This window comes from Oncorhynchus gorbuscha, linkage group LG07, assembly GCF_021184085.1.
Source record: "Oncorhynchus gorbuscha isolate QuinsamMale2020 ecotype Even-year linkage group LG07, OgorEven_v1.0, whole genome shotgun sequence".
NCBI lineage: Eukaryota > Metazoa > Chordata > Actinopteri > Salmoniformes > Salmonidae > Oncorhynchus > Oncorhynchus gorbuscha.
In genome coordinates, this window is record NC_060179.1 from 45834845 (window position 1) to 45906933 (window position 72089).

Consider the following 72089-nt stretch of genomic DNA (forward strand, 5'->3'; position numbering starts at 1 on the left):
ATGGTCTTATCTCTACAATGTGTACAGTCGTCCCAATTTGATAGTCAAATGCAATGTAGTGATTTGTCTGTCCTGTGTGTTGCAAAATGTATGAAGACCCCCCCCCCACTGGTTTACAGCCTCCATGCTTGCCAGGTTTCTTGCTGGTTTCTGCCTCTGGTCTTAGAGCTGACCGAAGGTCCCCACTGCTTTTTCTCCTCCTGCATTGATTTGGCTGTTTACATGATTTCTGCATTAAATGTCTGAGGATCTATTTGTAAAGGAAAATATGTATGGACTTAACGTTTTTGTTTTCTGTTTTATTTATAAATGTTTAAATGGGGCAAACATCTCTAATTCCCCATGAATTCTATAGATTTAATGCACTGTGGGTTAACTGTGATGTGGTTGGAGTTCCTCTGGATGTATTATTTGGTTTAAGATTGCCTTTAGTGTGTGGCTGGAGTGGGCGTTGTGTAACTGTTTCAATCTGGATGAAAACATTGCAGTGTTTCGAATGTGTTGTACCGCTGTCTGATTGCATTAAAGGTTGTTGCCCAGTGTTGGGTCTCACAAGTGTAATTTTCAAAACTTCTTCTCTCCAGCTTCTTCATCCCTGCTTGTCTGTAGATTGTTCACCACACATCGCTTCCAGTAAACATGCGTGAAGTTAAATTTTGGTTGAAAATTCCTTGTACTGTGCCATGCTTGCTGTACCATAGTGTAATTCAAATGGGTAGCCAGGTGATGTTTTGGTGTAGGAATTAGGCACAGGTAATATGCCTAAGATATGGGTTATTTTCAAGGTGATGTTGGTAGAAAAAAGGGTACCATTTGAGCTCAATTCATTGTTTTAGAAATCTTCAATTTTTTTATTAAAAATAACCTTTATTCAAATTAATTACATCTCACATTGTGATCACTTTTACGTAAAACAATCCATTAAAGGATGTGGCGGTTTTATTGTACTTTAGTTATAAATCCTGCTTAACATTCAGCATCCAGAGAAAGTCATTCTTCATACAATGGCTAATGCCTCATCAAATATTCACCTCTAGAGACTACACCAGAGCAGCTGCGAACTTTAAAACTGCGGGTGGCCGTCCTCTGACCACATGTTCGGTGGTCACTTTCAAATCATTTCCCAACGATTCTACATGTTGAAACTCCACCAATCAACATAACGAATACTGGATGGGAGTAATTATTTGGTGGCTCAGCTGCTCAACTGGGTGAAATCAAATCTAAAGTCTAAAGTGGAATTATAAAATGATTTTAGCTGTATAGATACTGTTCATATAATGGGTGTCAGTCATTCCAGGGAGTCTAGTGCCAGCTGGTTTTTCCTTTCAACTAACATCTAGATGACCAGGTGAGGGGAGTTCCTTAATCTATCACGTATAAGGGAGGAGCAAAAAGCCACAAACTCAGCCCTCCATAGAATGAGTTTTACACGTGGTTTATACATTAACATAATCTAAACGTGCTGGCAGTTGGCTTGTAATGACATTTCTGCTCTTGATTCAACATCGGCACACTTTCTCAGACTTGAAGTGTTACGTGGGTAGATTTCTGAAGCACATATCAGTCGTATGACTAGATCCAATGTAAAAATGTATTGTGAAGTTGTACAAAGGCTCAATGCTACAATGTATTGCTATTGAATATGCAATGTCCATTGCATGCTCAGGGATTCTGTAGGCTTGTCAGGAGGGTCTGTGTAATGCTGCTGGTGGCACTGTCTGGATTAACTCTTTCCTTTGGTACTGAGCAGAGGGTCCAGGGGAACCTGAGGCCTCCCAACCACATGGCAAACAAACACACATTAGCAGCGAACACACTGGCCTACTCTATAAAACACACTAAGGTTTGTCTTTGAAGTCAGCACCTGAAAATATTAAGCACTTCTAATATTGCATGTAAGTCTACTACATACGCCTACCCAGTAGTCATCACACAGTCAACATTAGCCAGTCAATAGTACACCGTTCTCTTAACCTCTCCATCAACAGTCATATAAATGCTGTAGTTGGCTGGGAACAAGGCTGCTGCAGAAGATATGGTTTACCGGGAATTAGGTAAATTAGCTGCTTTTTTACTCAGTGATAGCTTTCAACTCGTATATAAAGCAGGTGATCATTGAGTGTTAATTATGAAATGGTCAATAATCTGTTTACTTAGACCTCCCGCTTTGACTGAAATGTATCATCTCTTCCCCTGGGGTGGCAGTTAGCCTAGTGGTTAGAGTGTTGGATGAGTAACTGAAAGGTTGCAAGATTGAATCCCCGAGCTGACGAGGTAAAAATATTTTGTTCTGAACAAGGCAGTTAGCCCACTGTTCCTAGGCTGTTATTGAAAATAAGAATTTGTTCTTAACTGACTTGCCTAGTAAAATAAGATCTTACAAGCACTCCACTGCAATGAAGACCAACAATCTTATCAGTGCAGCTCTAATGCCTGCTAAAGATAAGGGCCGGAGTCGGTTGGATCAGAGCAAGGTTCTCAAACTGGTCACATGCAGGATGAATTTGGCCCACGGGTGATTTCCTAACCAAGGCCCTTCTCCCCCAATTGCTCAGTTTGGCCGGGTGGCCAGCTCTAGGAAGAGTCTTGGTGGTTCCAAACTTCTTCCATTTAAGATTGGTGGAGGCCACTGTGTTCTTGGGGACCTTCAATGATGCAGACATTTTTTTGTACCCTTTCCCAGATCTGTGCCGTGACACAATCCTGTCTCGGAGCTCTACGGACAATTCCTTTGACCTCTTGGCGTGGTTTGTGTGGGACCTTATATAGACAGGTATGTGCCTTTCCAAATCATGTCCAATCATTTGAGTTTACCACAGGTAGACTCCAATCTGGTGTAGAAATATCTCAAGGATGATCATTGGAAACAGGACGCACCTGAGCTCAATTTCGAGTCTTATAGCAAAGGGTCTGAATACTTATATAAATAAGCAAAAAAAAAAACATTTTCAAAGATTTCTTAAAACCTTTTTCCATTGATCATCCTTGAGATGTTTCTAGATGAGTCCACTTGTGGTAAATTCAATTGATTGGACATGATTTGGAAAGGTGCATTGTATTGTAACAAGTCAAATAAAGATTTGTGTAAACTGGAAGTGTGACTTCCTTCCCCAATGAATTCTTTAGGCTGAAGTATGTTTTCAGTTATCATTTATTCTATACCAAGGCAAGATGAGGCTGAATGACAACACCACCACACACAACTGCAACGCAAGTAATTCATATCATTAGTACATGACTGCTATCAATTAAAATATGGATTTCTTGGCTGAATGAAGGTTTTTATTAAACCTTCAAAAAGGGACACACCTCCACAATGAAGGACGTTTATCAAATAAAGTAATTGACATTAAAAGCAATTTACTACATCAGTTAGAGTAACAGCCTCTCGCCTTCATTTGCTTAACCCAGGGAATGGGATGGAGAAATTGTTTACAATAGGCAGTGTGCATCCATAAGGGAACCCTATTACCTATAACTTTTCCCTAAATAATGTACTACTTTTGACCAGAGCTCTATGAGCGCTGGGCAAAATTAGTGCACTATGTACGGGGAATAGGGTGCAATTTGGGACACATTCCATCTGCTGATGAAGCCACCTGAAATTAATGGCTGCACACCAATTGTCAATCCCTCTCCTCATGGATATCCCTCTCCTCGTGGATATCCCTCTCCTCATGGATATCCCTCTCCTCATGGATATCCCTCTCCTCATGGATATCTCTCTCATCATGGATATCTCTCTCTTCATGGATATATCCCTCTCCTCATGGATATCTCTCTTCATGGATATCCCTCTCCTCATGGATATCCCTCTCCTCGTGGATATCCCTCTCCTCATGGATATCCCTCTCCTCATGGATATATCCCTCTCTTCATGGATATCCCTCTCCTCATGGATATCCTTCTCTTCATGGATATCCCTCTCCTCATGGATATCCCTCTCCTCATGGATATCCCTCTCCTCGTGGATATCCCTCTCCTCATGGATATCCCTCTCCTCATGGATATCTCTCTCTTCATGGATATCTCTCTCTTCATGGATATATCCCTCTCCTCATGGATATCTCTCTTCATGGATATCCCTCTCCTCATGGATATCCCTCTCCTCGTGGATATCCCTCTCCTCATGGATATCCCTCTCCTCATGGATATATCCCTCTCTTCATGGATATCCCTCTCCTCATGGATATCCTTCTCTTCATGGATATCCCTCTCCTCATGGATATCCCTCTCCTCATGGATATCCCTCTCCTCATGGATATCCCTCTCCTCATAGATATCCCTCTCCTCATGGATATCCCTCTCTTCATGGATATCCCTCTCCTCATGGATATATCCCTCTCCTCATGGATATCCCTCTCTTCATGGCTATCCCTCTCCTCATAGATATCCCTCTCCTCATGGATATCCCTCTCCTCATGGATATATCCCTCTCCTCATGGATATCCCTCTCTTTATGGATATCCCTCTCCTCATGGATATCCCTCTCTTCATGGATATCCCTCTCCTCATGGATATCCCTCTCCTCATGGATATCCCTCTCCTCATGGATATATCCCTCTCCTCATGGATATCCCTCTCCTCATGGATATCCCTCTCCTCATGGATATCCCTCTCTTCATGGATATCCCTCTCCTCATGGATATATCCCTCTCCTCATGGATATCCCGCTCTTCATGGCTATCCCTCTCCTCATAGATATCCCTCTCCTCATGGATATCCCTCTCCTCATGGATATATCCCTCTCCTCATGGATATCCCTCTCCTCATGGATATATCCCTCTCCTCATGGCTTTCCCTCTCTTTATGGATATCCCTCTCCTCATGGATATCCCTTTCTTCATGGATATCCCTCTCCTCATAGATATCCCTCTCCTCGAGGATATCCCTCTCCTCATGGATATCCTTCTCCTCATGGATATCCCTCTCTTCATGGATATCCCTCTCCCCATGGATATCCCTCTCCTCATGGATATCCCTCTCCTCATGGATATCCCTCTCCTCATGGATATCCCTCTCCTCATGGATATATCCCTCTCCTCATGGATATCCCTCTCCTCATGGATATCCCTCTCTTCATGGATATCCCTCTCCTCATGGATATCCCTCTCCTCATGGATATATCCCTCTCCTCATGGATATCCTTCTCCTCATGGATATCCCTCTCTTCATGGATATCCCTCTCCTCATAGATATCCCTCTCCTCATGGATATCCCTCTCCTCATGGATATATCCCTCTCCTCATGGATATCCCTCTCCTCATGGATATATCCCTCTCCTCATGGCTTTCCCTCTCTTTATGGATATCCCTCTCCTCATGGATATCCCTTTCTTCATGGATATCCCTCTCCTCATAGATATCCCTCTCCTCGAGGATATCCCTCTCCTCATGGATATCCTTCTCCTCATGGATATCCCTCTCTTCATGGATATCCCTCTCCCCATGGATATCCCTCTCCTCATGGATATCCCTCTCCTCATGGATATATCCCTCTCCTCATGGATATCCCTCTCTTCATGGATATCCCTCTCCTCATGGATATATCCCTCTCCTCATAGATATCCCTCTCCTCATGGATATCCCTCTCTTCATGGATATCCCTCTCCTCATGGATATATCTCACTCCTCATAGATATCCCTCTCCTCATGGATATATCCCTCTCCTCATAGATATCCCTCTCCTCATGGATATATCCCTCTCCTCATGGATATCCCTCTCTTTATGGATATCCCTCTCCTCATGGATATCCCTCTCCTCATAGATATCCTCTCCTCATGGATATCCCTCTCCTCATGGATATCCCTCTCCTCATGGATATATCCCTCTCCTCATGGATATCCCTCTCCTCATGGATATCCCTCTCTTCATGGATATCCCTCTCCTCGTGGATATCCCTCTCCTCATGGATATCCCTCTCCTCATGGATATCCCTCTCCTCATGGATATCCCTCTCCTCATGGATATCCTTCTCCTCATGGATATCCCTCTCTTCATGGATATCCCTCTCCTCATGGATATCCCTCTCCTCATGGATATATCCCTCTCCTCATGGATATCCTTCTCCTCGTGGATATCCCTCTCTTCATGGATATCCCTCTCCTCATGGATATCCCTCTCCTCATGGATATCTCTCTCTTCATGGATATCTCTCTCTTCATGGATATCCCTCTCCTCATGGATATCCAAGTATTGAATAGGTGTAAGAATTGCCTTGAGCTAAATCCCTAAGATGAGAAAAAAATATGCAAGTCCACACTTTGGGAGAAGGACAATGTATATGCAGCCAATGTTAATAGTTAAACACGATTGAGGGGCAAATCATTGACAAGTTGTTGCAGTAGTAGGTAAGACAATGGAGCAGAACAGAGACACACTCAGGCAGGAAGCCAGGCTCATCTTTTCAAAGAAAACACCATTTAATTATACCTATATTTGTATTTCTAATGTATTCCATACACAGGTGGTAACCAGATGGCCCCAATAATATAGGTAGGCTAGTAAACGATGTCCCCTCTGCTATGTTCTATTGTGAATGGTCTGGGACTCATCGTTTGGGCCTACTACTCACAGATCTGAAGTAAAAGACGAAATTAGCTGCAATAGACTGGTCTCAAATAAACTTAAATCCATTTTTATTTGTCACATACACATGGTTAGCAGATGTTAATGCCAGTGTAGCGAAATGCTTGTGCTTCTAGTCCTGACAATGCAGTAATTAGCAACGAGTAATCTAACCTAACAATTCCAAAACTACTACCTTATACACACGTGTAAAGGGATAAAGAATATATACATAAAGATATATGAATGAGTGATGGTACAGAACGGCATAGGCAAGATGCAGTAGATGGTATCGAGTACAGTATATACATATGATATGAGTAATGTACGGTATGGAAACATAAAAGTGGCATAGTTTAAGAATCTACGGGGCACTATTTCCATTTTTGGAAAAATAACGTCCCCAAAGTAAACGTCTATTTTGTCAGGACAAGATGCTAGAATATGCATATATATTGACAGCTTAGGATAGAAAACACTCTAAAGTTTCCAAAACTGTAAAAATATTGTCTGTGAGTATAACAGAACTGATATTGAAGGCGAAAGCCTGAGAAAAATCCAATCAGGAAGTGGCTCTTATTTTGAAAGCTCTGCATTCCTATGCGTCCCTATTGAGCAGTGGATGAGATATCAACCATATTCCCTTTTCTATGGCTTCCCTAATGTGTCTAGTGTCATAATACATAGTTTCAGGCTTTTATTTTGAAAAATGAGCCTGAACTTCAACATTGCGTCAGTGGACAGCTGAAGTCTCTCAGAGTGTTTTGTGCATAAAGGACAAATGTGGCCATTGCTTCTCTCTATCCTACTAAGAAGCGGCGCAGGTCCTAATCCAGGCACTTGTCATCTCCCGTCTGGATTACTGCAACTCGCTGTTGGCTGGGCTCCCTGCCTGTGCCATTAAACCCCTACAACTCATCCAGAACGCCGCAGCCCGTCTAGTGTTCAACCTTCCCAAGTTCTCTCACGTCACCCCGCTCCTCCGCTCTCTCCACTGGCTTCCAGTTGAAGCTCGCATCCGCTACAAGACCATGGTGCTTGCCTACGGAGCTGTGAGGGGAACGGCACCTCAGTACCTCCAGGCTCTGATCAGGCCCTACACCCAAATAAGGGCACTGCGTTCATCCACCTCTGGCCTGCTCGCCTCCCTACCACTGAGGAAGTACAGTTCCCGCTCAGCCCAGTCAAAACTGTTCGCTGCTCTGGCTCCCCAATGGTGGAACAAACTCCCTCACGACGCCAGGACAGCGGAGTCAATCACCACCTTCCGGAGACACCTGAAACCCCACCTCTTTAAGGAATACCTAGGATAGGATAAAGTAATCCTTCTCACCCCCCCCTTAAAATATTTAGATGCACTATTGTAAAGTGGTTGTTCCACTGGATGTCATAAGGTGAATGCACCAATTTGTAAGTCGCTCTGGATAAGAGCATCTGCTAAATGACTTAAATGTAAATGTAAGTTGCATTAGCAGTGAATGGAATGTTGGAAGTGATGTCACAATGTGACCTTTAGACTGTTGAGGAAATCCCATCAGTGGATGGAGAACAAAAAGCTTTATAGTTCATTTTTTAAAATTCAATTTCAAAAAGTTGTATGTTAGCAACTCAATTCAGACCGGTCTACACAAAGTTTGAACAGAATTTCTATCTTAAACGGTGTAAGCTGAGTAGTGTGCAAAATAATTCTAAAAAGTATATCAAAGATTTAAAGTGGGGACTTGCTTCATTAGCACCATTAACTTTAAGTCAGAAATATGTGGATTTAAAAAAGTGTCTGTTTTCATTTGCCACATTAATAACATGTATATCCAGAAATCAGAAAATTAATATGTATCATATGTGAGAGGAAAGCTGAAACGCTGGACTTTGTCACATAATCACTTGGATAGATGATCTACCTATTTCATTGGAATTCTCACATACCGGTATCTCTTATCTTGCCATCAGTATATTAACAAGTTGATTTCAAATTGTATTTTTTGCTAGAGGTTACATTTACATAGCTATGCTTACCAAGCCAACTAGGCAAGTGTCCTAGATATGGTATGATAATAGTAAGACGGGCTAAAAGTTAGATTCTGGGTCAATTGATTGCGAAAGGCATCTGACATGTTTATTTATGTGACAGGGTTCAAGAAACTACTCCCCTCCTTTCACCCCATAGTCAGAGTAAGAACAGTAGGGTTGGTAGGGGCACATATGTAAGCAAAGCTAGCAAAAAAACTGAAATGATTGAACAATAAAACATGACAGAGACAAATGTCACTTGTTTAAAAAGTGTATTACTTTCACATGTACAGTTGAAGTTGGACGATTACATACACTTAGGTTGGAGTCATTAAAACTTGTTTTTCAACCACTCCACACATTTCTTGTTAACAAACTATAGTTTTGGCAAGTCGGTTAGGACATCTACTTTGAGCATGATGAGTAATTTTTCCAACAATTGTTTAGATTTTTTCACTTATAATTCACTGTATCACAATTCCAGTGGGCCAGAAGTTTACATACACTAAGTTGACTGTGCCTTTAAACAGCTTGGAAAATTCCAAAAATTATGTCAATTAGCCTATCAGAAGCTTCTAAAGCCATGACATCATTTGAGTCCATGCAAACTCAATGCCTCTTTGCTTGACATCAAGGGAAAATGAAAGAAATCAGCCAAGATCTCAGAAAAAATGGTAGACCTCCACAAATCTGGTTCATCATTGGGAGCAATTTCCAAACGCCTGAAGGTACCACGTTCATCTGTACAAACTATAGTAAGCAAGTATAAACACCATGGGACCACACAGCCGTCATACCGCTCAAGAAGGAGACGAGTTCTGTCTCCTAGAGATGAACGTACTTTGGTGTGAAAAGTGCAAATCAATCCCAGAACAACAGCAAAGGATCTTGTGAAGATGCTGGAGGAAACAGGTACAAAAGTATCTATTTCCACAGTAAAACGAGTCCCATATCGACATAAACTGAAAGTTCGCTCAGCAGAAGCCACTGCTCCAAAACCGCCATAAAAAGCCAGACTATGGTTTGCAACTGTCATGGATTAATGTCCTCTGGTCTGATGAAACAAAAACAGAACTGTTTGGCCATAATCACCATCGTTATGTTTGGAGGAAAAAGGGGGAGGCTTGCAAGCCGAAGAACACCATCCCAACCATGAAGCACGGTGGTGGCAGCATCATGTTGTGGGAGTGCTTTGCTGCAGGAGGGACTGGTGCACTTCACAAAATAGATGTCATGAGGAAGGACAATTATGTGGATATATTGAAGCAACATCTCAAGACGTCAGTCAGGAAGTTAAAGCCTGGTCAAAATTGGGTCTTCCAAATGGACAATGACCCCAAGCATACTTCCAAAGTTGTGGCAAAATGGCTTAAGGACAACAAAGTCAAGGTATTGGAGAGGCCATCACAAAGCCCTGACCTCAATCCCATAGAAAATGTGTGGGCAGAACTGAAAAATTGTGTGAGCAAGGAGGCCTAGAAACCTGACTCAGTTACACCAGCTTTGTCAGGAGGAATGGGCAAAATTTAAAAAAACTTATTGTGGGAAGCTTGTGGAAGGCTACCCAAAAACGTTTGACCCAAGTTAAACAATTGAAAGGCAATGCTACCAAATACTAATTGAGTGTATTGTAAACTTCTGACCAACTGGGAATATGATGAAAAAAATAAAAGCTGAAATAAATCACTACTATTATTCTGACATTTCACATTCTTAAAATAAAGTGGTGATCCTAACTGACCTAAGACAGGGAATTTTTACCCAGATGAAATGTCAGGAATTGTGAAATTGAGTTTAAATGTATTTGGCTAAGGTGTATGTAAACTTCAGACTTCAACTGTATGAGTAGCTGTAATTTTTCAATCAATACTTCACTGGAGGACTTTCTTCAATACAACACAGATATTCAATGATATACAGTTGAGTCTGCACAAGAACGTACATATTCTGCAATTTTTTGGATGATATTGTTTGTAGGACGGATAGAGAAATAGAAAGACAGATGAATACTGCATTACTGACACAGATAGCTTTACCACAGATTGTGCAGCTAAATGATGAGGGACGTGGATATGGTCTTCATCTCACCTGATAACCCTTTCACACTATCAATGAAACACAGTCAAAGAACAATATTCACATACTTTACAAAGGGGCCTCTCTAATATACTGCTGTGCTCAGAGCTAAGACATCTGTTGAGAATATGGCCGCACAACAGCCATACTTCAGCAGTTCTGACAGCTGGGTAGACTGCCTGTCGATATAGTGAATACAGGCCTTATAGGCCTGCTTACCACCATTTTGGCAGTTGGTTTGGTGCATAACCAGATTGCACAAATTAAGGAGTAGATATAAAGTGAACACAGAAATGACGTTACTTGAGTGTGTAAAATGATGACATGTGATCATTCCAGACAACAGAGCTGCTTTTCGCCATCAAACCCCTCAATGAGATTCAACAAAAATAGGAACACAATGTAATAAAACATCTGTAAAAAAAGAATCACACAAAAACACTTTCAGAATATGATACTTGTTTTACATGAATAAATACATATATTTCACATTTATGTAGAGTTCAATGGATAAATGAATTTGCTGGACGGAAAGTGGTTTGTTCTGATACTGCAGGTAGCTTCATCAGGCCCTTGGTGGGATGTGTGTATCTCGAACTGTGAGTGTCTATCTATCTGAGGCCATGGTGTCCTTGAAGCCCCACACCTCCAGCAGGGCCACCTGGAAGCTCTCGGTGGAGCAGAGCGGTGGGTTGTCAAAGGTGGTGCAGCGGGCTGTGCGTCCGTGGTTTAGCTCACTGTCGATGTACAGCGCGTTGCCCTCGCCTCCCCCTGGCAGGAGACAGTACAGCAGTTAAGATCATTTTCCTGTCTTATCTCGTTACGTGAACTGAACAATCGGATTTATCAATTAAGGAAGAGAGACGCTGGGTGAGAAGAAGAGAGGCACAGGCAAGGGCCACAAGGATTTTCAGTTAGTTTAATTGTGGCACTGTCCTTATCAATGACTGATATAGACCTGAGAACATCTCACTCACTCTGGCTAGTTTGATCGATTAAGAACAAGAAGGACTCCACTCACCCACTATGATGGAGTCAAAGTTTCCCGCCATGAACATGGAGGTGTTCCTGGAGTTGAGATGGAAGTGTCGGGCTGAGAGGAAGGGCGACAGGCGATCAGATGGGTCAGCGGCTGGCCTTTCCACGGGAAGGCGGTTGCCGTCCGAGTTCTGCTTGTCGGGGGGAGCCTCGTCCTCGGCAGGGACCTCGCTGCTCTGACCCTTGATGGTGGAGGCTAGCTCCGGGTGACGGATCACCACCCACTCATACCTCTCCATCTCCGGCTTCAGCTACACCGACAAAAAAAAACAGGAGGGATGCTCACGTTTGTGGGTTGATGTTCATCATTAAAATATAATTACTTGAACAGGAATACTCTTTGAAGTCAATGTTGTGTGAAGTGACTGGTGGCCATATTCATTACATCTCTATAATCTTCATACTGGAGGGGTTACCTTGAATCTTTCAGACACAAGTTGGACACTGAATACTCTGTCAGAATTGGTGCTTTTTCATTCCCTTGATCCCTCCCCAGTCTCTCTCTCTCTCTCTCTCTCTCTCTCTCGCTCTCTCTCCATGCATGTCTGATAGAACTCGATCCTTATCTTATTGTATGTGGTGTCAGGTGAGGGCCTTATCAGGTGGCATTGTACTGTTAGGCTCCAGTTCCAGGACTTTCCGTTGAGTGTGTGTGTGTGGCCACAGGCAGACCAACAGGGCACACAGCTGCGCATCATCCACACCACAACAGTTTAATAATTCACGCTAGGACTTGAAGCTATTTCTAGCTCAGGTACACTCAGCAAAACCTCTCTAAAGTTTACATAACATTTTGTTATATCACTCATTTTGGATCTGATATGCTTTTCTGTTCAGTGGGTGGAGGCCTGACTTGTGATAAGGAGACTAATTATTGTGACGGGCTATTACAAAAACTATTTGTAAGTCTTGCCCCCTGGTTCCCACTCTTAGTCACTTCTTTGACAATTCTGAGGATAAATTACACTGAACAAAAATAAAACATAACATGTAAAGTTTCATGTTCCATACGCACAAAATGCTTCTCTCTCTCAAATGTTGTGCACAAATTTGTTTACATCCCTGTTTAGTGAGCATTTCTCCTTTCCCAATATAATCCATCCACTTGACAGGTGTGGCATATCAAGAAGCTGATTAAACAGCATGATCATTACACAGGTGCACCCTGTGCTGGGGACCATAAAGAGGCCACTCTAAAATGTGCAGTTTCGTCACACAACACAATGCCACAGATGTCTCAAGTTTTGAAGGAGCATGCAATTGGCATGCTGACTGCAGGAATGTCCACCAGAGCTGTTGCCAGAGAATGTAATGTTAATTTCTCTACCATAAAATGGCAGAAAATGTCATGTTAATTTCTCTACCATAAGCCGCCTCCAACGTTGTTTTAAAAGAATTTGGCTGTACATCCAACTGGCCTCACAACCGCCGTCGTCTGGGCTAGCAGGTTTCTGATGTAAACTTTGTGAGCAGGTTGCCCCATGGTGGCGGTGGGGTTATGGTATGGGCAGACATAAGTTACTGACAATGAACACAATTGTATTTTACCGATTGCAATTTGAATGCACAAAAACACCATATGTGATCCTCAGGCCCATTGTCAGGTCAATTTTCTTTAAGTTATCTGTGACCAACAGATGCATATCTGTATTCTCAGTCATATGAAATCCATAGATTAGGGCCTAATGAATTGATTTCTTCATATGAACTGTAACTCAGTAAAATTGTTGCGTTTATATTTTTTGTTCAGTATATATGGGACGCACCCAAAATAATTCCCAAAACATGCTACACCTCAAAAATAATACATAAAAGCACAGAATGGTGGGTTCACATAGCCTAATTGGATGAGAAAATGAAAGTGAATAGGGAAATAGACAACTCACCCTGAAGATGAAACATTCTCCGGTCCCAAAGAAGCCGAGTTTGTTCCCGCCTCGCTTGCGCTCCTCCCAATCTGTAGAGAGGAAGGCTCCACATACCTGGATAGACAATGCAGGGTATGGTGACAGGGTGTATTACAGTAGCATCAATGGGAGAAGTGGGATAGAAAATAAAAGGAATGTTAGAAGGCATAGGAGAATAGGTAAATAGGGATAGGACAGTTTGAGACAGGGTTGCACCCAAAAACGTGTTTTATTCAGTCACAAAATGCTTATTATTAGAAGTAGACAATGCATACTGTACATGTATCCATATATCATTACATTATCAGTCTTTACCATGTCAATATGATTGAAAAACTGACTCAACTGTAGATTTAAAAACACTTGATCCTCCATGCCATAATCCTGTGAGCTCGATAGTTACTTGTCTATTGCTGTGGATGTCATTATGTTAATACATGAGGGGGTAAGGGCACACACACAAGTCGTAAGTGTGTGTAAGGTCCCTACGTCAGATTCACAGGTCCGGATGAGTAGCAGAGTGGGCTCATAGCCTTCGACATGAGCGTAGAACCTGGGACAAAAGGAATGGACAACCACGATTACACATCACATCACTTACAGTCTGGCCATGCATGCGTGCAAGTATCTCTATGAAAAACACAAACTACCCGTTATCAATCATGTTGTATCTTAAAGATGAGAAAGAAAAAAGAAAGGGGGACCTTTTCAACTGAAGATGCAACAAATGACATTTAGCCTACAGCATGATACATTCCATAAGTGCTTTAAAGTCAGATTTAGATGAATAGTCAGATTTGTAGAATCATTTCATTTTTAGAATCATCCTGCAGTGACTCTTTGGTCAATTATTTCTATGTAGCATTACTCAGAAAGTTAAACCATTCCCTATTGAAAAACCAAATGTGTCAATCTGAGTCTGAAAGATCAGCATTTTTCACTAGCTAGTCTTTATAGCCACCTAGTGATGTACTTTGGATAGCTCTGACCGACTATACAACGACAAGGATAAGGGCATTGCTGATTCATAACTGAACCTTGCCTAATAAATCAGACTTTGATACCAATTCTTGCTAAACAATCTGAAAACAAAAAAGCACTGCAAAAATCATGGACATTTTCCTTACAAGACATTCAAATTACAATTGAACTTAACTGGTTGTCTGTGCGGTTGGTCCTTCAGTTGCTCCTAATTTGAGTGAAACTATCCACAGGGAAATCTTGTTTACCCAAAGCGCCGGCACTGAAGATAACATTTCTATCAACTGGCACAAAACCATGTGAACATCAGTTAGTATACATGCATCGCGACCATGTACCTCCGTCTGTTTAACAATACTGTGGATATTTTGTCTCAACTTTCAACAAGCCGAAGCACCAACACCACAGATAATCTGTAGAGTAAATTCAAATATATTTAACAATGGCAGGAAAATTAAACCAATGCATGGATTAATGTCATACCTTGTCCATAGACTGCTTACTGGATAAGGAAACCAATTTGTCATTTGGGTGAACTATCACTATAAAGTCCCAAAATGGATGTAGCCTACCAATTGCAGATTGCCTCTTTATGGTAAGGTAGCCGTGACTGTGGGGAAAGGTACAGAGTAAGATAAGTATGAAGAACTGGGTAAAGTAGGAAGTGAACCAATGGGTCGGGCTTGGCGACATTACAGCATAGCGACGATAATATTGCATATCTGCGGTGATATAGCCTATAGGTGATATGAAAATGTTGCTATAAGCATGAAAATGTACCATGGCTTTATTAAAAAATAAATAAAGTAACCTTTTTAACTAGGCACGTCAGTTAAGGACAAATTCTTATTTACAATGACAGCCTACACCGGCCAAACCCAGACAACGCTGGGCCAATTGTGCGCCACCCTATTGGACTCCCAATCACGACCGGTTGTGATACAACCTGAATTCGAACCAGGGAGTCTGTAGTGACGCCTCTAGCACTGAGATGCAGTGCCTTAGACCGCTGCGCCACTCAGGAGCTTTAGCCTTGAAGTATTATGGTACTACCAGGGTACTGCAGTTGTACCAAAATATTACCATGGAATTGCACCATTTATACCACGGTATAGATCGGATACATGGAAAAACCTTGGTTTTAACCTGCATTATACACTGAGCGTACATAACATTAAGAACACCCCCAACCCCCCTTTGCCCTCAGAGTAGCCTAAATTTGTCGGGGCAAGGACTCTACAAGGTGTTGAAAGCGTTCCACAGGGATGCTGGCCCATGTTGACTCCAATGCTTCCCACAGTGGATGGATATCCTTTGGTTGGTGGACCATTCGTGATACACACAGGAAACTGTTGATCATGAAAAACCCAGCAGCGTTGCAGTACTTGACACAAAGCGGTACGTCTGGCACCAGCTACCATACCCTGTTCAAAGGCACTTAAATCATATCTTGCCCATTCACCCTCTGAATGGCACACATACACAATCCATGTCTCAACTGTCTCAAGGCTTAAAAATCCTTATTTCACCTGTCTCCTCCCCTTCATCTACACTGAAGTGCATTTATCAAGAGACATCATTAAGGGATCACAGATTTCACCTGGTCAGTCTGTCATGGAGAGAGCTGGTGTTCCTAATGTTTTGTATACTCAGTGTACATTCTACCATGGTAACACACAAGTATGATAAATAGTACAAACAATTATCATATGCTACCATCTTTATTAATTGTGTTACCATGGTATAATGGAAGTATAATGCATTAAATAAATACCCCCCCCCAAAAAAGGTGGTTGACATGCCAGTAGCATATGCTTGTCTCAAAGATTAAGCCATGCAAGTCTAAGTACACACGGCCAGGACGGTGAAACTGCGAATGGCTCATTAAATAAGCTATCGATTTATTATATTGCTGCATTTATATACCAGTTATATACTATTTCTGATAAAGAGGCATTCGTCTAATATTGTTGGTCCTAGTTTGTCTAAAATCAAAGAAAAAAGGAAAGATTTGCTGTCAAAAAGGGGTAAAACTTTCTGTATTAATAGTACAGTTTCTTACTGATGTTTGGGTTCCCTATGAGATATATGGCAGCCTAATCTTTGGCCTTTTGTAATCATTTATTTATAGTCAAGGGGTGTTATGCATGTTTCGGCCCGCAGAGGGAGCAGCTCACTCTAGTGGTTGCTTCACGCACTCTCACTCTGTGGCTTTCGCGCTTGCCTGCCTTGTCAGTGAGTCAGTTAAAAGAGAGACAATTGAAAACTGAGAGAAGCATCAGATAATCAAATGATTTTAAACCTTATTTTCACAGTGAGTGAGTTATAAAGCATAGGATATGAAACACCAAGTTTAGTGGAGTGTAATGATATGATTGTTATATTTTGACGACGTTTTGATAGCTTTTGAGTACTGCCTTTTATAAATTAAACTAATGTCGGCTAACAATAGCTCCAGTCAAGCTAGCGTGTTGTAGTCATGGTGACAGAGGGCTCCAACGAACGTTCACACAGTGTAAAACTGGATAAGAGCGTCTGCTAAATGACTTAAATGTAAATGTAAAACAAAAGGAAACATTTTAACAGAAGTTAGTTCAATTTCTATGGTTCTACGAATACCTGGAAGACCGTCAATACGGTCGAAAGTATGGATCTCACTGGAATAAAGACCTCCATCCCTGCCATTATTGAAAGAGATCGTGATACCTCACATCTCAAAATAGGGCTACTTAATGTTAGATCCCTCACTTCCAAGGCAGTTATAGTTAATGTACTAATCACTGATCATAATCTTGATGTGATTGGCCTGACTGAAATATGGCTTAAGCCTGATGAATTCACTGTGTTAAATGAGGCCTCTCCTCCTGGTTACACCAGTGACCATATCCCCCGTGCATCCCGCAAAGGCGGACGTGTTGCTAACATTTACAATACCAAATTTCAATATACAAACAAGAAAAATGATTGCGTTTTCATCTTTTGAGTTTCTAGTCATGAAGTCTTTGCAGCCTACTCACTTTTTATAGCTACTGTTTACAGGCCTCCTGGGCCATATACAGCGTTCCTCACTGAGTTCCCTGAATTCCTATCGGACCTTGTGTAGTCATCGCAGATAATATTCCGATTTTTGGTGACTTTAATATTCACATGGAAAAGTCAACAGACCAACTCCAAGAGGCTATTGGAGCCGTCATCGACTCAGTGGGTTTTGTCCAACATGTCTCCGGAACTACTCACTGCCACAGTCATACTCTGGACCTAGTTTTGTCCCGTGGAATAAATATTGTGGATCTCAATGTTTTTCTCATAATCCTGGATTATCGGACCACCATTTTATTTCATTTGCAATCGCAACAAATAATCTGCTCAGAACCCAACCAAGGATCATCAAAAGTCGTGCAATAAATTCTCAGACAAGCCAAAGATTGCTAGATGCCCTTCCAGACTACCTCCACCTACCCAAGGATGTCAGAGTACAACAATCGGTTAACCACCTAACCTTGCGTAATATCCTCGATGCAGTCGCACCCCTAAAAACATTTGTCATAAGAAACTAGCTCCCTGGTATACAGAAAATACCCGAGCCCTGAAGCAAGCTCCCAGAAAATTGGAACGGAAATGGCGCCACACCAAACTGGAAGTCTTCCGATTAGCTTGGAAAGACAGTACCGTGCAGTAACGAAGAGCCCTGACTGCTGCTCGATCATCCTATTTTTCCAACTTAATTGAGGAAAATAAGAACAATCCTAAATGTATTTTTGATACTGTCACAAACTGTCACAAAACCTCTTTGACGAAAAGATTTTGATCATTAGAAAGCAGATTACGGACTCCTCTTTATATCTGCGTATTCCTCCAAAGCTCAGTTGTCCTGAGTCTGCACAACACTGACAGGACCTAGGATAAAAGGAGACACTCAAGTTTTTTAATAGTATATCTCTTGACACATTGATGAAAATAGTCATGGCCTCTAAACCTTCAAGCTGCATACTGGACCTTATTCCAACTAAACTACTGAAAGAGCTGCTTTCTATGCTTGGCCCCCCTATGTTGAACATAATAAATGGCTCCCTATCCACCGGATGTGTACCAAACTCACTAAAAGTGGCAGTGATAAAGTCTCTCTTGAAAAAGCCAAACTTTGACCCAGAAAATATATAAAACTATATCGGCCCTTACCAAATCTCCCATTCATCTCAAATATTTTAGAAAAAGCTGTTGCGCAGCAAACTTACTGCCTTCCCGAAGACAAAATGTATACGAAACGCTTCGTCTGGTTTTAGACCTTATCATAGTACTGAGACTGCACTTATGAAAGTGGTAAATTACCTTTTAATGGCGTCAGACCAAGGCTCTGCATCTGTCCTCGTGCTCCGAGACCTTAAGTGCTGCTTTTGATGCCATCGATCACCACATTCTTTTGGAGAGATTGGAAACCCAAATTGGTCTACACGGACAAGTTCTGGCCTGGTTTAGATCTTATCTGTCGGAAAGATATCAGCTTGTCTCTGTGGATGGTTTGTCCTCTGACAAATCAACTGTACATTTCAGTGATCCTCAAGGCATCTGTTTTAGGATATCTGCCAACACACATACTAGCTGTTGGACTAAGTCAGCACAAGACAAGGACGCCTGATATACTCTAGGTAGGGATATGTAGGGGAGAGCGGTCACATAGCCTTGGAGGGTGAGTTTTGTGCTCCAACCCACAGGTCAGGCTGTTGGTGACTGAAAGTAAAGCACAACTCAAAGTTGAGCTTCTACTACTGGAAGATGTAATCCAAAAAACCAGGAGCAGCGGAGCAGTCAACTTGCACAATATGGCCAAGCGAACTTTGTGAGAAGAAATAAGGAAGTGAGTGTTTCATATGAACCGTGGGCACGTCCTCCCACGTCACCGATATGACTGTCATTATTACCCGACCTGCACGGCGTGCGGGGGATATAATCCATACTTTCAACCGTACTGACAGTCTGAAAGGTATGAAGTTGAACTTGACTGTTAAGGATATGTCGAGATAAGACAATAACTTTTTACAAATTGTTTTTTAGTATGTTGGCTATTTAGAAAGGTAGAAGAGTAGTCAGCTGAATGAGAGAGAACCAACTAAAACTGTACCGAAGAGAGAAGCACCAGATAAATGTATTGTTTTAAACCTTATCGTCAAGGTGTCAGTCTCCATTCTTCTCACCATAACCTATCTAGGTCCCAAGGTTTAATAGTAGGGCACACTACTAGACCATGTGTGTGTTGTGGTTTTTCACTATGAGCTAAAGGGGTTTAACCTTTTGACGAGTAAGTTCTAAATATTAATAATGGCCCTTACAGCGAGTTCTTTTTGCACGCGGGGCCAGCATTCTATGCTGCTGTTCTAGAATTTGATTGTTGCATTTTGCCACGATTCTCTACATCCCTCTTTGTATCAATACTGCAATGTCTGATACAATAGTTGCATACAAAAAGTGAGAGCCGGGTATGAGCAAATATTACATATGTCGACCATGGCTAAAGCCTGAGAACGGCTGGCATCCTAAACACTTTTTCTTCATTTAAAAAAAATGTATGTAATTTATCACCACTGCACATGTAGCCTACAGAGGCCTGCCTCGTCACCAAGCGAGGAAGATTTCACATCAAATGCAGTGACTTATGGCTTGGATAGGTTTTAGCCTGGTCAAGGCTGAGGATAATGAGAACAGAGTGGTGGACAAAGTCATGTTGGCAACAAAGTGAGGTACTTTGTGCGTGCAATCAGCTAGATTGTATGCAGAACGTGGCATGAGTGAAGCGAGGCTGTAGATACAGTTGAAATCGGAAGTTTACATACACCTTAGCCAAATACATTTAAACTCAGTTTTTCACAATTCCTGACATTTAATCCTAGTAAACACTCCCTGTCTTAGGTCAGTTAGGATCACCACTTTATTTTAAGAATGTGAAATGTCAGAATAATACTAGAGAGAAGAAAAAAAAGTTCAGCTTTTTCTTTCTATCATCACATTCCCAGTTGGTCAGAAGTTTACATACACTCGATTAATATTTGGTAGCATTGCCTTTAAATTGTTTAACTTAGGTCAAATGTTTTGGGTAGCCTTTCACAAGCTTCCCACAATAAGTTGGGTGAATTTTGGCCCATTCCTCCTGACAGAGCTGGTGGAACTGAGTCAGGTTTGTAGGCCTCCTTGCTCGCACACACTTTTTCAGTTCTGCAAACAAATTTTCTATAGGATAGAGGTCAGGGCTTTGTGATGACCACTCCAATACCTTGACTTTGTTGTCCTTAAGCCATTTTGCCACAACTTTGGAAGTATGCTTGGGGTCATTGTCCATTTGGAAGATCCATTTGCGACCACGCTTTAACTTCCTGACTAATGTCTAGAGATGTTGCTTCAATATATCCACATAATTGTCTCTCCTCATGATGCTATCTATTTTGTGAAGTGCACCAGTCCCTTCTTTCTTACTGAATAGCCTTTCAGGTTATGTCAATATAGGACTCGTTTTACTGTGGATATAGATACTTTTGTACTGGTTTCCTCCAGCATCTTCACAAGGTTCTTTGCTGTTGTTCTGGGATTGATTTGCACTTTTCGCACCAAAGTATGTTAATCTCTAGGAGACAGAATGCGTTTCCTGCCTGAGCGGTATGACGGCTGCATGGTCCCATGGTGTTTATAATTGCGTACTATTGTTTGTACAGATGAACGTGGTACCTTCAGGCGTTTGGAAATTGCTCCCAAGGATGAACCAGACTTTTGGAGGTCTACAATTTTTATTCTGAGGTCTTGGCTGATTTATTTTGTTTTTCCCATTATGTCAAGCAAAGAGGCACTGCATTTGAAGGTAGACCTCCAATTGACTCCAATGATGTCAATTAGCCTATCAGAAGCTTCTAAAGCCATGACATAATTTTCTGGAATTTTCCAAGCTGTTTAAAGGCACAGTCAACTTAGTGAATGTAAACTTCTGACCCACTGGAATTGTGATACCGTGAATTATAAGTGAAATAATCTGTCTGTAAACAATTGTTGGAAAAATTACTTGTGTCATGCACAAAGTAGATGTCCTAACCGAATTGAAGAAATTTGTGGAGTGGATGAAAAACAAGTTTTAATGACTCCAACCTAAGTGTATGTAAACTTCCGACTTCAACTGTATAATGGGTTATCATAAACTATGGAGCTAGACAGGATTATCTAGGTTTATGCCTTGGTGCCATCTACGGACTACTAACTATACAATATATTCCTAGGAGAAGTCGATGGAATGGAACAACCCAAATCGTGGTCTTCATAATTGTGAGAATGCATTACAAATCAAGGAATACCAAAAATTGATTAAACTTTTTTTTTCTGTTATATTTCAGAAACGGAGCCCAGGAGTCCAGTTTATTTATTTTTAGTCAGTTTATAAACCCCACTAAAATAGTTTCATCCATTTCTGGCAACCCTATTCGCACTACGGCTAGGCAGTAGGCTTGTATTTGGCTGATGATCTGTGAGGCGAAAGGATTTTATTTGCTTTGTGATTGGTCAAAAACTGTAAACAACTCGTCAAGTCATGTGGTCCGGTTCTTGTAAACACTGTAACAAGCACATGCAGATTTGTTATAAACTGAAAGGTGGCCAAACTAAGTTGGTATTTTCCAGACAGCCATCTTTGACTTGGTTTATTTGCGTCTTTTGCCATGATCAAAACAACTAGGAACTCTGAAAAATACAAAGTAAAATCATGACATCAGTGATCTTCAGGTCGGAAAGTCGGAGCTCTAGAAAGAGGCGCAGAGTTGGAATTCCGAGTCGGAGCAACCCCCCCCCTCCCCGAGTTCCCGGTTGTTTTGAAATCACTGAAGTCTGACATGTCCAAGGTCCAAGTTGTTTTGAATTCGGCATTATAGTTAATGGCATTCTGGGATTAGGGAGTTTTAACTTGCCTGTCAAACAAACACGGCTGCCATCAAAAATAATTTAGTTGCTGTTCTTTTCCAAACAACATTATATTAGTCCCTTGTGCTCACCAGAGATGTGGTACATTGTAAACAAGTCTAGCTGTTAGGTCACTTACATCATCATTTGCAAATAAATTCATAAAAAATCCTACAATGTGATTTTCTGGATTTTTTTTCTTCTCATTTTGTCTGTCATAGTTGAAGTGTACTACCTATGATCAAAATGACAGGCCTCTCATCTTTTTAAGTGGGAGAACTTGCACAATTGGTGGCTGACTAAATCATTTTTTGCCCCACTGTATTTCAGATCATACGCTGCAGGGTCCACTCAACAATGATCACAAATATGTGATCGTTCTCATCAAAGGGTTAAGAGGGTTCCCTAGACTACGCTTTGCTATTGCAGAGCGAGTAGTCAATATTACATTATGTGAGTACCATACATGACTATGTTTTTGGTCACTTTACCCAAATAATTATGTGACGCAAACCATCATGAACAACTACCATGCTTTCACGTTTCACTATATGCTACTAGTAGAAAACCATAGTAGTTTTTTCACTGTACTACCATGGTGCATCTTTGTACCATGGTAGTACAATGAAAATATTATGTTTTTGTTACTACCATGGCAGAAAAATACCTTGGTATTTGCACCAGTACCATGGTATTTTCTGCATTGGTAGTGACAAAAAAAACATGATAGTGCTCGTATTTTCCCCATTGTACTACCATGGTCCATTTTTGTCAGGTTAGCTTTTTGTTTCCGTGCAAGCTGAATAGTCTGTATAGAAATGTAGGTCCATTATTTCTACAGTTTTCATTTGGTTTTAGTCATTTCAAAGTAGATTGAGACCTGTTCCCCCTAGGAAAACACCTGTGGGCCACATTGGATCGTTACTTGACACCCGTGGTCTAGTGGTTAGCCTCGGCTGCAGGATAAAGTGGCTACAATGAGACTGGTAAAGTGGGCAGAAAGTACCTGTTGAGGCTGCAGCCATGGGTTGAGGTGGTGAAGAGGAGCTGCGGTTCGCATAGGGCGAAGCGCTCGGGGATCCACGACCAGATGTCCTTCATCTCCTTGGCGCTGACTACCTCAGAGGAGAAGGTGTCCGGGTTCAGAGCCAGCTGCACGGTCCGCCTATCGCCATGGTAACCAGGCAGGAAGGAGAAGACTACTTTGTTAGTAACACAAACTCCTGATTGGAGAGTCAAAGAAGTGTTTGTACAGTATATAGGGCCATGACGTTGTGGTAATGGAAGGTTCATATGGTATTTTCCAAGCTTGTCTGGGCACATCATGGTTGTTGTTGTTGGAAATGTACAACTCTTGACCTAAAAAGGGCCACAGCGTGAGCTGGAAGTGATCCAACAGCACCTAATTCAAACCTTTCAAACAAGGTGATTGGACCATCTAATCAGGGACTTTAATTAGGCCTACACAATTGAGTGGTGAGGAGAAGCAAAAGCCTGCAGAGTTAAGGTTTGACTATGGTACAGTGTAATATGTCCAAATCTTGTTTCCTGGTCACTTAGATTAGGATACATTACAGAGAATATGGCCAAGGTTCCTAATACAATTTATCACTAATGAGGGAGGTCAGCTCCTGTGTTAACAGGTAATGAGAGAGAGTGGAAAGAGAGAGAGGGAGGAGACACCTACCTCGGGCTAACAAAGCCAAGTTCATGGGAGAATGAAGGAGCATGAGCAGTAGACGACACATGGACACAAGAGTAAAGGTGCAAATGGAAGAAGACGGTGGAAGGCAAAAAAAATGAACAGCAAAGGAAAAAAAGAGAACAAAAAAGGTGCACAGAAACTATGAATAGAAAGGTGAGAAATTAATCAACGACAAAAAGCAAGCCAGAGCCACAACAGGAAAAAAGAGCAAGCAAACTAAAAACAGAGAATCAATTAGACAATCCAAATGCTTTTAGCAGCAAGTCGTACCAGCTTTATATAGCCAGGAACAATGGCCACCTCTCACTGGTGGCTCATGAGGTCATGCACAGTTGTGCAAGTGCATGCCTCTCATCCTGATTTGGTTTATGGCTTGTTGCCCTTAGAACCATGTCTAATGTTTATTTACGCTGCCATTAGCTAAGGCGCTACCATGGCATTAGCAGTAGCATCCATTGCTTCTGACTTCCATTAATTTGAGTTGTAAACTGTTCATTTTTTTAATAGGTAAATTAGACCCAATTAGAACTGATGCTGTCACTAGCCCTGCTCACTCACCTCTTCTGTTTGACAGTGATGCCCTTCTGCTGCAGCGATTTCTCGTTGGTGAGCTGCACGAGAGTGATCTCTTTGCGACTGAACAAGCGGATAGAGAAGGCCTTCTCCAGCAGCTTGTCCGGGGTGATGTAGGAGCCGATGGCCTTGACGAATGCCTGGATCTCTGCCTTGACCCCCACAGAGTCCTGTTTTTGGCCCTCTGATTGCTGTGTTCCATCCCCGGCCTTCTGCTTGCGGTAGAACTTGAGCAGGGCCAGGGCAACGCGGTACAACACCTTGTATCCTTCCACCAGGAAGACGTCTAGGACCCTTGCCACGTGGCTGAAGGGCAGGTCACCTAGCACCCAGCGTTGCCAGTCCGAGTACACCGCCACCACGTCCTGCGCTGTAGCCACTATGAGCTTGTGAGCTGCCGGGCAGTACTTGTTGGCCAGGACGCCAAAGGTCATGAAGCTGGACTCATAGGCCAGGAAGGTCTGGTCTACAAAGTGTTGGCCCGGCTCATTGCAGGCCAGCAGACGGCTGATGTGCTCGAAGCACTGCGCCTCATTGGCACTGAAGTGCAGCAGGAGGGCTGTCATCGCGGGCAGCGCCGGGCAGTGCGAGATGTCCGGGAACTGTCCCTCCAGACAGGAGATGACCCGGTGGACGACGGTCACTGCGTCTGCCATGAGGCAGTAGTGCGGCACAGCGCTGCCGTCCACAAAGTCTGGCAGTGGGATGGAGGACAAGGCTTTTTTACCTGTGTCGTCGCCCATGAGGTCGCGGTAGACCTCGGCGTCGGGTGTCACGGTTCGACAGGGGATTGCCTTAATGAGTTGCTGGTAGACCTGGGCACGGAGCTTGTGGTTCTTGGACCAGTAACCCTGCCTGGCCAGCTTTTTGAGCTCCACGTGGTCCTTAACGTCCAATTTGGAGGTGCCACTGCTCTTGGCCATGTCCCCCATTTGGGTCCAGTCCACAAAGCAGCCATAGTCCTCCTCAGCCATGGCTGCATTAGCTTCTGGACTGCGGCTGAGGGGTCTGGTCTGGAATATAGCCTAGTCTAACTAGCCTTTGTGCTCCTCACTAAAGATATGTCAAGGGTGTGTTTCTCAACCGTCCATGATGTTCACTGTATGTGAGGGGTAGAGAGGAGGAAAGAATGAGTTTCTGTAAAAATAACATATTGTTTTGCTTGACATTTATCTCACTGCTAAAGCACCTGCAACGACCAAGTGCCGAACTAGGCTAACTGCTCCCTTGAGTGTACCCATGTCTCTCCCCTCTGACATGACTGGCTCTCAGTAACTCTATCCACTGCCTGAGACCGTGAGTCAGACAGCGTACATGTTTGGTTGTCAGTGGTTATATGCACAAAGGAGTGTTTAAAATCTGGTGGCAGTAAAGAGGAAAGGGGCAACTCAAAAGCAAAATGAAGGACTGCAAGGCAGCATACAGAAACAAGTTACAAAACCTGTTTAACAAGGCAAAGCCTGGCAAGGGCTACAAACCATCACAGGCTACAAACCAGAGACATTGTATGACCTTCAAAAATGACCTTGCTTTTGCAAATTATTTGAACAGTTTCTATTGTAGGTTTGATTTGTGATTTTACATCACTGCAGAAAGTGTCCTTGGACAGTATAGACAGCATACCAGCTGTTGGTATACAGATCTCTGTGAATGGCATCAAGCAATATGTTCAACTGTCAACTCACAAAAACCTTATGGTCCAGACGGCGTCAGCAGCAAGGCACTTCAGGCATGCGCAGACCAGCTCACATTTCCGTTCCAGAAGCTGTTCCAGCGGTCAATGAACACTGGGATAATTCCAGACTTAAGGAAGAAGTCGCTGATTACCTAAAAAAAAACAGGCCAAAAGAAAATAAATGATTTACAGTAATCTGTACCTATGTTTTGAAAAAATTATTCAAAAACTAAATTATTTCTGGTCTCTCATCCCAATTAGACTCAAACCAATTAACCTACCATGCCTCCAGGAATGTTGATGATAAGTTACTGGTCATGCTGAACAATATCTACAAACATATAGAAAAGGCAAATAGCCTCGTGAAAATTGTATTCATTGACTTCAGTAGCGCGTTTAACACCATTCAACCCCACCTACTGGTGATAAGCTGGTGAATTTGTGTGTCAACTCTCTATTGATCAAGTGGATTATTAATAGGTTCCTGTGTGAACCGTACTCAACAAGTGAAGTTAACTCTACCATCTCTACATCTAGAACTGTGAATATGGGAGCCCCTCAAAGTTGCCTACCGTCACTGATATTGTACACAAACAATTGTCAAGCCTCTGGCGCAAGCCACACTTTTTGTATATGTAGATGACACCACTGTTGTGTGTTTCCTCCACCCAGACCAAACCTCTCTTCAAGGTTTTGACAGAGAGACGGAAAAATTTGTCCAGTGGTGTCAACCCAGGAAAATCATATGGTCCGGACGGCGTCAGCAGCAAAGCACTTCAGGCAAGCTGTTCCAGCTGTAACTGAACAGTGGGATAATTCCAGACTTATTGAAGAAATTCAATGACTGTGCCTTTGGAAAAATAAAGAAATCATTTGAATGTTGACCGCCATATCTTAAAAATGTTCTATAAATCTTTTCAACGCTGATACTGATTATTGGAGGACCAAAAAAAGCAGACACAGATTAATCAACCAATTTTTATTGTATATATATATATATATATATATATATATATATATATATATATATAAAATGACAATTACTGAATGAACACTTATTTTAACTTAATATAATACATAAATAAAAACAATTTAGTATCAAATAAATAATGAAACATGTTCCATTTTTTCAAATAATGCAAAAACACAGTGTTGGAAAAGAAACTAAAAGTGCAATATGTGCCATGTAAAAAAGCTAACGTTTAAGTTCCTTGCTCAGAACATGAGAACATATGAAAGCTGGTGGTTCCTTTAAACATGAGTCTTTTTTTATTCCCAGGTAAGAAGTTTTAGGTTGTAGTCATTATAGGACTATTTCTCTCTATACCATTTGTATTTGATATACCTTTGACTATTGGATGTTCTTATAGGCACTTTAATATTGCCAGTCTAATCTAATTATGTAAAATTCTGGCAAATTAATTACGGTCTTTGCTAGGAAGAAATGGTCTTCACACAGTTTGCAACGAGCCAGGCGGCCCAAACTGCTGCATATACCCTGACTCTGCTTGCACAGAACGCAAGAGAAGTGACACAATTTCCCTGGTTAATATTGCCTGCTAACATTAATTTATTTTAACTAAATATGCAGGTTTAAAAATATATACTTGTGCATTGATTTTAAGAAAGGCATTGCTGTTTATGGTTCGGTACATTAGTGCAACGATTGTGCTTTTTTTCACGAATGCGCTTTAGTTAAATCATCACCCATTTGACGAGGTAGGCTATAATACGATGATAAGTTAACAGGCACTGCGTTGATTATATGCACTGCATTGATTATATGCAACACAGGACAAGCTAGATAAACTAGTAATATCATCAACCATGTGTAGTTAACTAGTGATTATGTTAAGATTGATTGTTTTTTTACAAGATAGGTTTAATGCTAGCTAGCAACTTTACTCACCCCCTTCACTCAAAATCCATAGATATGGGGACTCTTTCTCCAACAGCCATTAGGCTGTATAATAGTCTGTTGGTCCCTCGAGTATACAGCATATTACACTTTCACTTTAAAATGTGTAGCTACAGCACTTTGAATGAATTATTTTGTGCATTTTCTGTGTTTTCATGTTTTATATACAGTCTTTTTAAGCACATGACCAAATGATAATACAGTTGATCTGAATCTCTCTGAAGGTCTTGCTGTCAGCAGTCAAACACCATTAGCACAAACTAGACTGGCTCTTGTAACAATCTTTTGACAGGACATGGCTGGGCTCCCTCCCAAAGGCATGGACATTCTCTTCTTCCATTGTTATGCATTGCTAGCCTGTATGAAGCCACAAAGCTATTTCACAATGACATTTGATGTTGGCTACAAATATGCAACCCACACTGGCTATATAGGTTAAGTTTGCCCAGACCTGAGACATGGCTATTGACTCCGAGATGGAGTCTCGTGACATCTACACAGCCATGTCATTGTTTAAAAGTGTATGGTTCTAAGCAGAAAAATATATATTGTATGCCAGATGATTAACACTGGCCAATGGCCACCCTTGACAGAAACGGATAAAAGTGTTGAACTGAACAACACTAGCTATTGCTAATATGGGATCATATTGGCTCAGATGCAGATGAGCACCAGCTAAAAATAAATTGGCTATACATTTCTGCTATATTGTAGAAATGCAATGTCTTGCAGAACCAATGAAAACAGCCATATTTCAGCACACCTTTCTGTATGGGGAGTTTGTAGGGTCAGACAGCAAGGGACTGATGATACCCATGACCTTACTGCGATCACGCCAGCTAGTTAACGTTATCTGGCGATTTAATGTGACAGGCGAGTGTGGAATTTACAGCAAGTTCAATGGCACGACAAGGTCCCGACACCACACTTCTGCATAGCAACCTGGCTATGTGGCTGGGTAAGCGATTGCCAAGTACCTCAACTCTGTAGCTCAGTTGGTAGAACATGGGGCTTGTAACGACAGGGTAGTGGGTTCGATCCCCGGGACCACCCATACGTAGAATGTATGCACACATGACTGTAAGTCGTTTTGGATAAAAGCGTCTGCTAAATGGCATATATTATTATTATAACTCCACGTTGAGGTACTTTGAAATCATAGTGGAGTTGAATTCGGTTATTTGGTCAGCTAGGACCTGCGGACGCCGTGAAAGCTGGTAAATGGTAGCTGTCACCATTTGCAATGGGGACAGGTTTCTTTCATTCCCGGTTTTAGCCATTGCATTGGTCCGTTGTCTTGTCAGTGTTTTCACCAGGTCAAGACATAACATTAGCTAGCATAGCTAGCTATATCACCTCAAAGAATTAGCTACGATCATGCATAGTTTTTGCTTTGCAAAACGAAAAGCTTTTCCTTCAGAGGGAGAGAGATAGTTAGCTGGCACCTAGCTAACTGACGAGGTTGAGACCAATTCTACTTCTCACTCTATCGAAATTGGTTGCTGTTGGGCGTTAAACTTGCATTACGGGCTAACTAGCAAATAGTATCATGGTACATAAAGGCAAGATGACTGCTACTTTGTGTCAATAACCGCTAAAGAAACATCAAGACATGAAAAATACCTGTCAAGATATGAAGTACTCCTACCTGATTTGTTCGTATGTTGGAGCCGCGTTCATATTTGGCAGTTTCGGACATGCGCAGTATCCCTGCTTTTGTCACGGTCCCTGCGCATGAGTGTCACGATCCATCTGGCGGAGAGTGAGGAATGTAAATGCAATGTTGTGTATGCCTTTTTTTCTTTAAGCTTTGTTACATATATGAAAGTGCACTGACATCTGCTGTAAGTGGGGAGATAGCTTTATATATATTTTGGTTTTGTTATTGTAATAACTATATTATAATGTGGAAGGATAGTAAAACAACCATTAGCCTAAAATGTAAATCTGATTACCCAAAATTATAGTGCAAAAAATGTCATATGATTTTGAAAAACAAGATGCGCCACTGCCGTTCCGGGCACCTCATGAGTTACTGTGAGGGAGCCAGTTGGGAGTGGTGGAATAGAGGCAATATCATCTGATTCATCATGCCTTGTTTACAGGCCTGGATGGCTGACAAAGTAGTTAAGTGCACTGGAAAAGGACAGGAAGCCACCCAGGCAACTTTAACAACACCATGCTTTGTCCTTCTACTCAAAGCACCCGCCCAAAAACCACAGCCTAGCACATGACAGTTATTACAGATAACTCAATTAGGCCATCATTACCCCTCCAATATGATTCTGGCCTTTTTACTTCGTGTTCCATTTCCTGTTCTATGTGGTTCATGTCTTCATTTGGTGTTCTTGCAGCAACAACAAGCTGACCCATAGGCCTATATGTGTGGGGAGACTTTAAAACAAATAGCCAAATGTCCATGCCATAGAAAGAGACTCCATCATGTTTTTCTGAGAACCTATACTGTATTTTGTGAAGGATTATAACCCATTCATATGACTCACAATGATGACATAGGGAGTACTGTTGTGGACAGTGTTGTCTATCTGCTCGTTGTATAATGCTATTAGTTCTATTATTTATCTACTTTCTTTCCCTCTACATTGTTGGGAAGGGCCCATAAGTAAGTATTTCACTGTTAGTCTACACCTGTTGCTTAATACAATTTGATTTGATGTGTGTTTGCCTGTCTTTTCAGGTCTACCCTGTCCTGTCTGTCTCAAAACCAGACCTACTATGGCCATGGATTTGTTTAATGAAGCCTTTGTTACATGTCAGCTGCTGTCATCGGTCCGACAGACATGACTGTAGGCTTGGACAGCATTCATATCATGTGAGGTACACTAATCCATAGGACACTGATTATATGGCGCTCAGGGTACATTTAGTGCTGTATACAGTGCCTTGCAAAAGTATTCATCCCCCTGGGTGTTTTTCCTATTTAGTTGCGTTACAACCTGTAATTTAAATAGATGTGTATTTGTATTTTATGTAATGGACAAACACACATTAGTCCAGATTGGTGAAGTGAAATTGAAATAATAACTTGTTTCAATTATTTATTTTTTTATTGAAAACTGGCACGTGCATATCTTTTCACCCTCTTTGCTATGAAGCCCTTAAATAAAATCTGGTGCAACCAATTACCTTCAGAAGTCACATAATTAGTTAAATCAAGTCCACCTGTGTGTTTTCTAAGTGTCACATGATCTGTCACATGATCTGTCACATGATCTCAGTATATAGACACCTGTTCTGAAAGGCCCCAGAGTCTACAAAACCACTAAGCAAGTGGCACCACCAAGCAAGTGGCACCATGAAGACCAATGAGCTCTCCAAACAGTTCCGGGACAAAGTTGCGGGGAAGTACAGATCAGGCTTGTGTTATTAAAAAATATCCGAAACTTAGAACATCCCACAGAGCACCATTAAACCCATTATTTAAAAATGGAGAGAATATGGCACCACAACAAACCTGCCAAGAGAGGGACACCCACCAAAACTCACAGACCAGGCAAGGAGGGCATTAATCAGAGAGGCAACAAAGAGCCCAACGAGAACCCTGAAGTGTTAATGTTTTTAAAGGTATGTAAATTGTCTTTTGTCTAATGTCTTTTTAGTTATGTGTTGGACCCCAGTAAGACTAGGTGTTGCTATTGGTGTTAGCTGATGGAGATCCTAATAAATAACACACACACACAATTTTTATTCAAAACAATTGAAAGTTGAAGCTGTTGGGCTGTTCCCAAGTTGACTTTCATCCTGTACTCAGTTATGTTTCTATCTGGGTTGTTGTCTTCATACCAGAGAAACCTTAAGTAATCTCTGATCCTCACTTACACCAAAACAGTAAAACATTTGTTGCACATCTGCTGTTAGTGCAATGCAATCCTTGCGGAAACGTATTAGGACACCCAAGAGTGTGTTGTTTAAGTCTGGACCACTGAGCAGAACATCGTTAAGTGACACGCCTTGACACTTAGCACTGGAGTCAAATACTACTCGTATTTGTTCAGGCTTTTGTGGATGGTAAACACCAAATATGGGCAGATACCAACGTTCTTTGTCTCCCTCTAGTGGCTGTGAAGGTTCGGCTTGGTTGTTATCCAGCATCTTTTGCATGAAGTCAATAAAATGACGCTTCATGTCAGGCTTTTAGTCTAAAGTCCTGCGAAGTGATGTGAGACGGTTCATGGCCTGCTCCCTGTTATTAGGAAGGCGACGTCTATTGGGGCGAAAGGGTAGTGGAGCCACCCAGTTGTTTCCATCCTGGAAAACCTGTTTGTCCATAATGTCCAAGAAGGCTTTGTCCTCCACTGATGGTGCTGGTTTATCATCGTCTTGTGTTTTGTCGAACACGGAACATCCCAGGCTGTCTGTGTTCACAGTTGTGATTGGATCTCTCAAGTGCACTGTAGAGGGAGAGATGTGTTTCTGAGCTACGCTGTTGTAGTTCTCTTTTACCTGGATGATGTCAGGGCATGGGCTCAGATAGGATGTGCGACCATTTTGAAGTATGTTTGTCCTGAACACGTTAACATTGGCTGGTCGGTGAGCCGTTCCCAGACAGACCTCACCCACAATGACCCACCCGAGGTCGAGTCGCTGTGCATAAGGAGTGTCGTGGGGCCCATTGATTTGCTCTCGTACCTTGTGTACCCTTAAGATGTCTCGTCCTAAGAGCAGGAGGATGGGAGCGTCTGGGTCCACAGCTGGAATTCTGTCCATAACTGGTTGCAGATGGGGATGATGATACGCAATGTCGGGGAGGGAATCTCCATCCTATCGTCTGGCATCATATCACACTCTATCAGAGTAGGGAGAGTGAGCTGCATGTGTCCATCTATAGACTCCACCATGAAGTTGACGGCTCTCCTGCCTGAAGTCTCTGTTACCCCAGAACACGTCTTCATGGTGTATGGAGCAGAGTTGTCATTGATGTTGAAGAGACTGAAAAACTCTGTCTTGGCCAGAGATTTGTTACTTTGTTCATCAAGCACTACATACATTTTGACAGCTTTCTCTCTTTTCCCAGCCGGATAAGCTTTGACTAAGCATATTTTTGAACATGATCTTGGATTGACTGCCTCACCACAGATCTCTGTACACTTTGAGGTGACAGATAGAAGAGCATCGTCACCTTGCTCCCCGCCATTATCTGTCTCTGCTGTAGCGGTGTATGTATTTGTAGGGGCTGGGCCTGGATGCAGAGCAGCAAGATGCCTGTCGCTGTCGCACTCAGAGCACTTGATTGAAACCTTACAGTCTTTAGCTCTGTGCTGAGTTGACCCACAACATCGGAAACAAATGCCATTGTCTTTGAGATGATTTGCGGTCATCTAGAGTTTTGTATCTAAACCCACGATACTTTAAGAGGATGAGGCTTGTTATGTATTGGGCAGTGACTGTCAGGGTTTTCAACCTTTGTCTTACTGGGTTTGGTTTGGTGGTCTGAAGCCTCAGATGACACATCTGTCTTGTCTACAGTCACAGGTGTCTTGCTGCTGTACCTGGCAGGTTTCTCACTTTTCATGGACACCTGGTTAGTTGAGGTGTAGAGGGTGAAGCTGGGGTCATTTCTAATTTTCGCCTGGTTCCTGATGAATCTCGAGAAGAACGAGAATGGTGGGAATGCTACCCGATAGTCCTCCTTATATTTGGATCCCTGTGCTATCCATTTTTCTTGTAAACTGAATGGAAGTTTCTCTACAATAGGGTTTACCCCCCCGAGATGTGTCCAGATAAGCGAGGCCTGGAAGGTACCCTTCTACTTTAGCACACTCCAGTTCGAGAAGAATGTCACCTAGTTCTCTTAGTTTGTGATTGTCTTTGTTAGCCAGTTTTGGAAAATCATCAATTTTCTTCAACAGTGCATTCTCGATTACTTCGGGTGTACCATAGCACTCTTCTAGTCGTTGCCAGACCATGTTAAGTCCTGCTGTTGCGTTGAAAATATGGACAGATCTAATTCTGTTTGCTTGCTCAGATGACTCTGCCCCTAGCCACTTGGTAATTAGATCTAACTCTTCCCTGGCTGATAAATTCAAGTCTCTGGTCGCATTGAGAAAGGATGCTTTCCATGCCCAATCATTTTCAGGGCGATCATCAAACTTCAGGAGTCCTGAACTCACCATCTCGCGTCGTAGGAGGTACTTAATGAGGTCTGGTGCCACTTGTGACTCAGGGAAGTTGTGTGTGTGTGTGACTGGAAGTGGGCTTGCTTTCCATTTCCACCATGCTGCTGTTCATTTCTTTTGAACGGAGAGTCTCTGCTCATGTTCTGTTTGCTACTTTCTGGATTATGGCATGTAGCTGGGTCAACACTAAGCTCTTGTTTCTCCACTTCAAATGGAAGTTCAGCAAAGTAGGGCCTAGCATGTTGTTGTACGTACTCACATGTACGTTGGACTGGACTTAAGGGCTGTGTCCCGGTGTCTAGTTCTTTGCGAAGCTCTCTGCGTTCTGATTCTACAGCTTCTTCAAAGACTGCAGCTTCAGCCAATGCAGCAGCAGCTGTTCTCTCAACTTGGAGAACATATAAACTTGCCTCGAGGTCAGCTTTTTGCTTCTCTATTTCTGCCTTTTGCTTCAACAAGCTGGCCTTTTGCTTCATCACAGAAGCTTCCTTCTCAGCATAAGAGACTTGTGCGCGTGCTGCCTCCGCCTTGGCGCGTGCTTTGACGGCTGCAGAACTCGCTGTTGAGGATCTGCTTGACTGTTTTGATGACCTTGATCTTGTAGATTGAGACTTGGTCCCAATGTGCTGAAGAGGCTCTTCCATCTCTCTCTGTTGAACACCTGGCTCTGGTTGCTGCATCATAGACTGCTGGTCTTCCCTAGGATAAGAGGCTTTGTTGGCTGATGAACATAGAAACATAACCACCGTGTGCCGTTATTCTTGTGCTTGAGCCCGCTGTGATGTTTTTCACTATTCTGCCCTTGAGTTGCGTTCCCATGCAAAACTAGACAGATGGCTAACAACTAAGTCTTCAATAAAACTCCCAAGGCGTGACTTTTCTTGAATGAATATATTGAAAACGTTTATGTTGTGAAACTGCAAAATACAGAAGAATATACTTTAGTGTTCAATTCACACCGACATACTGTAGCTGTACATTAAACATTTGAAGTTGCATAATACAAAGCACATGCTAAAGTACCATGCATCTGGCATGATGCCAAACCATATAGCTAATTGTTAACCATATGGTAATTGCTCCTTTCATTACTCTAATAATGTATAACCATCTATGTAGAATCACAAAGCATATTACACTAGAAACAGTAACAACACTACAGTATTGTATATTTTACAATTCGTTTGCATGACTCATGAGCAAAGTAATACAGCTAACGACATACACAAAAGGCATTGCAATTTGTGAGTAAATGCAACCAACATTGATATGTAAGAAACTCTATCAATAACAAGATTATCATCATTAGCTAAATGCTTGAATCGAACTTACAAACAAATATTTTTCCAAGGCTGAAGCGTGACAAGAAATAACTACATTGAAAGACCTGCACCGTAGCGTTGTCTGTAGCTGCTTCTATGCGTGCAAAACCAATTCTGAACTTCCCGTTTGCGTTGTCTTTCTAAGTACCAGAAAGCGCCACTAGGGGGCAAATAACACCATTGAACACAATGAAAATCTAATTTAACCATTGTAAGAAAATAATCTGTTACCTTCTAACAGGATGGCAGCACACAGGCAGTTAACCCACTGTTCCTAGGCTGTCATTGAAAATAAGAATTTGTTAACTGACTTGCCTGGTAAAATAAATCAAATAAAATGTATCATTTCCACATGTCACTACATACACACAACAAGCAAGTCACATGGGTGAGAGGCATTGGGATGTGAGGTATTGCTTTATTTGTTGTTTGAAACCAGGTTTGCTGTTCACTTGCACTATATGAGATGTAAGGGAGTTCCATGCAATCATGGCTCTGTAATACTGTACGTTTCCTTGAATTTGTTCTGGACCAGGGGACTGTGAAAAGGCCCCTGGTGGCATGGTAGGGTAAGTGTGTGTCAGGGCTGTGTGTAAGTTGACTATGCAAACAATTTGGAAATTCCAACACATTAATGTCTCTTATGAAACAAGAAGTGATGCAGTCAGGCTTTCCTCAACTCTTAGCCAAGAGAGACTGGCATGCATAGTATTTATATTAGCCCTCTGATTACATTGCAGAGCTAGAAGTGCCGCGCGGTTCTGGGCCAGCTGCAGCTTAACTAGGTCTTTCTTTACAGCAGTTGACCATATGATTGGACAAATCAAGATTGGATAAAACTAGAACCTGCAGAACTTGTTTTGTGGAGTGTGGTGTCAAAAAAGCAGAGCAGATATCTTTATTAGACAGACTTCTTCCCATCTTTACAACCATTGAATCTATATGTTTTGACCTTGACAGTTTACAATCTAGGGTAACACCAAGTAATTTAATCTCCTCAACTTGTTCAACAGCCACCCCATTCATTACCAAATTCAGCTGCGATTTTGAATTTAGGGAATGAATTAGTTTTAGATGTTCAGGACCAGTTTATTACTGGACACCCATTCCAAAACAGAATGCAAATCTTTGTTAAGGGTTTAAGTGACTTCCTTAGCTGTGGTTGCTGATGCGAATATGGTTGAATCATCAGCATACAAGGACAAAATAGAAAAGAGTAGAGTGCATAGAGAGCTGCCCGGGGGTACACCACACTTTACATGTTTGACATTAGAGAAGCTTCTATTTAAAAAAAAACTGTTCTATTAGAACTCTAAATCCACGATATGTCAGAAGTTGAAAACCCATAACGCATACATTTTCTCAACAACAGGTTATGGTCAATGATATCAAAGGCAGCACTGAAATCTAACGATCTTCTTATTATACATTTCTTTCAGTCAATCATAAGTCAAATGATTTCCCTATTGAGTACACATGGCTGTTCAAATGGCTTTATAACCTTTTTAATACAACACTTAATAGGAGTCTACACAGAGTAACAAAACAAAAAGACTAAAGGATGGGGAGAAAGGGACTGTTTCCTATTAACTTTCAATAGGAAACACAGCCATATGTTGAACCATTTTACACCTTGTCAAAATTGTGACTATGAATATGGAAGGTCAACATTTTCCCATCAGTGTAAATGGAAAGTATGATCAAACTATCCATGATGTTGTGTTTTGGACTGAGTGGTGACAAAGTTCTGGTGGGCTTGTACACAAGGAAAACAATTATTTGAACCTATCTAATTTTCACTTTTGAAAACAGTGAAGAAAAACAATTACTAGATGTAACATCTCTTTGTGTTTCTTTCCCCCAATTATTGCACTATTGACTGATAATAACACTTATTTATTCAATTGTACGTTCTCCTGTTTTGACAGTCAGGCTCACCTCTTGACTCTGTACGATGGGGTTTGCACTGCGACCCTGGAGGTAATGGCTAACAATTGATCCCAAAAGCCGAACAACTGATTAAGACTATATATCCTGTGTAGGACTACGGTTTAAGACTTATAAGTGCACACACCTGATAAGTGTATTCTCTGTGTAAGTGCATTGTCTCTGGATATCTGCATGTGTTTATTGCATGTTTGTCATGCCAGTTACATTTATCATGGGTTGACTGAATGTACAGTATATCCTCCACTGAATGTACATTTACATTTTAATCATTTAGCCGATGCTCTTTTATTGAGCGACTTACAGAAGCAATTAGGGTTGTGTGCCTTGCTCAAGATCCAAACAACATATTTTTCAGCTAGTTGGCTCAGGATTCAAACCAGCGACATTCGGTTACTGAACCAACGGTCCTAACCACTACCTGCCATCCTATGAATGGACTATGATGTGGACTGACTGGTGTACCCAACACCTGTGGACTAGGTGTTCTATCACATGGTCTCAAACTCTTTGTCGCTGACAGTCCTATAGTGGATGTTGTTTCTCAAAGACCGGACTAGTCGTTGAGTTCTTTGACTGATGTTTCTGTACGGAGACCTTAATTCATCAATCAAGTACAAGGGAGGCGCGAAAACCCTCAGACACTCGGCCCTCCGTGGAATGAGTTTGACACCTGTGTTGTATAGGATGTAGGTGTGTACCCTGAGAGGAAATGCTTGTAAAAGGAAGTAGTTATAGTTTATTCAATATAGTTCTTTGGGTGTTTTTGCTAAATCTCCTATTAATTGTGCCATAACAAATAGTTGATTTACTTTTTCTCACTCTTTATTTATCTTCTCTAAACTCTATTTACATTTACATTTACATTTAAGTCATTTAGCAGACGCTCTTATCCAGAGCGACTTACAAATTGGTGCATTCACCTTATGACATCCAGTGGAACAACCACTTTACAATAGTGCATCTAAATATTTTAAGGGGGGGGGGGGGGGTGAGAAGGATTACTTTATCCTATCCTAGGTATTCCTTAAAGAGGTGGGGTTTCAGGTGTCTCCGGAAGGTGGTGATTGACTCCGCTGTCCTGGCGTCGTGAGGGAGTTTGTTCCACCATTGGGGAGCCAGAGCAGCGAACATTTTTACTCTATGATGGGTGTATAAGTCATCCACAGATCAATTTGATCCAGCCGAGAACGCCATAGTTTCATACAAGGTATCACTATTGGGGCCAAGTAATGTGTTTTGGCATACACTAGAGCATTGTATCCCAACCCTGGTCCTCGAGTACCCCTAACAGTACATATTTGTATTGTTGCCCTGGACAAACACCTCATTCAGCTCATTGAGGGCTTGATGATTAGCTGACAAGTTGAGTCATGTGTGCTTGCCCAGGGCTACAATACAAACCGTGTACTGTTGGGGGGGGGGTTACTCGAGGATCAGGGATACCCTGCACTAGAGCACAGTGTACAAAGAGTGAAGCACTACACATGATGATGCCTTACAGTAAAAGTTGTCCCTCTGACTAATATGAAAGGGCAGTGTTAGGGAGAGAATGTTGAAATTTGACCTCAATATGACTTTAGAACTGGAGGTGATGTCATCAAGTTTAGTCAGGGGCCAGCGTTGCCCGTTATGGCGTCTGTGTAAACATTCACGTATGTCTAGGATTGTGTGTGTTTCTGTCTGTGTGTTTGTGAGCATGTGTTAGTTCTGCATGTGTATGTGTGTGCGCGTCAGTCCTGCATGTGTGTGGGACCTTTCTGAATCCACAAAGCCACGTGAGGATATCGTAATCATGTGAAAATCTCCAGTTTACCACTCCAACAATATTTGAATGTCAGGAATTATGACTCATTGCCATCACTATCTGTCCTAAAATAGGCATGTTGGACATTTCAGTTCCACTGTCAAATGATTATTCCTCGCACTAGGTGTATGTTTAAATGAATGACCATAATCACTCTAGCCAACTAGAATAGATGTCATTACATAACCTGTGTATGATGCAATCTGGTATTTTATCCTAGGACATGGTCTAATTAGCTATGCCTTTTACAATATGATGTGTGTACAGGTGATCCATACAGGGGTCTTCGTTTGGAATGTTTGCTGGATGACATTATGGAGTCATGTCTCAGAATTCAGTGTATTTCTCACTGTGCCATATAACATAGACTGCATGGACTGTGAAAAAGGCCATGAATATTATAATTCAAAGGATATGCACTACTTTACTGTGCAATACAACATGTTACCAGAACACGGACGGGATTTCCCCCTGACCATATGACATGACCAAAAAAACAAACTCAGGTCACATGGTAACGGAATACACCTTGACTCTACATATATAATATCAACTTCCTGTACTGTCAATTATCCCCCAGGTAACCATGGTCACAGCGTGTGCAGACTGGCTCTATGTTTGGAGGCTCTGAGCTCTCAGGTGCAGTGGCTAACGAGGGAGTGAGACGCTCCCCAACCTGCTAAAGAGGCTCTCACCATCCTTCTGCAGAAGTACACCTACACTCCTAAAAGAGGGTTTCAGTGTGGCTGTGTGACAAACTAGTTCAAATAATCTTATTTGATATAATAATTTCACACAGTTGGTGCGGTCCGTGGAGAGAGAGATACAAAGAATGGCCCAGAAACAACCTCTGTCATCAGCCCCACTGTCACGCCCTGGTCATCATATTTTGTGTTTTTGGTATATGTTTGGGTAGCCAGGGTGTGACATGGGTTTATATGTTGTGTTTTCGTATTGGGGTTTGTAGTATTTGGGATTGTGTATGATTAGGGGTGTGTCTAATTGGGAACCGTATTTAGGCAGCCTGAGTTCGCGTTGTATTTTGTGGGTGTTTGTACCTGTCTCTGTGTTAGTCACCAGATAGGCTGTAATTAGTTCACGTTCCGTTTGTTGTTTTCTTATACAGTTATTTCATGTACCTCAATTCCTTCATTAAAGTCATGAGTAACCTACACGCTGCATTTCGGTCTGACTCTCTTCATACAACAGGAACATAGTTACACCCACACACTGTGAGCACAAGAGGACCACAAACAGGTAGGACAGCAAGGATCACAACCAGACCTCTCTCTAACTAACAATAATACAATATGGTTGTTAAGAACACACATTTAGTATCAAAAGCAACTTACAGTGCATGCAGGAATCAAACCCCAAACTTGGAACCACATTGGAACTACAAAAGTTTTAGAACACCTACTCATTCAAGAGCCAATCTGTTATGTTGTGACAAGGTAGGGGGGTATACAGAAGATAGCCCTGTTTGGTAAAAGACAAAGTCCATATTATGGCAAGAACAGCTCAAATAAGCAAAGAGAAAAGACAGTCAATCATTACTTTAAGACATGAAGGTCAGTCAATATGGAAAATTTCAAGAACTCAAGTTTTCAAGTGCACTCGCAAAAACCATCAAGCGCTATGATGAAACTGGCTCTCATGAGGACCGCCACAGGAATGGAAGACCCAGAGTTACCTCTGCTGCAGAGGATAAGTTCATTAGCATTACCAGTCTCAGAAATTGCAGCCAAAATAAATGCAGTAACAGACACATCTCAACATCAATTGCTCAGAGGACATTGTATATCAGGCCTTCATGGTCGAATTGCTACAAAGAAACCACTACTGAAGGACACCAATAATAAGAACAGACCTACCTGGGCCAAAAACACGAGCAATGAACATTAGACTGGTGGAAAGTTGTCTTTTGGTATGGAGTCCAAATGACAGATTTTTGGTTCTAACCGCAGTGTCTTTTTGAGACGCGGTGTGGGTGAACGGATGATCTCTGCATGTGTATTTTCCACCGTGAAGCATGGAGTAGGAAGTGTTATGGTGTGGGGGTGCTTTGCTGGTGACACTGTGATTTATTTATAATTCAAGGCACACTTAACCAACATGGCTACCACAGCATTCTGAAACGATACGGCATCCCATCTGGTTTGCGCTTAGGAGGACTATCTTGTTTTTCAACCGGACAATGACCCAACACACCTCCAGGCTGTGTAAGGGCTATTTTTCCAAGGAGAGTGAAGTGCTGCATCAATGACCTGGCTTCCACAATCCCCCAACCTCAACCAAATTGAGATGGTTTGGGATGAGTCAGACCGCAGAGTGAAGGAGAAGCAACCACCAAGTGCTCAGCATGTGTGGGAACTCCTTCAATACGATTGGAAAAGCTGTCATTAAGGCAAAGGCTTGCTATTTTAAGAAAAAATATATTGTAATTTGTTGAACACTTTTTTTGGTTACTACATGATTCTATGTGTTATTTCATAGTTTTGATGTCTTCACTATTATTCTACAATGTAGAAAATAGTACAAATAAAGTGAAACCTTTTGAATGAGTAGGTGTTCTAAAACTTTTGACTGGTAGTGTACATCATATAGCTACCGCATCATGTAGCTACAGAGGCCTATAGTTACAGTCAGATCCTGTGTTCCTCAGTTGGTAGAGCATGGTGTTTGCAACACCAAGGGTTACCCATATACAGTTGAAGTACAGCTTATCCAAATACATTTAAACTCAGTTTTTCACAATTCCTGACATTTAATCCTAATAAACATTCCCTGTCTTTGGTCAGTTAGGATCATCACTTTATTTTAAGAATGTGAAATGTCAGAATAATATTAGAGTGATTTATTTCAGCTTTTATTTTTTATCACATTCCATTCCCAGTTGGTCAGAAGTTTACATACACTCTATTAGTATTTGGTAGCATTGCCTTTATAAATTGTTTAACTTGGTCATCCAGGCCTACTTTTTTTGTTTCAGGTACAGTGTTGTCCTACATTGTCCTGTGTTTTTATTCTAAAGAAAGGATATGTACACTGTTCAGCAATAGAAAAATAGAACATTAAGAATGCATGCGAGATAAATTAGATGGAGGGAATTCAAGTGATTTCTTTAACATGCTATTGTTCATCTGTACTCTAGGAAATGTGGATTTTCTCTTGCTTTACCAAGGTTACTGCTGAATATACAGTTGAAGTCAGAAGTTTACATACAAATACATTTTAAACTCAGTTTTTCACAATTCCTGACATTTAATCCGAGTACAAATTCCCTGTCTTAGGTCAGTTAGGATCACCACTTTATTTTAAGAATGTGAAATTTATAAAGTATTTGGTAGCATTGCCTTCAAATTGTTTAACTTTGGTCAAACATTTCAGGGAGCCTTCCACAAGCTTCCCACAATAAGTTGGTTGAATTTTGGCCCATACCTCCTGACAGAGCTGGTGTAACTGAGTCAGGTTTGTATGCCTCCTTGCTCGCACTCGCTTTTTCAGTTCTTCCCACAAATTTTCTATAGGATTGAGGTCAGGGCTTTGTGATGGCCTCTCCAATACCTTGATTTTGTTGTCCTTAAGCCATTTTGCTTGGGGTCATTGTCCATTTGGAAGACCCATTTGCAACCAAGCCATGGTGTTTATACTGTACCTGCGTACTATTGTTTGTACAGATGAAAGTGGTACCTTCAGGCATTTGGAAATTGCTCCCAAGGATGAACCAGACTTGTGGAGGTCTACAATTTTTTTCTGAGGTCTTGGCTGATGTCAAGCAGAGGCATTGAGTTTGAAGGCAGGCCTTGAAATACATCCACAGGTACAATTGACTCAAATGATGTCAATTAGCCTATCAGAAGCTTCTAAATCCATAACATCATGTTCTGGAATTTTCCAAGCTGTTTAAAGGCACGGTAAACTTATTGTATGTAAACTTCTGACCCACTAGAATTGTGATACAGTGAATTATAAGTGAAATCATCTGCCTGTAAACAATTGTTGGAAAAATGACTTGTGTCATGCACAAAGTAGATGTCCTAACCGACTTGTCAAACCTATAGTTTGTTAACAATAAATTTGTGGAGTGGTTTTAATGACTCCAACCTAAGTGTCACGCCTTGGTCATTGTATTTTGTGTGTTTGGTCAGGCCAGGTTGTGACATGGGTTTATGTTATATTGTATTTTCATATTGGGGTTTGTAGTATTTGGGATCGCGGCTGATTAGGGGTGTTGTTTAGGCTTGGCTGCCTGAGGCGGTTCTCAATCAGTCAGGTGATTCTCGTTGTCTCTGATTGGGAACCATATTTAGGTAGCCTGGTTTCGCTTTGTATTTCGTGGGTGATTGTTCCTGTCTCTGTGTAGTTTCACCAGATAGGCTGTAATTAGATTTCACGTTCCGTTTGTTGTTTTGTATTTTGTAATAGTTATGTCATGTATCGCGATCCTTCATTAAAGATCATGAGTAACCACCACGCTGCATTTCGGTCCGACTCTCTTTCTACAAATGAAGAACGACGTTACACTAAGTGTATGTTACTTCCAACTGTATAAAATGTATGCACCTATGACTAAGTTGTGTCTGTGTTATGTAATGTTATATAATGTTAAATAATATCATAGAACATCGTACTAAAGTAACGTATAGTATATCATATTATATGATATTCGTTACACATTAGTAGATATGCAATGACTACATACTCTTGTTAGAGTTGGCACATGATATGGCCATTAAGTCAATGCAGCTAGTCTCTCCATTATACCCCAATAAAATCATTGGTCTACTCTAGTGTTTTAGTGACAGGCTGAAGCTGCTTTGATACTCTTACTCGAGGCCACAGTTCACGGCTGTGTAATAGTTTAAGTTCAAGGGTTAATAACACAGTGAAGTTAACAACCTGGGATTCTAGAACGGGTGACCGTGGGCCAGTGAGAGTCAAAGGTGAGAAACTACAGGTGAATATGAGGGAGGGGGTCCTTAAGGCCGATAAATGAGGGGTTAAACGAGTCCCAGAAAGCTACCTATCCTGGCGGAGTGTGTGTGTGTGCTTGGCGCAGACGCCAGGAGGAAAAAGCTTTAAGTCTCCCCTAACAACCCCCCCAAAGAGGTGTCAGGTGGGAGTCAGGCTACAGGGAAGAGAAGGATGGAGGGTGTGGGGAACAGAGGGAGGGAGAAAGAAAGCAAGAACGCTCACAACCCCTGAAGAATTTGATTCGTCGACTCATACACGTGTTTTCTCAGATGCAGGGTTTTTTCCCACCTTCTCATTGCCATTTTTGGGCTTCGCAACTCGTCTGTGACTGAGTTCCCCTCTCCTGCCCGTTTTACAAGGCTGTTTTACACAGCTTGTGTTTTGGCACGGTCTGCATTGTAAAGGAGAATGTTTGGGGTGGCGGAGGCAGGTGGGTCAGGTGTGTGTGTTTGATTAACACCAGGGGGAAGTGCTTACAGGAAGGGGCCTCTTTGGGCACACAATGGGGTTCCTCTCATACTATAGAATGCTAGGAATAGTGCTCATTTAAGTTTATTTTGTAATATGCTTTTTTACCTGGTATTTACTATACAAATCATATGGTGATAATGATCACACTATCATTTATTACCCACTGAGCACTCTGAGCAGCACAGTAGATCATTGTGCCAAAATAATTGCCAAGGTTGTTAATAAAATAGGGTATCATTTTTTGAGCTGTCAGAGTTAATCAGTTAACTTCAAGTTTTTAATTTCAGTGCACTAATGAGTTTTTATCGTGATTAATCGCATTGTCTGAATGTGTTCAAAATATACTGACAATATCCAAAATACATTTACAGTGCATTCAGAAAGTATTCAGACCCCTTTCCTTTTTCCACATTTTTACGTTACAGCCTTATTCTAGAATGGATGGTGGTGACAGCATCATGCTGTGGCATGTTTTTAAGAGGCAGGGACTGGAAGACTAGTCAGGATCAAGGGAAAGATGAACGGAGCAAAGTACAGAGAGATCCTTGATCAAAACCTGCTCCAGAGGGCTCAGGACCTCAGACTGGGGCGAAGTTTCACCTTCCAACAGGACAATGACCCTAAGCACACAGCCAAGACAACATAGGGCTGGCTTTGGGACAAGTCTCTGAATGTCCTTGAGTGGCCCAGCCAAAGCCCGGACTTGAACCCGATTGACCATCTCTGGAGAGACCTGAAAATAGCTGTGCAGCGACGCTCCACATCCAACCTGACAGAGCTTGAGAAGATCTGCAGAGAAGAATGGGAGAAACTCCCCAAATACAGGTGCGCTGAGCTTGTAGCATCATACCCAAGAAGACTTGAGACTGCAATCGCTGCCAAAAGTGCTTCAAAATAGTATTGGGTAAAGGGTTTGAATACTTATGTAAATGTTATATTTCATGTTTTCATTAGATTTTTGCAAAATTTCTAAACCTGTTTTGGCTTGTCGTCATGGGTAATTCTGTGTAGATTGAGGAGGGAAAAAAAACTATGAATACTTTTAAAAATAAGGCTTTAACGTAACAAAATATGAAAAAAGTAAAGGGGTCTGAATACTATCCGAATGCTCTGTATACAGCTAAAAACAACAATGCCATGTAAAAACAAGTTGACATTGAGGTTAAAGAAAGTGTGCTTTTTTAATTTACGAAATGTTTCTAACCGTTACTTTAGACAAAATCCATACGTAAATATTATTAATGTTTTTTGGAAGACAAATCTTCAATTACAGAAAATCCTGCAATTAACTCAATACAGTTATTATTTTCATGGTTGATCTCTTTTGTCACGTCTCCATGAGGTGTGTGAGTTACCAGAGGAGCCTGTGTCTCCCCACTGTGCTGTGGAACTTGAAGTGAGTCACAACACGGTTGACAATTGAGCATGTAAATGCTTAATCTGTTTTTGTTATTGGGCCCATGTCACAAACTTACTTTACTCTCTCTCTTTCTATCTGAAATACACACACAATCACTTTCCGTTTAATGTCCCCAGTTCCTGCAAACTCGTTGGGACCCGCACCCCTGCTATGCCTTCTATGGCGTGGACGGTACCACCTGAGTGAGAGGGAACACTTCTGAACTGGTTTTGACCTTTTTGCCTGTACACAACTATTCTCTTGCCTACCTCTTTTTTTTGGATAAATAAACATTGTAAGACTCCAACCATCTGCCTCCTGTGTCTGCATCTGAGTCTCGCATTGTGCCTTGATACCACCATGGCACTAGCCACCATGCACCCACACAGAGAGGGTCGCTTGATAACATGTTAAATGTCACTTGTCCTAGGTATTACGACTATCAAAATCTGTCATGGCAAAACAATGTTTATGGACTTCACTGAACATTTGCTGACTGTTTTAGTAGCCTTTTGTCAAGACTTTTATGATGCCTGTATCTGTATTCTAACTTGTATGCATTACTTTCATGCTACTATGATATTATTGTTCAATAGTCCCTTTTATTTCACACAGGCAGAGATACTGATGACTCTGAATCTGTTGTATGAGGTGTTTGGTGTAACCTCCTGCGGTCCAGGATGGAGAGGCTGTCTGTTTGCTGTGGATGGACAGGACACAAGATGGGAGAGAACATCACTAAAGCCCTTTGCAGTCTATGTCGGATTCAGTCTTTTACAATTTATCACATCAAACTGTTCAATGTTACCAAATGAAAATCTTGATATCAATTTGCCCAGATTGTACGATTTGCTTAAATTGTGTCGTCACATTCTGCCATTGTTTGCGAGGCTACGTCAGCCGATGTAGGCTACGTCAGCCGATGTAGGCTGTGTCCACTGAGGCGCAAAACTCACTCTGTGTTTATGCACAGTGAACGTTTATGGAACGTTTATTTTGAATGCTGATTTTGTACATTTATCCAAATCCCATCAGGTAGCCTAATGTCAGATGTGTCAAGTACAAGATTATTAGGGAAATCATTCTTCTTGCACAGCATGTAAACTTCTAGATCAAACTATTATATTAATCTATTATATTAATCTGACTGTTCAGCTAAATGCCGGCCATGTTCCTATTGGTCATTCACCGGGAGAGGGCTCAAGATGTAACGGATGTGAAACGCTAGCTTAGTTAGCGGTGGTGCACGCTAAATAGTGTTTCAATCGGTGATGTCTCTTGCTCTGAGACCTTGAAGTAGTAGTTCCCCTTGCAGAGGGCCGCGGCTTTTGTGGAGCGATGGGCAACGATGCTTCGTGGGTGACTGATGTGTGCAGAGTACCTGGTTCGCGAGGGGACGGTCTAAAGTTATACTGTTACAATAACACCAGCCACACTACAGAGTAAAGGCAAAAGAATTGTCAGGATTTTGTCGGAGCCTAGTGGTACTTAATTGGCAGACCTAGACCCTGTTACACTGAATGAGCCAAGATGTCCGACAATCGTTTACGACCTAAGAATTTGCCTACGATGTGGACAAGATGGCTAAAATCGTACAGTATGCAAAGGCCTTAAGATGGACTCACTGCAGAAGATAGTGGGTCAACCACAGAGATCATATTAAGTTATGTGTAATTCTTTGGGGTCAACTTCAGTGGCGGTTGGTGCCGTTTAAAATGAGGGAGGACGATTATTGTTTTAATGAGCATGGCCTTATTTCTACTACAGCATATTGGATGACTGTCATTCATATTACATTCACCCAGCTCAATGTAACATTGATATGTTTAGGCTACTACATGATACAACAACGTTCCTTATACCCATCATGAGGTTGCTATAACCTAGCCTATGAGTTAAAGTTTACACCGTAGGTGCACAGAGAAACATTTTAGTAATCAAGGTGACAGACAGTAACACATCCAATACCGCATTGCACACTCTTGCCTGCATCTAGCTGATCTAGGGTGTAATCATTAGTCCAACAGTTGCAAATGAGAGTTTCTATTGGACAAATTCAGGAATGTTCATTCAGTTTGCTTCCGTTTAAGATTTTTTTTTCAACAGAATCGGCGAAATGAATACACCCTTGATCACACACAAACACAGTTAATTTTCATAGCAGCCAGCTTGTTGTATAATTCTTTCTCGCATCTACGCACTCTCCTCCTCTCACTTTTTCCCTTCACTTAGACTTCAGTGCTCAACAAATCAGCTGTAGGTGACCAGGCAAACAATATTCTAAGCCAAACTAGCTCCCTCTCTCTCTCTCCTCCATTTTGAGGAAATGTATTTGTTCAACTTTTAAACTATTATTAAAATGTGGTGAGTAGCTGACTCAAAGAGAGAACTACTCCCCACATGTTATGTACTGCGGTGTTAGCTCGCTGTAGCTTATGCTTTCAGTACTAGATTCATTCTCTGATCCTTTGATTGGGTGGACAACTTATACTGAAAGAGCTCTGATAGGTTGGAGGACGTCCTCCAGGGTGAGAACCATGATCCTCATAGGTTTTGTTTTGAAGTCAATGTAGCCAAAGGAGGATGGAAACTTGCTGTCCTCCAGCTACACCATGGTGCTAACCTACAGCGTGCTGTTGAGGCTACTGTAGACCTTTATTGCAAAACAGTGTGTTTTAACAAATTATTTGGTGATATGTGAATATATTTAGTATAGTTTATCTAAAAGGATAACTTTTTAATGTTTTGCTATTATTATTATTTTTAATTCACTGAGGATGGTCCTCCCCTTACTACTCTGAGGAGCCTCCACTGGAACATACTTTAAAGATATATGCAGGAGTTGGATATTTATAATCCACCTCTTTCCTGCTGTGATATATTTTCATATGTCTTGAGTTACTATTCCTTAGGTTAGACACAGTGCACTGATATGTTGGTTGGATGATTTGTGAATGTGTACTACTGAAGTGGTAAAACCTGTCTATAACCTCAAATAAGGATGTGGTTTAAAAGCTCTCTCTGTATGTGCCCCCGGGTGCTAGAAATATTTCTAATACCTTAATAGCCAACAACGTTGTGGCTTTGCGTATCCATTTCAATGTATTGAAGAATGATCTACACCATGAATACAACCATGAATAATCATCGTACTCCACGTCCATGTGTTCCTCTTCTCTAGGTCTTTCTGTAACCAGGGGTCCTCTGAGGCTGCGGGTACACAGTGGGGGAGCTGGTGCAGTGGGCTGACCTCAGTGCCTCTCTCCAACATCCTGAGCCACAATCTGATCTTCACCACCTCCCAGAACCACCTGCACAGGTAACATTCTATAAAAATAGAATTACTAACATGTGAATCCCCATTCAAAATCAATGTTTTGTGTCAGCGGCCATATTATGTGCACCCATAACCAGGAAGTCAAGCAGAAGTACAGGATTCAATTTGTGCTTTACACACCTCTTCACACAAAGTTGCCAATGTTTTTACTCAGTTTTATCATTTTTATCCTTGAAAGAAGTTATTTGATATCTTAAAGCTCTCACAACGTATTGTCATTTTGAGTTCTATCTCACCGTGACCAAGTGTTTGTTTGTGTTTGGTGGAGCAGTGTGATAGGTGCAGAGTCCCCTGACCTTTCATCTCATCTATAAAGACTACCACAGCCCCCCCTCCCCATATCTAGGGAGACATGGAGCTAGCTTTCCAACACTACCAGTAAACAACAATTTCTATTGGTTACTTTTGTTAACATGTTGCATTACATGGGCCTTACTCCATACTACTGTAACAATATATACAGTATGTATACCATTACCATTAAAGCAACTCATAAGTGCTGGATTCAAGTTAAATATCAATTCAACACAATGAAGAGAGACCTCTGCCATCTCTCTGAGATTGAAAGATGCATCATTCAACATGTTTATTTATTTCTCCACCTGTCGCTCTCCAAATGCGGTTTCCGAAATAGTTGACTCTTTTGGTACGGAACTGGCCTTCAACCTAGGGAGATATGCCCTTAGCCACAGTTACGACACGCTATGAGAAAGCTGGGGACTACTATTTGATTTGATTTGATTTACAGACACTGCAGGACATTACCATGTTCCATGAGTATACTGTGTGTGTGTGGGGGCACTCTGTGGGAGTGTTATTAAACATGACAGTGACATGACCTCTCTCTCTGTCTATGCTCCCGCAGCGCGCCGACAACTCAGGGATGACCTGGAGGACGAGGCACAGGGCGATCCGGATAGAGACGCCGACGCCGCCTTGATGTCCAGAGGGGGCGGAGGAACCTCCCCCACCTCAGACTCCTGGAGTGGACCAGCCACCACCGGCCTGAGGAGAGACGCATGGAATGAGGGGTTAATACGGTAATCTGGTTGAAGCTGTAACCTGTAGCAAACCTCGTTCAGTCTCCTCAGGACTTTGAATAGCCCCACAAACCGCGGGTCCAGCTTCCAGCAGGGTAGGCGGAGGGGCAGGTTTCGGGTCGAGAGCCAGACCCAGTCCCCCGGTACAAACACCGGGGCCTCACTGTGGTGGCGGTCTGTGCTCGCTTTCTGACGCCTCACGCCTGCTGAAGATGCAAATGAGCGGGTCCAATGTCTCCTCTGAGCGCCTAAACCAGTCGTTAATGACATGACTAAATATTCATAATGCCCTGAGGTGGTACTTAATGCTGTCTTCCACTAGTCTCCCTCTCGGATATGCACCAGGTTATACGCACTCCTGAGATCCAGTTTCGTGAAGAAGCGCGCCCCATGCATTGACTCAATCGCCATGGCGATAAGAGGTAGCGGGTAACTGTACCTCACCATGATTTGATTGAGACCTCTATAGACAATGCACGGGCATAGACCTCCATCCTTCTTCTTCACAAAAAAGAAACTTGAGGAGGCGGGTGAAGTAGAGGACCAAATGTACCCCTGACACAGGGATTCGGAGACATATGTCTCCGCCTCCGTCTCCGCTTGCAACAGGGGATTACACGTGACTCCTGGGAAGCGCAGCGTCTGCCAGGAGATTTATCGCACATGAAAAATCATGGAAACAAACAGATACAAACCGGTGGTCAACAGAGAACTCTGGATGAGTGTGGTGCGAACTCGCCTGGGGTGACCCCAGAGTGCCCTGCCTGTTGCCTCGACTCCCAGAGGAACCCACAGGGCACCGACCGGCAGTGTGCCCTCTGCGGCCACAGATGGTGCACGTGATGGCTCCTCCTCCAGTCTCCTTACGCGCAGCCCCTCCCAACTCCATGGGCACCGGAGCGGGGGTGCTGGAGGATGGCACCGACAGAGCCCCCTCTGGACGTCCGAGGGTGACCAGCAGGTTATCCAACCGGATGGAGAAATCCACCAGTTGGTCAAAGGAGATGGTGGCATCGCTGTAGGCCAGCTTACGTCGGACGTCCTCATGCAGGCTGCACCGATAGTGGTCGATGAGGGCCCTGTAGTTCCAGTCTCCTCCAGCGGCCAAGGTCTGGAATTCCAGAGCAAATGACATCTTAAGTGCCCAAAAACATGGAACAATAAACAAAAATATAGCGCGTGAACATACACCATTAACAACAAACAATTACACACAAAGACATGAAGGGGAACAGAGGACTAAATACATGTAGTGTGATTATGGAATGAAAACCGGGTGTGTATGAAACAAGACAAAACAAATGGATATATGAGAAATGGAGCTGCGATGCCTAGAAAGCCGGTGACGTCGATCACCGAACGCTGCCCGAACAAGGAGAGGAGCCTACTTCGTAAGTCGTGACACAGTGCTGTTTACCTGAGATGCCATCATCACACAGTCCTTCTTCGTAGGTGTCCGCTATGACTTCCATTGTTTTGGAAAAAGGTTGCTTTCAGAACAATTATTTTTGATTGAAAATAAAGTTTTGCTCTCGACAAAAAGACACAAATGTACCTACACAGCATATAACAATTTTCCTGTGGATAACCACACCTTCTTAGAAACGTGCTACTGTATGCAGAATTCTTGATGCACAACTGAAAATGCTACCATATCATGCCAGCATGCCCACAAGCGAGCCACTCAGGCACAGAATGATGATGCGAGGAAGAGGGAAAGGAACAAGATTGGAATAACAACCATTTGTTGCAAGTTGGGGAGGGGTGCTAATAGCTGAACAATAGACTATTCAATCTTTACTAAAGAAGTCTAATAGCCGAGCTAAGTTTGAAACCCACCCCCTCCTATCACAGACCAGATTTGCCCTAATGAAGGGGTAGCTTGCTACTCAATGTAATAAAGTAACGACTTCAAGTAAGTTACCTTACACATTATGTTGGCTGATCATTTGTTAGCTAAGCTGTCCTTACGAACCACATAGCATATCATTACAGCAGTATGTATGTTAGTTAGCTACATAACCTGTTATGGCTGCAATCCCGGTACCGGGATCGATATGACAACTACCAGTGAAAATAGAGGGCGCCAAATTCAAACCACAAATCTCATAATTACAATTCCTAAAACATACATGTGTCTTATATCATTTTAAAGATTTTCTCGTTGTTAATCCCACCAAAGTGTCCAATTTTCAAATAGGCTTTTCAGGGAAAGCACTACAAACAATTATGTTAGGTCTCCACCAAACCACAATAAGCACAGCCATTTTCCAGCAAAATATAGCATCCACAAAAAACTGAAATAAAGATAATAATGAATCACTAACCTTGAATTATCTTCATCAGATGACACACATAGGACTTCATGTTACACAATACAAGCATGTTGTTTGATAAAGTTCATATTTATATCAAAAGAATCTGAGTTTACATTGGCGCGTTAGATTCACTAGTTCCAAAAACATCAAGTGATTTTGCATAGCCACATCATTCAACAGAAATACTCATTATAAATGTAGATGATAATACAAGTTATAGACATAGAATTATAGATATATCTCTCCTTAATGCAACTGCTGTGTCAGATTTTTTTTTAACTTTACGGAAAAAGAAAGCATGCAGTAATCTTAGATGGAGCTCAAAAGTAAAAACACCACAGCCGCAAAGATGGCGTCAACATAAACAAGAACATGATACATGACACTTACATGATAAATATTCCCTTACCTTTGATGATCTACATCAGAAAGCAATCCAGGAATCCCAGGTCCACAATAAATGTTTGTTTTGTTCGAAAATGTCCGTTATTTATGTCCAAATAGCTTATTTTGTTAGAGCCTTTGGTATACATTTCCAAACGCTAATTCTGGTCAGCGTTTATATCGGACAACAAATTGAAAAAATTTATATTACCGGTCGAAGAAACATTTTAAACTAAGTACAGAATCAATCATTAGGATGTTTTTAACATATAGCTTCAATAAAGTTCCAACCGGAATATTCTTTCTTGTCTTCATAAGCAATGGAACGCAAGTGACTACCATGAGGAATAAGCATGATCAGAAAATGGCTGATATATTCTGATATATTCTGCTCTCATTCACTCCCACAACAACATAGAAGCCTCATTATAATTTATATTGATGATTGACATCTATAATGGAACCCCTATGCAGTGCAACATCATTCATATCTCAAGGGGATTTCATTGGGGACTCTGGTGAATACATACAAGCTCAGATTTCTGACTTCCTGTTTTGATTTCAACTCAGGATTTTGCCTGCCAACATGAGTTCTGTTATACTCACAGACATCATTCAAACAGTTTTAGAAACGTCAGAGTGATTTCTATCCAATACTGATAATAATATGCAAATATTAGCAACTATGACTGAGGAGCAGGCCGTTTGATATGGGCACCTTTCATCCAAGCTACTCAATACTGCCCCTGCAGCCATAAGAAGTAAAACAAAGGTTAGCTAAGGCATCCACCAAGAAATATTGGGTGGATGTTTTACCACTGGTGTTAATGAAAATGTCCAGTAGTGTTATTAAAGGCCTGGGATGTACACCACATGAAATGTTGACAGGAAGATCCATGACTGACAGACAAATAGACCTCACTCTAGCTGAAATAGAACACTTGGAGTACATGAAAGAGCTAACTACTATTGTCAGATCTCTCCACTCTCACACTAGGGAAGCTCAAGAGGAGGTACCAGGTGAGGACCCCGACTACCTGCCTGTGGAGGTTGGAGACTGGGTCAAAATCCGGATCCACAAGAGAAAATAGAACCAGCCAAGATGGATGGGGCCATTCAAAGTAACTATGGCAACACCAACAGCAGTCAGAGTTCAGGAAAGGTCCGGCTGGCACCCCCTGTCCCACTGCCAGAAGGTGTTCAGCCCACTGGAGATGATGAAGCCAGACACAACCTGAAACGAGAGGCAGAAGCAAAGCCCTGCAGAACCAACTTTCACATGATCAGCAAGGTTATTTGGTAAATAAACAAACCCTTAGGGGGTATAAGAGAGGGAAGACGACAGAATGTGGTCGTTGGTGGTTGATTGTGTTGGCTCTATCCACATTACTTGTTTGTGTGGGTGAAGCCGGCCCCGTAAACACTTGGGTAAAGTTTGTTCGAGACTTAGTTAGAAAAGTGTCCCCAAACGGGACTGCGGTGTTAATTTTGTCTAAACCCAAATCCATGAGAGAGTTGTTTGGTTCAATGAGTAGACCAATGGCAAAGACAGATCAGGCCTGTGGAATGTTGATATTTTATGAGGGCAAAAGACAAGCAGAGCCAGCGTAATTATACCTTAGGACTCTTTTATGGACATGAGCTAATTGATCAGGGTAATAAGGACGTATCGAAAGGGACTGGGGGATAAAATATCTTTCTTTTGACAAATGGGATTCCAGAAGCTGTGGATAAAATAGGGACTGTAACTCGTGGGTTTTGGCCACGGCATAATCCCCGGGATGATGATCATTGGAAGATAGTTTGGAAAAGGCTTATGTGTAGTGAAAACCTGGGTACCACTGTGGCTGAACCAATTTGAGAGAATCTGAAAGAAGAACGTGTCTTTACGTATTTGTAACAGTGGCAGGAAGATGGGTGCCAAGAGTGTGGCACCAGGGCGTGTGGAGCGGGATGTACTCATTTGAAAGCAGATGAAGTTTGAAGGGTGCAAGAGCGGTTGGGTGTTGTGCATCCGGAGTGGACGAAGGACAAAGAGTGGGAGATGTGGGGATACCTCGTTTGGGTGCTCTGTGTTCTGTGCCTTTTCGGCATTAACAGCCATTATTGATAAATCTACAGTAAATCTTGTTTTTTTGCATATTGTATTAAACTGAAACATGTTTTTTGTATTTGTGTCTATTTTTAATAAACCCTGATTGATTGATATGCGTCATGTCTGGCAAGACTTTTGCCAAACTATTGCTGATGAGCTTTGTTATTATTTCATTGTCACAATTGATTGAATTTATGGGTCAATAATCAGAAGGGGAATCTCAAGATTTTCCTTCTTTTAAAATAACTGAAAAAACTGTTTGATACATGGAACTAGGAAATAATGATTTGAGTGATGTGTGTTGTCATTTGTTTAAATAGGGGGGCTACTTTGTCCCAAAATGTTGAATATAATATGGATGGGAAAGCCATCCAGTCCTGGTGTTTTTCTCTGTGCGAATGTTATAACAGTATTTAATATTACTTCTTGGGTGATCTGTTTTTAGTGATTTTTTTTTTTTTTTTTTTTTGGTAGCTGATCATTTATTTAGAGCTGTTGAATCTAAAAAGGCTATAGGATCTGTCCAACTGTTTAATTCTTATGTATATACATTTTCATAGAAGCTTTTAAACAGTGGTGGAAGTATTTGTCTGTAAAAGTATTTGATTAAAAATGTAGTTACATATCAAAAGTAACTATAAATCATTAAACATTTCTGACATTAAGCAAACCAGACCACTTGATTTTTTGTTTTTTATAATATACAGACAGCCAGGGACACAGTTCAACACTCGGACTTAATAGTAAAAGTTGTCAAGAATATAAATAAACAAAAATGAAACGTCCTCTCACTGTCAACTGCGTTTATTTTCAGCAAACTTACCGTGTAAATATTTGTATGGACATAAGATTCAACAACTGAGACATAAACTGAACAAGTTCCACAGACATGTGACTAACAGAAATGGAAAAGTGTTTACATGAACAAAGGCGGGGTCAAAATAAATAAAAAACAGTCAGTATCTGGTGTGGCCACCAGCTGCAGTGCATCTCCTCATGGACTGCACCAGATGTGCTTGTTCTTGCTGTGAGATGTTACCCCACTCTTCCACCAAGGCGCCTGCAAGTTCCAGGACATTTCTGGAGTGAATGGCCCTTAGCCCTCACCCTCTGATCCAACAGGTCCCAGGTCCAACAGGCTCAATGGGATTGAGATCCGGGCTCTTCGCTGGCCATGGCAGAACACTGACATTCCTGTCTTGCAGGAAATCATGCACAGAACGAGAAGTATGGCTGGTGGCATTGTCATGCTGGAGTGTCATGTCAGGATGAGCCTGCAGGAAGGGTACCACATGAGGGAGGAGGATGTCTTCCCTGTAACGCACAGCATTTAGATAGCTTGTTGTCATTGCAGGCACAGTCAGATGATGCTGTGACACACCGCCCCAGACCGTAACGGACCTTCCACCTCCAAATCGATCCCGCTCCTGAGTACAGGCCTCGGTGTAACGATCATTCCTTTGACATTAAACGCGAATCCGACCGTCACCCCTGGTGAGATAAAACCGCGACTCATCATTGAAGAGCACTTTTTGCCAGTCCTGTCTGGTCCAGCGATGGTGGGTTTGTGCCCATAGGCAACGTTATTTCCGGTGATGTGTGGTGAGGACCTGCCTTACAACAGGCCTACAATCCCTCAGTCCAGCCTCTCTCAGCCTATTACGGACAGTCTGAGCACTGATGGGGGGATTGTGTGATCCGGGGGTAACTCGGGCAGTTGTTGCCATACAGTACCTGTTCCACAGGTGTGATGTTCGGATGTACCGATCCTGTGCAGGGTTTTTTACACGTGGTCTGCCACTGCGAGGACGATCAGCTGTCCGTCCTGTCTCCCTGTCGCGCTCTCTTAGGCGTCTCGGACATTGCAATTTATTGCCTTGGCCACATCTGCAGTCCTCATGCCTCCTTGCAGCATGCTTAAGGCACGTTTACGTAGATTAGTAGGGACCCTGGGTATCTTTCTTTTGGTGTTTTTCAGAGTCAGTAGAAAGGCCTCTTTAGTGTCCTAATTTTTCATAACTGTGACCTTAATTGCCTACTGTCTTTAAGGTGTTAGCGACTTAACGACCAGGCCACAGGTGCATGTTCATTAAATGTTAATGGTTCATTGAACAAGCATGGGAAACAGTGTTTTAAACCCTTTACAATGAAGATCTGTGAAGTTATTTGGATTTTTATGAATTATCTTTGAAAGACAGGGTCCTGAAAAAGGGACATTTCTTTTTTTTGCTTGGTTTAGTTAAGTAAAATTATAAACTTGTATTAGCTAACACAACCTGCCATTGGAACACAGGAGTGGTGGTTGCTCATAATAGGCCTCTGTACGTCTACGTAGATATTCCATTAAAAAATCTGCTGTTTCCAGCTACAATAGTCATTTACAACATTAACAATGTATACACTGTATTTCTGATCAATTTGATGTTATCTATTTTTTTTTTTTTGCGAATTGGATTCATCCCCTCTACCACACGGAACCCCACTAATCCTACCGACGGAAACGCATGATGTGGCTAATAACAGACCTCCATCCTATGCTAGCTTGCTACCGATGGCCCGGCTAGCTGTCTAAATCGCCGTGTCCCCAACCAACCTCACTACTCACTGGACCCTTTTGATCACTCGACTAAGCATGCCTTTCCTTAATGTCAATATGCCTTGTCCATTGCTGTTCTGGTTAGTGTTTATTGGCTTATTTCACTGTAGAGCCTCTAGTCCTGCTCACTATACCTTATCCAACCCATTAGTTCCACCACCCACACATGCGATGACATCTCCTGGTTTCAACGATGTTTCTAGAGACAATATCTCTCTCATCATCACTCAATACCTAGGTTTACCTCCACTGTATTCACATCCTACCATACCTTTGTCTGTACATTATACCTTGAAGCTATTTTATCGCCCCCAGAAACCTCCTTTTACTCTCTGTTCCAGACGTTCTAGACGACCAATTCTTATTGCTTTTAGCCGTACCCTTATCATACTCCTCCTCTATTCCTCTGGCGATGTAGAGGTGAATCCAGGCCCTGCAGTGCCCAGCTCCAATCCTATTCCCCAGGCGCTCTCTTTTGATGACTTCTGTAACCGTAATAGCCTTGGTTTCATGCATGTTAACATTAGAAGCCTCCTCCCTAAGTTTATTTTATTCACTGCTTTAGCACACTCTGCTAACCCTGATGTCCTTGCCGTGTCTGAATCCTGGCTTAGGAAGGCCACCAACAATTCAGAGATTTCCATACCCAACTATAACATCTTCTGTCAAGATAGAACTGCCAAAGGGGGAGGAGTTGCAGTCTACTGCAGAGATGTCATTACTTTCCAGGTCCATACCCAAACAGTTCGAACTACTAATTTTGAAAATTACTATCTCCAGAAATAAGTCTCTCACTGTTGCCGCCTGCTACCGACCCCCCTCAGCTCCCAGCTGTGCCCTGGACACCATTTGTGAATTGATCGCCCCCCATCTAGCTTCAGAGTTTGTTCTGTTAGGTGACCTACACTGGGATATGCTTAACACCCCGGCAGTCCTACAATCTAAGCTAGATGCCCTCAATCTCACACAAATCATCAAGGAACCCACCAGGTACAACCCTAACTCCGTAAACAAGGGTACCCTCATAGACGTCATCCTGACCAACTGGCCCTCCAAATACACCTCCGCTGTCTACAACCAGGATCTCAGCGATCACTGCCTCATTGCCTGTATCCGCCATGGAGCCGCAGTCAAACGACCACCCCTCATCACTGTCAAACGCTCCCTAAAACACTTCTGTGAGCAGGCCTTTCTAATCGACCTGGCCCGGGTATCTTGGAAGGACATTGACCTCATCCCGTCAGTTGAGGATGCCTGGTCATTCTTTAAAAGTAACTTCCTCACCATTTTAGATAAGCATGCTCCGTTCAAAAAATGGAGAACCAAGAACAGATACAGCCGTTGGTTCACTCCAGACCTGACTGCCCTCGACCAGCACAAAAACATCCTGTGGCGGACTGCAATAGCATCGAATAGTCCCCGCGATATGCAACTGTTCAGGGAAGTCAGGAACCAATACACGCAGTCAGTCAGGAAAGCTAAGGCCAGCTACTTCAGGCAGAAGTTTGCATCCTGTAGCTCCAACTCCAAAAAGTTCTGGGACACTGTGAAGTCCATGGAGAACAAGAGCACCTCCTCCCAGCTGCCCACTGCACTGAGGCTAGGTAACACGGTCACCACCGATAAATCCATGATTATCGAAAACTTCAATAAGCATTTCTCAACGGCTTGCCATGCCTTCCGCCTGGCTACTCCAACCTCGGCCAACAGCTCCGCCCCCCCGCAGCTCCTCGCCCAAGCCTCTCCAGGTTCTCCTTTACCCAAATCCAGATAGCAGATGTTCTGAAAGAGCTGCAAAACCTGGACCCGTACAAATCAGCTGGGCTTAACAATCTGGACCCTCTATTTCTGAAACTATCCGCCGCCATTGTCGCAACCCCTATTACCAGCCTGTTCAACCTCTCTTTCATATCGTCTGAGATCCCCAAGGATTGGAAAGCTGCCGCAGTCATCCCCCTCTTCAAAGGGGGAGACACCCTGGATCCAAACTGTTACAGACCTATATCCATCCTGCCCTGCCTATCTAAGGTCTTCGAAAGCCAAGTCAACAAACAGGTCACTGACCATCTCGAATCCCACCGTACCTTCTCCGCTGTGCAATCTGGTTTCCGAGCCGGTCACGGGTGCACCTCAGCCACACTCAAGGTACTAAACGATATCATAACCGCCATCGATAAAAGACAGTACTGTGCAGCCGTCTTCATCGACCTTGCCAAGGCCTTCGACTCTGTCAATCACCATATTCTTATCGGCAGACTCAGTAGCCTCGGTTTTTCGGATGACTGCCTTGCCTGGTTCACCAATTACTTTGCAGACAGAGTTCAGTGTGTCAAATCGGAGGGCATGCTGTCCGGTCCTCTGGCAGTCTCTATGGGGGTGCCACAGGGTTCAATTCTCGGGCCGACTCTTTTCTCTGTATATATCAATGATGTTGCTCTTGCTGCGGGCGATTCCCTGATCCACCTCTACGCAGATGACACCATTCTATATACTTTCGGCCCGTCATTGGACACTGTGCTATCTAACTTCCAAACGAGCTTCAATGCCATACAACACTCCTTCCGTGGCCTCCAACTGCTCTTAAACGCTAGTAAAACCAAATGCATGCTTTTCAACCGATCGCTGCCTGCACCCGCATGCCCGACTAGCATCACCACCCTGGATGGTTCCGACCTTGAATATGTGGACATCTATAAGTACCTAGGTGTCTGGCTAGACTGCAAACTCTCCTTCCAGACTCATATCAAACATCTCCAATCGAAAATCAAATCAAGAGTCGGCTTTCTATTCCGCAACAAAGCCTCCTTCACTCACGCCGCCAAGCTTACCCTAGTAAAACTGACTATCCTACCAATCCTCGACTTCGGCGATGTCATCTACAAAATGGCTTCCAACACTCTACTCAGCAAACTGGATGCAGTCTATCACAGTGCCATCCTTTTTGTCACTAAAGCACCTTATACCACCCACCACTGCGACTTGTACGCTCTAGTCGGCTGGCCCTCGCTACATATTCGTCGCCAGACCCACTGGCTCCAGGTCATCTACAAGTCCATGCTAGGTAAAGCTCCGCCTTATCTCAGTTCACTTGTCACGATGGCAACACCCATCCGTAGCACGCGCTCCAGCAGGTGTATCTCACTGATCATCCCTAAAGCCAACACCTCATTTGGCTGCCTTTCGTTCCAGTACTCTGCTGCCTGTGACTGGAACGAACTGCAAAAATCGCTGAAGTTGGAGACTTTTATCTCCCTCACCAACTTCAAACATCAGCTATCTGAGCAGCTAACCGATCGCTGCAGCTGTACATAGTCTATAGGTAAATAGCCCACCCATTTTCACCTACCTCATTCCCATACTGTTTTTATACTGTTTTTATTTATTTACTTTTCTGCTCTTTTGCACACCAATATCTCTACCTGTACATGACCATCTGATCATTTATCACTCCAGTGCTAATCTGCAAAATTGTAATTATTCGCCTACCTCATGCCTTTTGCACACATTGTATATAGACTCCCCCTTTTTTCTACTGTGTTATTGACTTGTTAATTGTTTACTCCATGTGTAACTCTGTGTTGTCTGTTCACACTGCTATGCTTTATCTTGGCCAGGTCGCAGTTGCAAATGAGAACTTGTTCTCAACTAGCCTACCTGGTTAAATAAAGGTGAAATAAAAAAAATAAACAAATGTTATTTTTTCATTATTTTTTGTATTTCTTTGTTTTTGGCCTGGTATGGTTCTCAATCAGGGACAGCTGTCTATCATCTCTGATTGGGAACCATACATAGGTACCTCTTGCCCACATGGGTTTTGTGAGTAGTTGTGTTCTGTATTGTCAGTTTCCTTACAGAACTCTTTGTTTTCCTCTTTGTTATTTTTTGTTCTAGTGTTCTGATTTTAATAAAATATCATGAACACGTCACACGCTGCGCTTTGGTCCAGTCATTCACAGAAAGAGAATCATTACAGATAAGGGACAATTGTGTATTCTTATTTGTCAGGAGACCTACACTTATGCTACACATTCTTTCACAAAGACATCTGGACATTTCAAGGAGAATATGACAACCTTATCCTACATCCAATGCTATAGTGTCATCGGTTTGGAACCAGATCATTGGAGGAAAATCAGACAAATGTAACACATTCGACTTATAAAATCATGTGGCCATGTTGATTCATTCTCTCTCTCTCACACACACTTGCTCCCTCAATAAGAATAACTTAGAATGATAGTTCAAATTGTCATGTGGTGGGACTCCCACGGTGCACAGTTTAGATTCTGATGTTCTCTCAATCAGACTGTTTATGTTGGACACTCAGTCAGAAGTGTTTCCCACTTGTGGCAACCACCCAGTCAATTTCTGGCACAGACTACGGGAATAAGTCTTTCCTCTTTTCTCTCTCCTTTCCATTTGATCTGCTGTCTCCCACTCACTCACTGTTATCTCTCTCGCTGTATCCCATTTCCTCATTCCACTCTTTCTTTCCATTTTCCAGCATCCCTCTGTGTCACTACATCACTTTCAGTCTCTGATCCTGCACTGATACAGTTTTTCCCATAGGGGGTAGTGTGGTCTTGCTAACCAGACAATTCTACCCCTGAACCATCTTGCTCCCTCTAAACTCAGCAAAAAAAGAAACATCCTTTTTTCAGGACCCGGTCTTCCAAAGATAATTAGTACAAATCCAAATAACGTCACAGATCTTCATTGTAAAGGGTTTAAACACTGTTTCCTGTGCTTGTTCAATGACCCATAAACAATGAATGAACATGCACCTGTGGAACGGTCGTTAAGACACTAACAGCTTACATACGGTAGGCAATTAAGGTCACAGTTATGAAAACTTAGGACACTAAAGAGGCCTTTCTATTGACTCTGAAAAGCACCAAAAGAAAGAGTAGGGTCCCTACTCATCTGAGTGAACGTGCCTTAGGCATGCTGCAAGGAGGCATGAGGACTGCAGATGTGGCCAGGGAAATACATAGCAATGTCTGTACTGTGAGATGCCGATGACAGAGCTACAGGGAGATAGGACGGACAGCTGATCGTCCCCACAGTGGCAGTCCACGTGTAAAAAACCCTGCACAGGATCGGTACATCCGAACATAACATCTGTGGGACAGGTACTGTACGGCAACATCAACTACCCAAGTTACACCATGAACTCACAATCCCTCCATCAGTGCTCAGACTAGGCTGATAGGCTGAGAGAGGCTGGAATGAGGGCTTGTAAGCCTGTTGTAAGGCAGGTCCGCACCAGACATCAACGTCAACAATGATGCCTATGGGCACAAACCTACCGTAGCTGGACCAGACAGGACTGTCAAGAAGTGCTCTTCAATGATGAGTCGTGGTTTTGTATCACCAGGGGAGATGGTCGGATTCACATGTACCGTTGAAGGAATGAAGGATACATCGAGGCCTGTACTCTGGAGCGGGATCGATTTGGAGGTGGAGGGTCCGTCATGGTCTGGGGCGGTGTGTCACAGCATCATCGGACTGAGCTTGTTGTCATTGCAGGCAATCCCAACGCTGTGCGTTACAGGGAAGACATCCTCCTCCCTCATGTGGTACCCTTCCTGCAGGCTCATCCTGACATGACCCTCTAGCATGACAATGCCACCAGCCATACTGTCCGATCTGTGTGTGATTTCCTGTAAGACATGAATGTCAGTGTTCTGCCATGGCCAGCGAAGAGCCCGGATCTCAAACCCATTGTGCACGTCTGGGACCTGTTGGATTGGAGGGTGAGGGCTAGGGCCATTCCCCCCAGAAATGTCTGGGAACTTGCAGGTGTCTTGGTGGAAACGTGGGGTAACATCTCACAGCAAGAACAGGCACATCTGGTGCAGTCCATGAGGAGGAGATGCACTGCAGTACTTAATGCAGCTGGTGGCCACACCAGAAAACGACTGTTTCTATTGATTTTGATACCCCCCCCCCCCCCTTTGTTCAGAGACACATTATTCCATTTCTGTTAGTCACATGTCTGTGGAACTTGTTCAGTTTACGTCTCGGTTGTTGAATCTTGTTATGTTTATACAAATATTTACACATGTTAAGTTTGCTGAAAATAAACGCAGTTGACAGTGAGAGGACCTTTCTTTTTTGAGTTTACAAAGCAAGGCATTACAACAACAACAAAAATATGCTACATTCCAGAACAATTCTCTGCTCCACCTGCTTGGGCCATATGTGGATGTTGCTTCCAGCTTAGAGATCCAAGCCTATCCCCACATTCTGGAGAAAGAGGGGGTAGAGAAGAAATGCTTTACTACCTTCTTGACGCTACCTATCCCGTTAGCAGGATAATTGTCTTCAACAACCGCTGAATTGTAGAGCGCCACATTCAAATAATATTACTAAAAATATTTATATTCATGAACTCACAAGTGCAATACAGCAAAACACAGTTTAGCATTATGTTAATCTACCTATCTTTCAGATTTTGAAAATATGCTTTACAGCAAAAGCAAATTAAGCGTTTGTGTAAGTTTGTCGATCACTAGACAAAACATTATGAACACCTAACATCAAAAGTAGCTTGGTCACGAAAATCAGAAAAGCAATAAAATGAATTGCTTACCTTTGATGATCTTCTGATGTTTTCACTCACGAGACTCCCAGTTACACACTAAATGTTCCTTTTGTTCCATAAAGAATATTTTTATATCCAAAATACCTTTGTTTGGCGCGTTACGTTCAGAAATCCACAGGCTCGAGCGGTCACGACAACCCAGACAAAAATTCCAAATAGTATCCGTAATGTCCACAGAAACATGTCAAACGTTTTTTTATAATCAATCCTCAGGTTGTTTTTAAAATATATAATCAATAATATATCAACTGGCACTTTCTTCTTCAGTAGGAGAGGGAGAGACGATGGCTGCCCAAGCTCTGTTGCGCAAGCAAAACTCATGCGAACACCTGATGCGTTGTTATTTTTCTAGCTCATTTTTCAAAATAAAAGCCTGAAACTATGTCTAAAGACTGTTGACACCTTGAGGAAGCGTTAGGAAAAGGAATCTGGTTGATATCCCTTTAAATGGAGCGAAGGCAGGCTATGGAACATGGAGCTTTCAAAATAGAAGCCACTTCCTGGTTTGATTTTCCTCAGGTTTCACCTGCAATATCAGTTATGTTATACTCACAAACAATATTTTGACAGTTCTGGAAACTTTAGAGTGTTTTCTATCCTAATCTGTCAATTATATGCATATTCTAGCATATGGGCCTGAGATATAGGCCGTTTACATTGGGAACGTTATTTTTCCAAACATAAAAATAGTGCCCCCTAGCTGAAAGAGGATAACAAAGCTCTGCTTTTACACTAAACAACAGCCCCCCCTTCAACCAAATAAAATTCCTACAACAAACACTTGGCTTGCCTACAACGCTGAGAAAAGCCTCAGAGGTTGTTCCTAATGATATTTGGTAACCATTTCAGACGATGACATTAAGAAAAGAAAGAGTCAAATAATGATATGCTTGAAAGTTGCTTGAAATAGTTGTGGGGTAACCTCAAGGCAACGGTGTGTTCTGTGCAAGAGTGTGGCTACCTTGTGTAATAGTGCAACTGTGTGCTATTACTTCCCTCCGCAAAACACACTGGTTCCATATATTGTGTATGCTTGCCTGCTCGTAATATGCCAAATAAATTCCCAGTTGTCCTGCATCAGTGTTCCAGGGACTCTTTCTGGCCAAGCATCCCTGGATGTTATCCGGAGGCTGACATGATCCGGTTCACTTCTCCCACGAGAGTGTGCATTTCCAAATAACTCCTCAACCCTTTGTTTCTATGCATTTGTTTATCTGGAACGTTCCGCTCAGCATTCAAAACCACAATGCCCTCCAAGCTCATCACTAAGCTGAGGATCCTGGGACTGAACACCTCCCTCTGCAACTGGATCCTGGACTTCTGATGATGAGACAGCCTATGGGAGGTCAGTGACTTGACAGTGTGGTGCCAGGAAAACAACATTTCCCTCACTGTAAGCAAGACTACAGGAAACGAAGGTCCGATCACATCCACATCGACGGAGCTGTAGTGGAGTGGGTCGAGAGCTTCAAGTTCCTCGGTGTTCACATCACAGGGAATTAACATGGTCCACATAACAACACAGTCATGGCGAAGTCATGACAATGCCACTTCCCCCTCAGGAGTTTGAAAAGAATGGGCATGGGCCCTCAGATCCTCAAAAAGGTATACAGCTGCACCATTGAGAGTATCTGGACTGCCTGCATCACCGCTTGGTATGGCAACTGCCATGCAGGACCTCTATACCAGGTGATGTCAGAAGGCCCTAAAAATTGTCAAAGACTCCAGCCACCCAAGTCATAGACTATTCACTGTGCTACTGCATGGCAAGCGGTACCGATGCAGCAAGTGTGGAACCAACAGGACCCTGAACAGCTTCTATCCTCAAGTTATGACTGTTAAATAGTTAACCAAATAGCTGCCCAGACTATCTACATTGGCCCTTTTTGCACTAACTCTTCTAACTCCTCAAATATGCTGCTGCTACTGTTTATGATCTATCCGGTTGCCTAGTCACTTTATCCCTATCTCAATTACCTCGTATCCCTGCACATGGACTCTACAGGAACCTCGTGTATATAGCCTAGTTATCGTTACTCATTGTGTATTTATTCTATTTTTGTATATTTTTCTGTCTGCACTGTTGGGAATGGCCCGTAAGTAAGCACCTCAATGTTAGTCAAGACCTGTTATTTACAAAGCATGTGACAAATGAAACGTGATTTAATCATGAACCTTTTTGGGATAGGGAGCAGCATTTTCACTTTTGGATTAATAGCTTGCCCAGAGTGAACTGCCTCCTACTCTGTCCCATATGCTAATATATGCATATTATTATTAGTATTGGATAGAAAACTGTCTGATGTTCCTAAAACTGTTTGTAGGATGTCTGTGAGTATAACAGAACTCGTATGGCAGGCAAAAACCTGAGGAAAAATCTGTAGATTTTCAAAGCTTGGCCTACCGAATACACATTGAGATATGGATAAAGTCGCACTTCCTACGGCTTCCACTAGATGTCAACAGTCTTTAGAAACTTGAATGAGGATTCTACTATAAAGGAGGGGCTCATGAGACCTTTTTGTGTCAGTGGTCTGGCATAGTGCCTTGGTCTCATGACGCACGCTTCTGACAGAGTTACCTCTTGTTCCAGTGCTTTTTCTGAAGACAAAGGAATTCTCCGGTTGGAACATTATTGATGTTTTATGAAAAAAACATCATAAAGATTGATTCCATACATCGTTTGACATGTTTCTAAAGGACTGTAACGGAACTTTTCGAGTTTTTGTCTGGACGAAATGCTTGCGCTTCATGAAGATGGATTACTGGGCTGAACACGCTAACATCAAGTGGCTATTTGGACATAAATTATGGATTTTATGGAACTTCATGGAAAAAAATCACTCATTTATTGTCGAACTGGGATTCCTGGGAGTGCCTTCTGATGAATATCATCAAAGGTAAGTGAATATTTATGGTGTTGTTTCTAACTTTGTTGACTCCAAAATGACGGATATTCCTCTGGCTGTTTTGGGTTCTGAGCGCCGTTCTCAGATGATGCTTTTTCCGTAAAGTTTTTTTGAAATCTGACACAGTAGTTGCATTAAGGATAAGTCTATCTTTAATTCTGTGAATAAAAGTTGTATCTTTTATCAATGTTTATTATGAGTATTTCTGCAAAATCACCAGATGTTTTGTTACTGCACATAACGCGCCAATGTAAACTGACATTTTTGGATATAAATATGCACATTATCGAACAAAACATACATGTATTGTGTATTATGATGTCCTATGAGTGTCATCTGATGAAGATCATCAAAGGTAAGTGATTTATTTCATCTATATTTCTGCTTTTTGTGACTCCTATCTTTGGCTGGAAAAAATGGCTTTGTGTTTTTTGGACTTGGCTATGACCTAACATAATCATATGTTGTGCTTTTGCTGTAAAGCATTTATTAAATCAGACACCATGGGTAGATTAGCAAGATGTTTATCTTTCATTTGCTGTATTGGACTTGTTAATTAATGTGTGAAAGTTCCATATTTCTAAAAAATATTTCCATTAATGGTCCGTATGTAGCCAAACATAGCTGCTGCTCATGTTGGTATCTGTACTGATGGTGCAAAATCCATGACAGGGAGACATAGTGGAGTGGTAAAGCACGTTCAAGCAGTTGCTCCCAACGCCACTTGGGTGCACTGCAGCATCCACGAGAGGCTCTTGTTGCCAAGGGAATGCCTGATAGCTTGAAATACATTTTGGACACTACAGTGAAAATGGTTAACTTTGTTAAAACAAGGCCCCTGAACTCTCATGTATTTTCTACAATATGCAATAAAATGAGCACGACCATGTAATGCTTTTACTGAACATAATTTTCACAGTAAACTGACTTGCCTAGTAAAATAAAATTAGACACTATTTTAAAGATAAAATTCTCCTTAATCCAACCACAGTGTCCGATTTCAAAAAAGCTTTTCGGCGAAAGTAGAACATATCATTATGTTACGTCAGCAACTAGTCACAGAAAGAATACAGCGATTTTCCAACCAAAGAGAGGAGTCACAAAAAGCAGAAATAGAGATAAAATGAATCACTAACCTTTGATATTCTTCATCAGATGACACTCCCGGGACAACATGTTACACAATACATGTATGTTTTGTAAGATCAAGTTCATATTTATATCCAAAAACCTCTGTTTATGTTATGGTTTTCTTCCGTCGAAGGAGAGTCGGACCAAAATGCAGCGTGGTATTTTTGATACATGTTTAATGACGACGAAAAACGAACAATACAAAAACAACAAATGGAACGTGAAAACATATACAGCCTATCTGGTGACAACAAACACAGAGACAGGAACAATCACCCACGAAACACTCAAAGAATATGGCTGCCTAAATATGGTTCCCAATCAGAGACAACGATAATCACCAGCCTCTGATTGAGAACCGCCTCAGGCAACCATAGACTTTTCTAGACAACCCCACGAAGCCACAATCCCAATACCTACTAAAACCCCAAGAAAAAACACACCACATAATAAACCCATGTCACACCCTGGCCTGACCAAAATAATAAAGAAAACACAAAATACTGAGACCAGGGCGTGACAGTTTACATTTGGCTTTGCTTCCAAAACATCCCTTGAATTTGCACAGAGCCACATATATTTACAGAAATACTCATAATAAACATTGATAAAATATACAAGTGTTATTCACAGATTTAAATATATACTTCTCCTTAATGCAACCGCTGTGTCAGATTTTTAAAAAAAATTACGGAAAAAGCAAACCATGCAATAATCTGAATACAGCGATCAGAGACCAAAACAAACCAAAAAGAGCCATTTTGTAGTCAACATAAGTCAGAAATAGCATTATAAATATTCACTTACGTTTGATGATCTTCATCAGAATGCACTCCCAGGAATCCCAGTTCCACAATAAATGTTTGATTTGTTCCATAAAGTCCATCATTTATGTCCAAATAACTCCTTTTGGTTCGGGCGTTCAGTACACAATCTAAACTCAAGACGCGCGGGCAGGTCCAGGCACAAGTTCAGACGAAAAGTCATATTACAGTCCGTAGAAACATGTCAAAAGATGTATAGAATCAATATTTAGGATGTTTTTAACATAAATCTTCAATAATGTTCAAACCGGAGAATTCCGTTGTCTTCAGAAAAGCAATGGAACGCGAGATACCTCTCATGTGAATGCGCGTGACCAGCTCGTGGCACCCTGTCAGAACACTGACTCAAGAGCCCTTATGAGCCCCTCCTTTATAGTAGAAGTCTCAAACAAGTTTCTAATGACGGTTGACATCTAGTGGAAGTCTTAGGAAGTGCAAAATTACCCCATAGACACTGTGTATTCAATAGGCCAAGAGTTCAAAAACTACACACCTCAGATTCCCCACTTCCTGGTTGGATTTTTTCTCAGGTTTTTGCCTGCCATATGAGTTCTGTTATACTCACGTACATCATTCAAACAGTTGTAGAAACTTCAGAGTGTTTTCTATCCAATAATATGCATATATTAGCAACTGGGACTGAGTAGCAGGCAGTTTACACTGGGCACGCTTTTCATCCAAACATGAAAATGCTGTTCCCTAGCCATAAGAAGTTTTAACCAACAATGCAGTTTTTCGAAAATATATATAAAAAAGTATATAACAATATATAACAGTATATAACAATATCGGGGCTATATCCAGGGGGTACTGGTACAGAGTTAATGTGCTGGGGCCCTGGTGTTGAGCTATTTGAGGTAATATGTACATGTAGGTAGAATTATTAAAGTGGCTATGCATAGATAATAACAGAGAGTAGTATGCAAATAGTTTGGGTAGCCATTTGATTAGCTGTTCAGGAGTCTTATGGATTGGGGGTAGAAGCTATTTGAATCCTCTGGCGATGGTGGATCCATGATGGAGCTCACCAATGAAGCAACCAAAAAAATCTCCTACGTTCGCAAATATTGCCACAAAGTAAAATACATTGATACTGTATTGATACTACACCATGACTTTGACATTGGCACGTTTCTGATGTAAAGGAATGTTTCTGACTCTGTGGGAGGGAGTAAGGAAGGGAAGGAGGGATGAGGTGAAAGAGGGAGACAGAAGAGAGGAATTGTGGGTGGCTGGGTGCTGCTATGGCACTGAAAAGGAGGGGTAATTCTTCCTACAACATTGGTCTCGCTTCACGGAGAAAGAAAATGAGGGAGGGGGTTAAAAAATTGATTTCATGGCCTGAGTCAGACAGAGCATGAGGTAGGAATAGTTGGTCTGTATGTGTGTGTGTCTCTGTGAGGGAGTGTGTGTGCGTGCAAGTTTTGAAGGCTTCACAATGGCAGAGGTTGAGGAGGGGGGGGGGGGAGACCCCTCCTCAACTGTGTTGATTGTAGACTATCAACATCATTAGCAGCAAAGAAATGACAAAAAATGAGTATTTTCAAATCATGTTGCTGTTTGTTCTTTACCATGTCAATTTAAGAGGATCCTTAATGTTGCCCCAGTGTCTTTACGGGTCACAATCAGGCTAGGAATAAAGTACATTGATGCATTTATTTTCCCAATTCTTAAATAGTTGAAGTAGAGGTGGGGAAATAGCAGGTAAATGGTAGAAATGTATTCATCTGAAAACTGGTTAAAATCTCAATGATAACATTATATGGTCTTTCCTATGCCACAGAGAGTGAAGACTATCAAACCACGTGGTTAAAGCTAACTTCGATCAGACTATCATCACTCATAATGTGATGAAGTAGAATTCCATAGAGAAATGTTGTCAGTTCTTACAATATATCATCAATTTGCATTTGTGGCAACTCCCCCTTTTAGTGCTCACCCGATTAGCACACCCACCAAACTGCACGCTTTCTCTACCACACACAACCACCAAACTGCACACTTTCTCTACCACACACATGCACCAAAATCATTTTAAGAGTATCTGGAGTGTGTTTGGTCTCCTCCATACTCAGACCTCTCTCATTGTTTCCTTTATTCACACTCATTACCATCCAACTTGTCGTCAACCACTCTCTTCCGCTCCCTCTCTCGCTGACCCGCCCTCTCTCTCTTTCTCTGCCCCACCCCCTCTCTCCTCCTCTTTCGTGTTTTGTCCTCAGCCAGTTGCTCTCCCTTCTCCTCGCCCTCTCACTTTCATTCCATCTTTTCTCCCTGTCTCCCTCCTCTCTGTCGCTCTCTTTAGGACCCCTTTTTGTCATATGTGGCAGCACCTCTTTCAAGAGAACTGTCAGCCACTCTCAAAGGCCTTTGTGTTCTGCCTTTCTTTCCCTAATTTGGTTTGCCCAA

General features: G+C 42.1%; 2 protein-coding genes and 1 long non-coding RNA gene across 7 annotated transcripts in view; 2 read left to right on the top strand and 1 right to left on the bottom strand.

The window, feature by feature from the left end:
- Window positions 1-570, top strand: part of LOC124039922 (V-type proton ATPase 16 kDa proteolipid subunit) — an 18949-nt gene extending 18379 nt beyond the window's left edge. The window contains exon 3 of the mRNA XM_046356477.1: window positions 1-570. This exon is cut by the window's left edge and continues 327 nt beyond it. The gene's annotated coding sequence lies outside the window, so the exon portion shown is untranslated.
- A 9730-nt stretch (window positions 571-10300) lies between these two features.
- Window positions 10301-30118, bottom strand: LOC124039923 (TBC1 domain family member 24-like). 5 transcript variants are annotated; one of them, XM_046356481.1, is made up of 9 exons: window positions 30028-30105; window positions 26743-26792; window positions 26472-26613; window positions 24772-25885; window positions 23515-23673; window positions 14091-14154; window positions 13581-13676; window positions 11678-11945; window positions 10301-11427 (listed from the first exon to the last, which is right to left on the bottom strand). In XM_046356481.1, exons 4-9 carry the CDS (start codon window positions 25758-25760, stop codon window positions 11264-11266), a joined length of 1740 nt encoding a protein of 579 aa, XP_046212437.1. In that variant the 5' UTR covers window positions 25761-25885; window positions 26472-26613; window positions 26743-26792; window positions 30028-30105; the 3' UTR covers window positions 10301-11263. The 5 variants fall into 5 exon arrangements, with proteins under 5 accessions (XP_046212437.1, XP_046212435.1, XP_046212438.1 ...); XM_046356479.1 differs by lacking the exon at window positions 30028-30105 and adding an exon at window positions 27034-27346; XM_046356482.1 differs by lacking the exon at window positions 26743-26792 and having other exon boundaries at window positions 30028-30118.
- Window positions 30119-31724: 1606 nt separating this feature from the next.
- Window positions 31725-51663, top strand: LOC124039227. The gene is made up of 3 exons (XR_006839529.1): window positions 31725-31964; window positions 49621-49758; window positions 50642-51663. It is a non-coding gene; the product is annotated as an uncharacterized LOC124039227 (long non-coding RNA).
- The last annotated feature ends 20426 nt before the right edge of the window (window positions 51664-72089 follow it).

Excerpts from the sequence above, each read along its gene's own strand:
- LOC124039923 (XM_046356482.1), bottom strand. The coding sequence starts at position 25,760 with ATGGCTGAGGAGGACTATGGCTGCTTTGTGGACTGGACCCAAATGGGG. Across the intron at positions 13,677-14,090 it reads TCCGGACCTGTGAATCTGAC|GTATGTGGAGCCTTCCTCTC; the intron begins GTAGGGACCTTA and ends TTGTCTATCCAG. Across the intron at positions 11,946-13,580 it reads GAGAATGTTTCATCTTCAGG|CTGAAGCCGGAGATGGAGAG; the intron begins GTGAGTTGTCTA and ends TTGTCGGTGTAG.